The following is a 55,306-nucleotide window of genomic DNA, read 5'->3' on the forward strand; positions in this document are numbered from 1 at the left end:
AAACCATATGATAATTGGCTTTCTCTGCTTGACTTATTTCACTTAACATCATCTCCTCCAGTCCTATCCATGTTGATGTAAAATTTGGGTATTCATCTTTTCTGATGGCTGAGTAATATTCCATTGTGGAATATATGGACCACATCTTCTTTATCCATTCATCTGTTGAAGGGCATCTCGGCTCTTTCCACAGTTTGGCTATTGTGGACATTGCTGCTATGAACACTGGGGTGCATATGGCCCTTCTTTTCACTACATCTGTGCCTTTGGGGTACCCAGGAGTGCAATTGCTGGGTCATAGGGTAGCTCTATTTTTAAATTTTTGAGGAACCTCCACACTGTTTTCCATCAAAATCCTAGAGGAGAACATAGGCAGTAACCTCTTTGACATCACCCACAGCAACTTCTTTCAAGATACATCTCCAAAAGCTAGTGAAACAAAAGCAAAAATGAACTTTTGGGACTTCATCAAGATAAAAAGCTTCTGCACAGCAAAGGAAACAGTCAACAAAACAAAGAGGCAACCCACAGAATGGGAGAAGATATTTACAAATGACACTACAGATAAAGGGCTGGGGTATCCAAGATCTATAAAGAACTTCTCAAATTCAACACCCAAAAAACAAATAATCAAGTCAAAAAGTGGGCAGAAGATATGAAAAGACACTTCTCTGAGGAAGACATACAAATGGCTAACAGACACATGAAAAAATGTTCATCATCATTAGCCATCAGGGAAATTCAAATCAAAGCCACATTGAGATACCACCTTACACCAGTTAGAATAGCAAAAATGGACAGGGAAAGAAACAACAAATGTTGGAGAGGTTGTGGAGAAAGGGGAACCCTCTTACACTGTTGGTGGGAATGCAAGTTGAGCTCTCTAACTTTAAAGCACTCTGAAATCCAATTTTCTAGCTACCCCAAGCATTGAAGAAACGGCTGGCCTGTCAGCAGGTGTGATGGTGAGCATACCTGCACAAGCATGTGAAAGACAGCTCTGGCCTACCCAGTTCCAGACACGAACCCCTCCAACAAACCTTCCTCAGGCTCCAGCTGGGCAGAGGGAAGATGCTTTTCTACGTAGTAACTGACATGCTTCTAGTCTGTAACTATAAAGCAGAGTCATATTTTCTCTGATAATTCAAGGTTCACTGACCCTAAGCCATCACTTGCCCATATTGGCAGGGAGATCAGTAATATCCCGAGGGACCCCTCCACATTCTTTTTGTTTGTAATTGTGGTAAAATACACATAAGGTAAAATTTACCATCTTAGCCATTTGTGAGTGTGCCGTGTCAACTACATTCACATTATTGTGCAACCAATCTCCAGAACTCTTTTTACCTTGCAACTCTGCAACTCTGTATCCATTAAACAACTCCCTGAATCCCCTGGTAACCACCATTCTGCTTTCTGTCTCTATGAACTTGACTGCTCTAGGGACCTGATCTAAGTGGGATCCACAGTATTTGTCTTTTTGTGACTGATTTATTTCCCTTAGCATAATGTCCTCGGGGTTCGTCCATGTGGTAGCCTCCGTCATTTCCTTCCTTTTAAAGGCTGAATAATATCCACTGCATGGATATACTACATTCTGTTTATCCATTCATCGGTGGACACTTGGAATGTGACTGATGGACATTTGGGTTGCTTTCATCTTTCAGCTATTATGAACAAGGCTGCTATGAATATGGTTGTACTAATATATTTTCCAGTCTCCGCTTTCAAGTCCTTTGGGCACATACCCAGAAGTATAGTTGCTGGATCATATGATAATTCTTTGTGTAATTTTTTGAGGATTCATCATACTGTGTTCCGTAGCGGCTGCACCATTTTATATTCCCACAAACAGTGCACAAGGGTTCCAATCGCTCCACATCCTTGCCAACACTTGACATTTTCTATTTTTTGGCAGTAGCCCTCCTAATGGGTGTGAGGTGATATCTCATTGTGATTTGGATTTGCATTTCCCTTGTGATGAGTGATGTTGAGCATCTTTTCATATGCTTGTTGGCTGTTTGTATATCTTCTTTGGAGAAAGTTCTTTGCTCATTTTTAAATTAGGTACACGTGATGAGCACTGGGTGTTATAAGCAAGTAATGGATCGTTGAACACTACCTCAAAAACTAATGATGTACTATATGTTGGCTATCTGAACATAGTAATAAAAATAAATAAATAAATAAATAAATAAATAAGGCTGTCCTTTTGTTGTTGAGTTGTAGGAGTTCTTTATGTAGATATTAGCCCTTTATCAGATATATGATTTGCAAATATTCTCCCTCATTCCATAGGTTGCCGGACCCGACCACATCCTTAAGGACCACCATCCCCAAGATGTTTCTATCAACCTTTAAATCATACCTATTTCCAAAGTTGCTCTTTCTGAACAGCTCCATCCTAGACCCAGCTCCCGACCTCATTTTCAGCTCTTCTCCCAGGACAACTGACAATGAGAGTGTCTATTCTCTTCAAAAGATCTTACTCCCACCTCCCATGACTTCGACTGACAATCACAAAATAATCCGGAATGAAGATACTTCCCATAGGCGGAGTGATTCAGGTTCAGATTTATTCAAGGGCAATTTATTATACATATATTCTTGAAATTGTACATGTGCGTTGGGTGGTAAGGGAGTGAACTTTTTGTCAACAATCTGAAAAGTGTTGGAATTTTACGCTAAATTTTGCACAAACTGCAGCATTAAGAAACTGCAGCATTAAGAGTTTTCCAGAACAAGAAAGAAGAAACAATTTATAACTCTGGACATAAACAGACTGATTCAGTAGCATTGATTTTTCAAAAAGTCCATAACTTGCAAAAGTTAACTAAATGTGAACGCCGACCGCAGAGTAAATTAGTGTTGAAAGGTATTATTGGATTCCCTACATTCACTGTGAAATATCTTGGGGATTATGATAAAGAGATGTTAATAAAATTAATAAAAAAGGGGGGAAATGTTGTCAACCAGAAAGTCACACTATATTTCATAGTAACATTCCTCTAATTATGATAAACTGCTAAAGAACAATTAGGTATAATAATCATATTATTTACGTGTAACTCCTATGTCAAGACCCACTGCAGCATTTATGAATCTTAGGTAGTTTTCAACGTTAAGTTTTTTTTCACCCAATCTGATTATCCTCTTGAGTGTTTCGCTAAGTGCAGTACACAGGTAAAGCTGTGGTGTGCAAGATGATTTTAGGTAGCACACAAAAAAATTATTTTATTTTAATCTAGTAACATCAGAGAATCTTGTACTGCATTTATATTTTGGCTCTGTTTTTTGTTTATGTCAAGTGATTTTGATTTTCCCTTTACCGCAGTGATATAAAATTTCTGTTTAAAATAAATCTATTTAACCAAAAAGAGTAAGTTGTTATAAAGAAAAGCTCTAAGTCAATAATAGCACAGCTATTATGCTGCAGCATGGATGTGGTAAATAGATATGACAAACATAAAGGCAGAAGGCAGAGAACTAAAGTTTGCAAAATATTGCTCTTAAATGAAAGGGAATTTTGATGGGATCTAAGGCAGCTTCTTGGGTATTGTTTCCCTCTAACTGTATTCTTTTAAAATGATCTCCTACCATTACACTATCTTAGCATGGCAGGCTTTAATGCATATTTGTTGGGTAATGGAGTGAACAATGTATCCGTAGAAGAAACTTACCGGAAGACCCACAATATCATTCCTGATTAATTCCATTCACAGGGACAATAAAAAAAACATTTACAATACATTATTTATTGTATGCCAAGCACTTAGACAAATGTTTACATATATCATCTCATTAAATCTCCAAAACAACTTTATTCAATAAGTATTTATTCTCCTCTTCTTACACAAGAGTAAGACAGAAGGCTTTTGCCCAAGTGTATCAAGTATGGTCTGAACCTCAAGGACATTTGTGGCTTATTTAACAAGATGCCTGTAGGTGGATGGTTCCAGGTTCATTCAGCGGCTCACAGAGGTCAAGCATCTATATGATTCTCCTGACTTACCTCATGGTTGCAAGATGGCTGCCACAGGCCCACTCATCACATCCCCACATGAGTGCTCCAGGAAGGAGGCTATGGGGGTTGACACCAGCCAGCTCTCCTCTCCAGAACACCTCACTCTAGGAGCAGTCTCTTTTCCAGAAGCCCCTACCACATTTCCCTGTGCATCTCATTGGCCAGAAGTGTGTCACATAGTAGCTTCTCGCTGCAAGGGAAGCTGGGAAGAGGCCAGTATCTAGCTCTGGGTTGTGGGCATCATGAATCACAGTTCATGTCTGGTAAAGACTAAGCTCTTCAAAGGGTGAAGTACCCTAGACGTCAACAAGAATAGAGAGGAGAGTTACATTCAAAACAACGTGAAGGGAAGGAAAAGTGGTCCCCAGCCTTTGAAGTGGTCAGAGCTCCAAAGGCTGGGAACAAAGAGTTTTGTGAATCTCTAAAGGCAGCGTTTCTCAATCCAAGCACACCTGACATTTGGGGAAGGATAATCCTTTGTTTTGTGGAGGGCTTTCCTGCAGCTGGACGATGTTTAGCAGCATGCATTGCCCCCAGCTAAGGATGTGTGTCCTAGGATGGTGCATTGGGATGCCCACCCTCGGTGAAGATACCTGTGCCCCAAATATGGGACAGAAACAAGGGTGTTCTCGCTGCTTTGATGATTATGGGGGAGATAGAGAACCCCATGAATGACTGAAATTGAATTTACCAGCCTGAAGAGCGTGTCCAATTTTTGTGGGCTAAGATTTAAACCTACTGCAAAGAGACCCCTGAGAGGTCAAGATTAGACATATGCCAAATTCCCTGGGCTGGGGGGGCACCCTAACATCCCACGCGAATGACTCAATGTCCTTCTGGCCACCCATCACAGGTCCCCTGTTTTAAGGCTGGTCACATCGATGCCTGGTTGTTCCACCTGCTTGTGAGTTTGGTCCAAGAAGCTTTTTCGTTCAGGTGACATGGACCAGGCTCCCAAATTATGAATCCAGGTGTAAGCAGCAAACTGGACACAGGCCTGTGTGAAGACAAGTCTTGGCTGGGAACGTTACCCTACAGGATTGTATTTATACTGAGATAATTAATTAATGTTCTGTGTGTGTTGGGTGGGAGATGGGAAGGGCGTTCTTCCTTTTTGTCAACTATTTGAAAGGTGCCAGAATCTTGTGCTGAATTTTGCAGAAAGCTGTGGCATTAGGAGTTTTCCAGAACAAGAAAGAGAAGACAGTTTATAACTCGGGACATAAACAGCCTGGCTCAGTAACATTGATTTTTCAGGAAGTCTATAACCTGCAAAAGCTAAGGAAATATGAATGCTGAACGCAGAGTAAACTACTGTTGACAGGCATAATAATAATAATTATTATATTAATTAAATTAATAAATTTGTAAAATTAAATTATATATAATTATAATAAATTAATAAAATATAAATATTATTATTATTACTATAACTAATAATTAATGTAATTATTATCTGGAGACTTTCCTAATCTCACCTGGGCATGTTGGGGTTCTCGGCCAGCCTGAGTCACATGCAACCCTATTATGCAGACCTGGTCATGAAGATTTTCAGGGTTCGTGTTGGGGGCCACTCAGCAGATCTCAGGGTTTCCCTTGAGTCTTCAGAAGAAGGTAGGAGGTTAGCAAGGCATCCAGAGGGAGCCCAGGAGCCGGCAGGGAGGCAGAGCCCAGTCAAGACCACCAGGGCCAGCTACAGGGGCGTACAACCTGTGGGCCCCCCATTCAGAATGACCCTGCATTTGGTTGAATGCCCTATTACTACTGTCTTAAAATTATTAATATTTTTGCTTAACAAGGGCCCTGCATTTTCATTTTGCACTGGACCCTGCAGATGACATAGCCAGTCCAGAAGACCTCCCACCACAAGGGGCAAAGTCCTTTGAGGGGCCAGGTCTGGTTCACTGGCCTCCAGGTGAGGCCCAGCATGTGGTCTGCAGACTTAGCTACGGAGAGCAAGGCAGGGGAGCACCTTGGCTTGCGAGGCAATTTGCCTGGGTTCATCTCCTTCCTCCGCCACTCAGTAGATCTGAGACCTCAGACCATTACTAACCTCTGTCCCTCAATTTCCTCATTTGAGCGAGAACGATGCTCATGGTATTACCTCACAAGGGCTTATGGGAGGAATACATGGGATGGTACGTAAAATCACATAGCCCCAGGCCTCTCTTATACTAGGAATGCCGGAATCCATGACACTTACTGGCATAACCACAGCTGCCAGATATAGACTTCACAAATATTTCACGAACGATGCTGAAGACGCAATGATCCTCATTTTGCATGAAGCATCTGAGAGACCCAGCAGATTAAAGGACTCACGCATGTCCTCAGAGCTAAGTGAGTGGCAGAGCCAGGGTTCAAACCCAGAGCCACCAGGCTCAAAGCCAGTCATCTTTCCACCATGGCTCATTCCCTCTGGGCTCTTCTCATCCTTGCCAACATGTCCCACCCCTGGATCAGGCTGGTGGGTGTAGAACAGGCACAGGAATCGTCCGGAGGTTTGCAGCCTGGGGCAGGTCCCTGCTAAGGCTACTGTGTCTCGGGAGTGTCTGTCCCAACCTGCAGGGGGGCTCAGCTTCCCAGCCTTAGCCATCCATGGCAGCACCTGGCGTGTCAGTTTACCAGTTGCTCATACTCACAAGCCCGCGCTTGCCGTTACCTTTATTGAAATGCTATCAGATTTGACTTTGCCTGACAAAAATTAATGTTTGCCAAGCCCCAGTGAGGTGCCTGGCGTGGTGCTGGGCGTCTGATGGAGTGGTCGCGGCTGGGAAACAAAGAAACAGCAGATTGGTAGCCCTGCCTCAAAGAGCCCATCTTCTTCCTGGAAATTCTGATCTAGTCACTCATTCACTCATTCATCCAACTGCTCAGCTTATTCACTACAAATGTTATTGAACAATTCACAAAAAAGATATGCAAAGGTCTATTAACCACACAAAAAGATGCTCAACCTCACTTATAATAAGAAAAATGCAAATTAAATCCACACTGGTAACCAACCTCTCCCTACAGATTGGCTGAAGTCCAAAGATTTGAAAATGTGTGGTTTTGACCAGGTTTGGAGGAAAGCAGCTCTCTCGAACATTACAGGTGGTGATGCGAAATGTGACACCCCTATGAAGGACATTGACGGTACCTACAAAATGACATATCACTTACGATTTGATTTCAGAATCTATCCCAAAGACACACTGGCAAAAGTAGAGAAGACATACACACTGCCAGCCCTATTTGGAGGAGCAAAAAACTAGAAGCAACCCAATGTTCACCAAAAGAAGAACACTAAATCAAATTTGGTACCGCAACACAATGGAATTCTATAGAGCAGTAAAAGAGAATGAGGAATATCTACATGCTGCTGTGGAGTGATCCCTATAATCTATGGTCAAGTGAAAGAAGCAAGAGAAAGACCATGTATAAAACGCTATTAATCTAAGAAAAGGACACAAATATATATGCATTTGGTTATATATTTATGGTTGATAATATATACATTTGATCTTATTTTTTTAAGATTTTATTTATTTGTTTGAGAGAGATAAGGAGCTTGCGTACAAGTGGGGGTGGGAGGGACAGGGGCAGAGGGAGAAGCAGACTCCCCACTGAGCAGGGAGCCCGATGCGGGGCTCCCTCCCAGGACCCTGAGATCATGACCTCAGCCGAAGGCAGACGTTTAACCGACTGAGCCACCCAGGCGCCCCTATTTGATCATATTTTTAAAAGATAAAAGGATAAACCAGAAATAGACTTTAAAGATTATAATGGAAGGGTACAGGGTGCCTGGGTGGCTCAGTCATGAAGGGTCTGTCTTCGGCTCAGGTCATGATCCCAGGGTCCTGGGATCGAGCCCCGCATCCGGCTCCCTGCTCGGCAGGAAGCCTGCTTCTCCCTCTCCCACTCCCCCTGCTTGTGTTCCCTCTCTCACTGTGTCTCTCCCTGTCAAATAAATAAAATCTTAAAAAAAAAAAAAAAGATTATAATGGAAGGGTAGATTAGAGTGGAGGTGGCAAGAATAAGTGACAAACACAGTTTGGGGAGCTGCATGAGTTTCGCACAGCTGCTGTTAACAAATTACTATGAGTGTCGGGGCTTAAAACAACACAAATTTATTCTCTTACAGTTCTGGAGATCAAAAGTCCAAAATGGGTGTCACTGGACTAAAATCAAGGGCCTAGCAGGGCTGTGTCCCTTCTGGAGGCGCCAGGGGAGACAGGCTTCTAGACTGCCAGCCTCTGGAGGCTGCCTGCATCTCTTGGCTGAAGCCCCATCTCCATCTTCAGAGCCAGCAATGTAGCAAGCACCCTCTCCTCTCTGAGCTCTGTGCACATTATCTCATTTCCTCTCTGACTCTGACACTCCTGCTTCCCTCTTATAAGGACCCCTACGATTCCATTGGGCCCACCTGTTTCATCAAGGTGATATTGGAAATTGTGTTATCACACATGTGGTTACATGAATATTATCTCTTTGTCCCCAAGCCCTTTCTAGAATATAGGTTTCGTGTAGGCAGGGACAGACCGGTCTTATTCATTTTTTTAAAGATTTTATTTATTTATTCATGAGAGTCAGAGAGAGAGAGAGAGAGAGAGGCAGAGGCAGAGGGAGAAGCAGGCTCCCATACAAGACTCAATCCCAGGACCCTGGGATCATGACCTGAGCCGAAGGCACCTTATCTTATTCAATTTTATATTCCCAATATCTGACTGACTGAGCCACCCAGGCGCCCTGTCTTATTCAATTTTGTATTCCCAACGTCTGGCACATAGTACACAATCGATCAATCAATCAATCGATAGTTAGATATGCATATAGTAACTAATAATGATAACAAGTTACCCTCCAGAGTAATACCCAGGGGAAATATTTCCCACAACCCACAAAACCTTCAGCATACCCAAAATCAAGTCGTTCTCCACCTGGCACAATTTTGCTCTCCGAGGGATTTTCATCATTATTTTTTATTGGAGTGGTTTTTGTTTGTCACGACTTTAGGGGTGGGTGCCGCCGGCATCTAGTGGATAGAGACCAGGGGTGCTGCTAACCCTCCTACAGCATACAGGAGCCCCTCACAACTAAGAATGATCCCGCCCCAAATGTCAATATTGCCGGGTTGAGAAAACTTGCCTAAAAACACAACATTTTCCCATTGGAAGAAACATCTCATATCAAATACAAGTTCCTCATTTGACTAGCGGGCAAACTGAGGCCCAGAAAAGGAAGCAACTTGTCCAAAGATATGGGATAAGGAGGTGGCAGAGCAGGCTGCTGAGCCTCAGGACCCTGCGGTAGGGAATTAGAATGTATTCAAAGCTGCCATACAGAGAAAATGAGGGCCTCTTGCCCCACCCCCAATAACAAACACGGCTCTGACTGGTTCTCAAAGCTGGAGCCTGGCAGCAGGCAGCAGGGGCTGGCTGAGAACTGCCTCTAACCCTCGCACTTGGCACAATGTGCGGTACCCAGCACTGAATGCCAAATCACAGCAATTAGCCGCGGCGTGCCCACTAGCCGACTTCACACTGGGCTAGTGGCCCAGACTGCTAAAGAGACGTGCCCGGGCGCCTGGGTGGCTCAGTTGGTTAAGCGACTGCCTTCGGCTCAGGTCATGATCCTGGAGTTCCCGGGATCGAGTCCTGCATCGGGCTCCCTGCTCGGCAGGGAGTCTGCTTCTCTCTCTGACCCTCTTCCCTCTCGTGTTCTCTGTCTCTCATTCTCTCTCTCTCAAATAAATAAAATCTTTAAAAAAAAAAAAGAGAGAGAGAGAGAGAGAGAGAGAGACATGCCCTCTGCAGCTAGAGGCCTTGGCAACCACAGGCAATGTTCTTGCTATCCCTGGAGCCGGGACCACAAGCCTCTGGCCGCGGGGTGTCTCCTACCTGCTATTGAATGGCCCGTGGGCCCCGGAACAAAGAAGGGAAGATTGCAGTTCCCCCCTTGCTCTTCCTGCAGCTTTGTAGGGAGCACGCAGCCCTGCCCACCACCCTGCTGTCCTCCCTCTCCCCCAGAGAGGTGCTCCCTTTGGCTTGAGTGAAGGAGGAACGAGGGATGAGCACCGGTCACTGCTTGAAGCATCTAACAAGCTGGAATCAAGATCTTGTCCGTAGGTCCCCCCAGAAAAAGCTGGGTATCTTACATACTGATGGGTAACAGAACACCTGGGATCTTAAGAATTTTGTGGATTTTTTCATCAGAAACCAATTTCAGTGGACCAGTTGGCTGAAAACATCTGTCACTCCCAGGTCCTCATGGTGACCAGTAACACATTTTGCATCTAGACTTGGAGTTTCTGAGTCAACAATGGAAGCATGCACTGGCAGCTGAGATTAAAACAACCAATTCTGTCCAAGATTCTGCCATTTGCAAAGCACTCCCACATCCTGAATTGTACTGAATCCTCACAACCATCCAGAAAGTGATGCAGAGCAGAGATTTTTGTCTGCATTTAACAGATGAGTATCTGGGCTCAGAGGGCACCGTGACTTGTCCAAAGTCACAGACCTGCTTATTGGGAGAGCTGAAGTTCAAATTCAGGCCCTGTAATTCTCTGTTCTCTCTCCACCGCACACATACTGGTGGAAGTGTTGGGGGTTAATCAAAGTCCTATCCTTCGGGCTCCTCATTTCCCACTACGATGTCCCCAGAACTCTTTAGCAAAGCCCTGGGGCTCCAAAGAAGAGTTTGTTTGATCACTTTCTCCCAGCTTCTCTGCGCCCTTGGAGGCTGACAGGTATCGTCCCCATCCTCTGATTGGGCCTGGCCAAGCGGGAGCCTCAGCAAGATCAGAGGGAGAAGGGGAGTGGGGTTGCATCAGTCTGCCTGGGTCCCTCAACAGGAGGGTCCCTGGCCCACTCGAGACAGCTCTCTCTGTCCGCACAGCACCCTCCCTCTGGATTCCAGCAACTGCTCCCTCCTCTAATCGCTTCTGACCTAAGGGTAATAAGTGCTAATCAAAATACACAGTGGCTCAAATGATGACAAAAAGCTAAGGAGAAAAGGAAAGCAGGATAGGGAATGGAGAGGTCTAGAGTGGGGGTGGCGTGGTTGGAATTTTAAACTGGGAGACCAGGAAAGACTTCACCAAGAATGTGACATTTGAGCAAAGACCTAAATACAGTGAATGATCAAGCCATGCAGATATCCTGGGGAAGAACTTGCAAGATGCCTGGTGTATTGGAGCAAGGGCAGCTGGAGCAGATGCACAAGGGGTGATCCGGGGCACGAGGGGATTGACGGACCCAGCTGAGGGACTGGGTTTGGGGGAATGCAGGCAGGGCAGGAGCCAATGAGAATGGGGTGAGGGTGAGGGTGGCTCAGCACAGTGACCAGAAAAAGAACACAAGGGACATGCGGCATGGACACAGCATCCGCAACTCAGCTCTAAGCCCTTCAAGAAGTAATTGCTGAGTGGGTTGAGAGTACCTGGCCTTGGACAACACTCTCCCAGAGCTGCCCATATCACGCACCCATGTTACTTTTCCACCCTTCATTTATCATTATCTGTCATTCCATATGGATTCGTTTACTTGTTTAATATTTAAGGCACATGAAACAGAGACCTTACCTCTCATAGCCAAAGCCCATAGCCCCAAGATCCAGTCAAAGACTTGGCACATAGCAGGTGCTCAATAAATGTTTGTTTAAAGATGAACGGGTGCATCGATGGCCATGCAAACTATTCCTACTGCTGATCGCTAATTTTTTTTCCTCCAGATTTTTCATTTCCAGCCCATATGAATGGAAATGCAAGAACCAAGGATTTATCACTGAGAAGAAAGTATATCTTTTAAGCACTCAAGGTCCATGAATCAACAAAGCATTCGGCACACAGTAGATGCTTAATAAATAAACACAGACTTGACCAGGGATGTCACCTGGAAGCCCTAATTCAGCCCCAATCCCATCCCACAATTCCTGAATAGCAGTGTCCTATCTTAAATATGAGTATTTATATTTTTGTTGCCTTCTCTGCCCACCCCTCCCATAGACTCTGCCCCAATAAGTCAAAGGGACCCACATTATGTGGAAGAGAATAGAAACTGTTTCTGCAGAAATTAAAGGAGAAATTGATAAGTTTCCTTTGTTTTTTTTTTTCCTTACTTCAAAAGGAAGCTCTTAAAAATAAATGGGAGGCCCCAAGGGAAACAAGGCATAATGTGACGAAAAGAGAACAAAGAAATTGCCAGAGACAGCCATCCCGGGGCGGCCGGAGGAGATTCGACTAGCCTGAGAGTCTGAGGGGACCAGACCTACAAGGAGCGAGAATAGGATTCCAGTCAGCATCAAGAGAGCCTAGGAAGGCAAGTCTACCCCCACACACTGCCCACGTCCAGTGAAGTAACCTTCTGAGCTATGCAGAGCCAGGCAAGGGCTGCCCATTGGCAGTTGCTCAGAGGCCCCGAGTGATCCTGTTGCGTGCTAACTGAACTGCTGTGGGTCAAACTTCTTGTCAACAGTCCACGATGCTTCTACACTCCACCCCCATCCAGCCCTCTTGATGGCCAGAGGGCCGCCGGTACTCTAGGGGAACAAAAGTCCCAGCACCTGGACACATCGGAGCCTGGAGAGTGAGTGGCCAAACCCAGGGCAAGGGTTACATGAGACCTTTACCTCCATGAGCCTCTGTTTCCTCTTCTGGAAAGTGGAGAGGGTGATACTTGACTACCACAAGCCAACAGCTGGCAGATCGAGAGAAGTGGGTCTTTCCTCCCCTTGAAGTGTCCTTGGTAGCCTTAGTGCAGGAGGAGCTCCTTGGTAGCCTTGGTGCAGGAGGAGGTGGGAAGAAGAGGAAGAACCAGCCTGGCACAAAGCAGAGATGGCTCCCCCAGGAGCCTGTTTCCAAAGAGCTGGGAGAGTAAGCCAGGCCGTCTGTTCCAGAAGTGCTCTTCTTGAAGAAGAGGCAACGGGATCAAGGTGACCAGCATTCATTTACCAAGCCCTCCATTCGTTCTACAAATATTTATTGAGCATTTCTTATGTGCCAAGCGCACTGTGTGAGACCCTGGGAATGAAGCCCTGAAGAAGGGAGCATTGAGTTTAGTGAGGCAGACAAGGACTTAAGCATACTTAAATAAAAACAACAGAGATTGCTATTGTCAAGAACTATGGAAGGTCTGAGATTGACCCTCCTTGCAGCTAGTGAGTTAGCCTGCCACAGCTTTATGGATGCTGGCAGAAGACGTGAGAACCCTGGGTCAGAGACGAGGGACAGTTTATTATTCACAGCACAGCAGTAACCAGAGTATCAGCATTTTCCTGCTCCCATTCCCCAACTTCCAGTTCCCATACGGCAGTGCAAAGACGTGCAATGAGTCACCTTACAGGATAAGATAGGATAGGAACACTGCGCTTAGGAAACCCAAAGCGTGTGTGTGTGTGTGTGTGTGTGTGTGTGTGTGTGTGTTAAATACACATAACATAAAATTTACTATCTTAGCTATTTTTAAAAAGACTTATTTATGATAATTGACTTTCTCTGCTTGGCTTATTTCACGTAGCATAATCTCCTCCAGTCCCATCCATGTTGATGTAAAAGTTGGGTATTCATCCTTTCTGATGGCTGAGTAATATTCTATTGTATATACGGTGATTTCATTTATTCGTGGAACATAAGGCATAGCATGGAGGACATTAGGAGAAGGAAGGGAAAAATGAAGGGGGGGGAAATCAGAGGGAGAGATGAACCATGACAGACTATGGACTCTGAGAAATAAACTGAGGCTTTTAGAGGGGAGGGGGGTGGGGGGATGGGTTAGCCCGGTGATGGGTATTAAGGAGGGCACGTACTGCATGGAGCACTGGGTGTTATACGAAAACAATGAATCGTGGATCACTACATCAAAAACTAATGATGTAATGTATGGTGACTAACATAACATAATAAAATAAAATAAAATATTTATTAATTTATTTTAGAGAGAGGCAGAGCGGGAGGGAGAGAGAGTCTCAAGTAGACTCTGTGCTGAGCATGGAGCCCAAAGCCAGGCTCAAACTCAGGACCCTGAGATCATGACCTGAGCTAAAACCAAGGGTCAAATGCTTAACCAAATGTACCACCCAGGCATCCCTATCTTAACCATTTCTATTAAATATATTCTTGTTGTTATACAACAGATCGCCAGAGCTGTTCCTTCTTACAAAACTGAAACTTCATACCCATTAAACAACAACTCCTCATTTGCCCTTCCCCCAGCCTCTGGCAACTATCACGCTACTTTCTGTCTCTCTGAATTCAACTACTCTAGAGACCTCATCTAAGTGGCATCATATGGTATCTGTCTTTCTTGTGACTGGCTTGTTTCACTTAGTGTCATGTCCTCAAGGTTCATGCATGTTATAGCCTGTGTCAGAATTTCCTTCTTTTGTCAGTCTGAATAATATTTGGAAACCCAGATCTTTCATAATGGACAGTAGACATGCCTACCTTCTGCCCTGGAGAAAGATACTATCTCTGTCTTCCAAGGCTGTTCACTACACAAACAACCTCTAAACTAATAGTCGGAAAGGAAGGCAGTTAGTGCCTCTGCTTGCAAGATATGCAGAAATGCAAGACACCCATGGAGAATTGTCTCCAAACAACTATCATTCCAAAATAGATTCAGCCTTCCACCTACTCATCGATGCTGGGTATGGACCAGCTACTCAACACAGTGCTTCGAATTACTATGGTCTGGGCCCCCACACAGTTCACAACCAGTCTTCGGTCACACCTACAGACAGAAACCTCCAGCACAGGGAGGTGGTCTACCATTGCTATTGAGGACAAGGGATTTTTGGATTTTTCTCACCTACATTCTGCAAGTTCTTGCCTAGGAATTTATTAAAAATGAGTGCTCACGTCCACAAGAAGAGTCCCACATGGATGTTCGCAGCAGCTTTATTCACGAAGCCCATAACTGGAAACAACCCAAGTGTCCGTCAACAGATGAAAAGAAAAACAAAATGTGGTGGGTCTGTACAAGGGAACACTGCTCAGCATGGAGTAATAGGGGGTGAACTTCTGACACTTGCAACAACATGGACGCTGAGCACCAAACTCGATGCTAAGCAAAGGAAGGCAGTCGCAAGAGGGTGCATTCTGTACGGTGCCATTCCCTGACATTCCAGAAGACACAAAGCTAATCTATGGTGAAAGAAATTGGAAGAGTGTTTGCCCCTGGGACGGCAGGGCTGGGGAAGGGCTTGCCTGGAAGCGGGGAACTTGAGGGAACTTTCTGGGGTAATGGAGATGTTCTATTCCTTGACAGGTGTGTGTTATTACACAGGTACATGCATTTGTCAAAACTGGTCAAACCATACACTTAAGATCTGTGCATTTCACTGTATATAAGTCATACAATAATTTTTTAAGTAGTTTTGGAAGAGTGTAGGCTTTGGGATCAAGCAGACCAACACCTAGACTTTTCAACCATGTGACCTGATGGATTTTCCTTTGTGTTTAAGCCAATTTGAGAACACTCCTGGTGAACCCCGGCTTCTCCTGGTCTGGGCATGGCCAGCACCCTGCACAGGGCATGCCATGGCCCCAGCACTTAGCAAATGGTGTCTGATGCACCAATCCGTGGCCCTGAAGCATGTTTAAGAGTGGACTTTGTTTACGCAAATAAGATCTTATCTAAAGCAAATGAAGGTGTTTCTGCAGATGTTTCAATTTTCATTGCTTACTGAAGACTATTTCTTTGTTTAAGGAGTCCCCGAAATCCACCTAGCTAGGTTTATTCCTGTATCCCACACATGGTTATGAAGCCCTCTCGTGTGCCAGGTGCTTGAGAAAGAACAGTGAGTAAGCTAGCCTGCACGGGGCACCTGGGTGGTCAGTTAAGTGTCTGCCTTCGGCTCAGGTCATGATCCCAGAGTCCCGGGATCAAGCCCCACATCAGGCTCCCTGCTCAGCGGAGAGTCTGCTTTCCCCCTCCCCCTGCTCATGTGCTCGTGCATGCTCTTTCTCTCTCTCTCTCTCAAATAAATAAATAAAATCTTAAAAAAAAAAATAAGCCGGCCCACAGTCCTACCCCCATGGAGCTTGTGTTCTGATGAGAGAGATCATAAAAACGCAAGCTCGACCCTAATAGGGGATCATTTCAGGTGCTGATCAGAGCTCTGAGCCGAGCTCTGAGCCGACGAGAGAAGTGGAGGATGTGAGAGAACGTGGTAGAGGGCTGGGTTGGGGGGGGGGGGCCTTGGGGGCAGCCTCTCTGAGGAGGGAACATCTGAGATGCGAGCAGACTGGGAGAAGGAGCAGCCTCTCAGAGAGCTGGGGGAAGAGCATGCCAGGTGGTTGGTGCGTCGGGAGGGGGCCCCTGAGGCTTGGCCTCCTGGGACCCTCAAGAGGCTGGGATAAGGCAGAAGGTCTGCGGCTGGAGCTGCCGGTGGTGCTCTGCCACTCATTTGCTATGCAAAGCCCACAAGTCTCTCACCCACTCTGAGCCTCGTTTGATTATCTGAGCCCTGAGAGAAGGTCTAACAACGCCATCTCTGGGAGCCCTTCCAAATCTGATGATCCGGGAGCGTTTGACAGGACACTTGCAAAGCGCGGGCCACACTCTCTTAAGGTTTTGAGTCCCCAAGGGCAGAAGATGGAGGGACAGAGTCCCCCAGGGCAGTGCCCTCTGCGGCAGAGGGGATAGAGCTGAGACTCTAAAGCTCTGACAGCTTCGCTGCTCCAAAAGGAAAACGCTCTTCTCTCTCCCATCCCTATCTGCAGGAACAAAAACAAGGTGGCAAAAACCCAGAGCGCTCCGTTTAGCAGTCAGCAGCCTTTCGACTGGCTGCAGCCTTGGAGATAAATGGTCCCGTCAGCTGCTGAGGAGGGTGAGCTCAGGATTTCAGATGAAAATGAAATAAGAGGGAATGCAGCCCAGAAGCAATGCAAAGTGACAAGGGTACTAAAATCTTCCACTGCAGCAAGATGGATGCTCAACAGGGTGCTGACCTCAGACACAGGGACACGGGCAATGAGCTCATACCCAGGGGCTGGCTGGTGGGCCCTGGGCTTCCAGGATTCAGGCACACTGTCTAAGGGCACCTGGCCCCGGCTGGGGGGACCAACTGCTTTCTTGCCCACCCCCACCCCACCCCATGCTCCCCTTGTTTCTGAAGCCTCTTCCCCCTGCGTGTCTCCGGATCTAACAGACCCTCAGGCCGGCTCACTTCAACCCTGTACCAAGGAAAGAACGCCCCAACCTGACAGGAGGGAGACAGGCAACATCCTCAGAAAACGAGGCAACAACCCCAGCAAGAGAAAACAACAGTAACGAACCCACCATCTACCGGTGCCCCGAATCCTGCCAAAATCGAGGTTCCTGGGTCATTCTGGCTATGCTGCAATCACAGCTTCGTGTTTCCTGGTTGCATGATCCTAAGCAAGTTACCAGCCTGAGTCTCCACTCCCTTGCTCGCTCTCAAATGGGGGAAATAATAGTACTGCCCGCAGAGGGTGAGAAATACATGTAGAAATCTGAGAACGGTAGGCTCTCCGTCAGTTAATTTTAAATTTTTTTAATGTATTGTTTTATATTTACACTAAATATATCTCTACATGTTCAGATAAAGCAAAATAGTACCAGCCAAGTTCAAACCCTCATGTGGGTTCACTGATCCTAAAATTCTATGGACTAGATTCATAGTGAGCACCCTCCTGACTTTCCCCTCCCCCCCTCTACCCAGCAAATCTTCAGCAATTATGGCCAGATTCCCTCTAAGCCTTGCTAAGCATGTGCCAGGACAGAGTGGTCTGATGAGCCATCTCTCCTTTTAAAGAAAAAAGCTGAAAGCAGGGGTTAAAATCTCAAATGCCAATGCGGGCCGTGACAGTAAGCTGGATGAGTAAAGGGAGCCCCCTGCTATACATTGAGGAGTAGTGGGGACTGTGGCAAACCAGAGAACCCAAGGTCCATCTAAAGGAAAAGTTGCTACCAGATCTAGCCAATTTTTGCCAGGGAGGAATATAAGGTTCAGAGTTGGCACGTCTTCTACGTTTTCAAGGGATGCCAGAAATCCAGATTTTTATGTGAGTTCTCCTGATTTATAAATATTGGCACGTAATTCATTATGGGGGGGGGGAACAGAGCCCTCCCAGCTGTTACTGACTACCAGACAAGTAACCTCTCCCTGCAAAAATCAGAACACCCTGGGTGCGCTAAAGCAACAAGGAACTCTAGACAAAATCTTCATTAAGCTCCAGGCACAGCGCCTATTAGTTGACAAAGGCTTTAGACAAGAGTGAGGGAGAGTCCCCTGAGGGCTGGGGCAGTGGAGGAAAGCCAGAGAAGGAGGAGGGCTTTGAGACAGGGTTTGAGGGCCGTCAGGACTAGAAAAAAACTAAGGAACGAACCACAGTCCAGAGGAGGGATGGAGGGAGAAAGGGAGTTAGAAGGAACTGGAAGCTCTAGGTCAGAGCTTGCCCATTCAAATGTGGATCCAAAACATAACCCTTCCGCACTCCCTAGAGGACATTCTATCAGGAAGACAATCATCCGCTGCTCTGGGCTGATGGCATTTGGAGATAGCACCGAGGACGCAGGGTCATCCCAGGAGAAAGGACAGTGCACAGTTCTCTCAGTGTGGCCTTAACTGGGCTGGAAGTCCTCTACCTCATGCAGATTGCTCGCAGCACACGGATCTGCTTATGTGCGGTCTCCCTCACTAGAATGTAAGCTCTTCTAGGGCTGGAAATGTATCTTTTGGATCCCGAGTGCTTGCTCAGTGCTTGGCTTATAGAAGGTTCTTAATGAATGTGTGTCACGTGATCCAATGACTGAAACCAAAGAACAAAAAGTAAGACATCAAAGCATAGGGGGTAGGATCACACTTCCAAAACAGAAAATTTCCCCCAGGACAGAGAAAATGAGGGAGAAAATTAACGCTCATTGCTCACAGCAGCCATGAAGATTTGGTCTGTGCACAGAGGAACGCCTCACTTGGGATACCCACAAAAAGACAGTGGCATCCCATAATGACCAGAGTCAGCGAGACCTAAAAACGCCACAAAGCCTCCAGGAGATGCACACAATGCACAATCCATCAGAGCTCTACCGAGTGTCCTGGATGGTTCTGGAACTAGAGCCAGGTACAACCCCTTCCCTGGATAGATGGTACAGCTGAGAGGCTCAGGGCGCCACGGAGGGGACTTGTGTCCATTCACACACCTCGTCTAGTAGCACAACCTGAACCAGAACCCAGCTCTCCTGACTGCCAATCCCGAGCACCCCAGATGAGGAGCCAAGCTGGGGAGCACTCACTTGGGGTGCGGAATTTAAGAAGGCACTAAAAAAGCTCGGCAATCAAGATAAAAAACATCTTGATACAATACTTTTTTAAAAAATCAAAATTTAGTGCAAAACAAATCCATGATGAACAAAATACCAACTTTAAAAAGAAAGACTTGAATACAGCTGCACGCTTGCGCTCCTCAACCTCACCCTCCGCGCCCTGATCCGGGCCCGTAGTCCCAAGGGGACAACTGAAACTGGGAGGAACTGGTTACATGGAAAGCTGGGGACAGATCTTTCCAGGCACAAGCACAGAGCTTGCTTGGGGTGTCCGAGGCACACAAAGGCAGAGTGACGGGAGGTGGCAGAGGTGGCCCGGAAGGCCCCCCCTCCCCCCCCCCCCCCCCCCCCCGAGCTGCACTCTTCCCACTGCGTGCACACCCCTCAGACACCTGGCACATCCTCTGCCAGGAGAGCCACCCGTCACCCCCTCTCCAGACTCCTCTCCTAACTGTTGCCAGCTGTCTTGCAAATCGAAGCCTTCCCATCTCAAGGCAGGGGACGGATTAAAAAAAAAAGTTTGGACAGCTCTGGATAACCCTTCCTGCCATGGAAAAACAACCTGGAGTTTTATGACTTCCTGACAGTTGGTTATGAATGGGAAGGAAACCGTTTGCTTAAACCACTGACAGTAACTCCCTTTTAAGGTATTTCTCGGGGCCAGCGAGACCACACCCTCCTCCTGCCCCCCATATTAATAGCAGCTTTCTGCCCTTGACGGGCTTGGGCTTTTAGGTCAGATGGACCTGGATTCCGACCCATCTCTGCCATTGACTGTGGGCCCCTAGACAACCCACCAGCTCATGCTTCCAGGGGCCCGGTGGTCACGCTAATGATCCGAGGTGGGCCGAGGGGCGGAGGGGTGGAGGCAAAGGGGTGTCCCCAGCCCAGCAGCAGCACACCACTCACTTGAGAGATGTCAGCCAGATCTCTCAGTGTTTCAAAAGAAAAAATGTCATGTGAAATCTCCCAATTTTTAAAGGCTGGCAACTAATTCATGATTTTTTAAAAAAATTAATCCAGCAGAGCCAAAGAAAACAGGACTCCGAGCCAGAGCCAGCATCCATTTTGCGCCCTTGACGCCTACAAACCCCCCGGGAACCTGCCTGGCACCTAGTAGGTGCTCAGCAAGCATCGATGGTTCATTTCTTTCCGGAAAACCTTCACTGGCGTCAACATGCATTTCCACACAACAGCTTGGGAAGGAATGCTTCAGGAGGGAAATGAAGATATGAAGAGAAGAGCCGAAAATCTGGAAGGCTCTAAAGGGAGGGAGAAACGCAAAGAGGGAATTCCTTAAAAGGATTTAAAAGAATTTTATTGGACATAGTTTAGCACAAGTCAGGGATAAGATCAGGCAGTAATTTAACTCCTGGGCACAGCAAGTGAGTCTGTGCGTGTGGGTGGAGTGGGGGGTGTGGGAGGAAAGGACCGTCCCTACCGATGATCTCCACCCAGTGTTTCGGGGTCTTCTGTCCACAGGTCACCCCAACATTTGACTCAGGCACATAGTGTTCTGATAGGCACAACCACCGGGGACAGTACCCCTCTCCCAGAGGTGCTCATAAGGTCCAGCTGACCCTACACCCCAGTGGGTCTCATAGATCATGGAGGCTTTGAAGTCAGACCCAGCTGGGATGAGCTTCAAGACTTCAACATCATTGGTTCTCAAAGTCCCAGACCAGGAGCATCAGAATGACCAGAGAACTTACTAGAAGAGTCCCACTCCAAACCAGAGAACTTACTAGAAGCGTCCCACTCCAAACTGAGTCAGAAATCCGGGGTGGGGGGGGTCCACTTCCATTCTATATCTTCATCCTGTGCTCCTCAGCAAGTCCTATGTCCCCCTGGGATGATCAAATCTACCCCTAAAGGATTGTCCTGAGTGTTCCTCCGTCAATTATATTTCAGAAACCTGGTCTGTCTGTGCCTGGCAGTGTGGAAGATGCTGGAAGGATAGCACAAAAATGGAGCTTGATGTCTAGCGGAGAGACGAAAAATAAGCAGGGGCGGGGGGGCGGATACAAATGCCCATTTTCAGACGGGATAGGAAGGCAGGGACCTGATCCACCACATAGGGCCTTGTTTCTCAAAGTGTGCTCCGGGGACCACCCGACCACCAAAGTGCACACAGCTAGGAAGCCTTCTCCCACACACCCTCCCCAGCACCTCTCTCTGATGTCCCTGCCATCCCTCAAACATGCCTCCCTCTCCTTCCTGCTGCAGGGTCATTGCCTTTGCTGTTCCATCCACCTGGGAAGCTGTCTTACCAGATCTTCCTTGTTCACGGCTGTGTAAATGTTCCCTCCTCAGAGGTCTACCGAAAATGGTCTCTCCCCTCACTCTGTACCCCCCAACCCTGCTCTGGCTTCTTCCTTGCCCCCCTCACAGACTGCAGTCCTGCTTGTCAACGGTTTTCCTGGTTCCGCCTCTCCCCGAGCAGAAGGTGAGTTCTTCGGGACAAGTCCTGGACTGTTGTGGTCACTTCCGCGGCACCAGGAAGCCACCCTTTGCCGAATGGACCCTCGAACCCTGTTTCTCTTCATCACGTCCCAGAAAGCATGGGCATTCACCTGCCGAGCCTGCTCCCCACCCTTCGAGAGAAGGTCTCAGGCCCCGCCCACAGTGGAGTTTCTTCACTGCCTTTCTGGGTTCCCTGCTGGCGGGAAAGGCGGTAGAGACTGGAAGGAGAAGAGGAAAGGAGAGTGCGAGGCAAGCGACCCTAAGAGGCCGGCTCTGCGGTGGCTCGGGCGGGGGAAAGCCGTCCAACCCAAAGCCCAGCAAAAGCGCAACTCCTACCAATTTCAAAGCGAGGCGTCGCTCCCCACCGGCTGCCTGTGCACCACAGGGTGCTGGACCCCGGGACCCCAGGCCCCCCCGGACCCCAGGCCCCGGTGTGAGTGCCCCGCGTCGGCCGGGCGTGCAGGCGGCCGGGCCACGCGGCCCCCGGAGGGAAAGGCGCCTGGCGCGGCAGGTGCCGTCGCTAAGAAGTTGGCGCTCTCAGGCGCGTGCAGTCCCCGGCCGGCAGTGGCCCGAGGGGCCCGAGGGCCCGGTGCACCCGGACCTCGCGGGAACAGCACACGACAGGCGGCATGTGGCCCCCAGAAGGTTGAAGGGCGTGCCGCCCCCGGGGCCGCGGAGCGTGGGGACTTCACGTGGCACGTGTAGACCCGTGGGCCCGTGGCGCGAGGGGTGGAGGGCCAGCGGGGCACCGGAGCGGCGGGGGAACGCACGTGACGAGGCGCGCGACCCCGGGGAGGGGGGGGTGGTGAGGGCGCGCGGACGGCCTCGGGGCAGCGAGCGCGGGGGAGCGCCGGGGCGGGCGGAGGGGCGGCCCGGGCGAGGGGCGTGCAGTCCCGGCCGGGCTCGGTCAGGGCCGAGCGGAGCGCTGCCCACCCGAGGCGCGCGAGACCGGCCGGAACCGGGCGGCGGGGCGAGGCCGGCGCCGCGCTCTCCGCCGCGCGCCCACTCTCCCCGCCCCGCGCGCAGTCCCCTCCCTCCGTCCCGCCTCCTGCCCCGCTCCCTCCTCCCTCGGCTGCTGCGGCGCGGCGCTCCCGGCGCACTCGGAGCCCGGCGGGGACCGGGAGGCGGAGGCGGGGCGGCCTTGGGTCCGAGTGCGGGAGCTGAGCCGGGCCCGGGGGCCGAAGTTTGCGCGCGGCTCCGGGAGGCGGCCCGGGCGGCTCCCAAGCCCTGCTCGCGCCCTCGCCCGGGACCCGCCGGCCGCCCCCGGGGGACGGCAGCCGCGGCCGGGCCAACTCCGCCGCGGGGACGCCGTGACGGGAACTTGAGGTGGGAACTTTGCGCGCGGCGGCCTCGCCGGGCGCCGCCGAGCGGCCCCCCGCGCTCACACGCTCGGGCTCCGGGCTCGGGATCTGGGGGCTGCACGTGGCCGTGACCGCGGGCTCCCCTGCAGGGGGCACCGAAAGCCGCGGGGCGGGGAGGCGCGGGCGACCGGGGACCCGGGAGCGGCTGCGGGCGGCGGCGTGGGGCGCGCTCGCCACCGGCACGGAGCGGGTCCGGCTTCAGTTCTTCCCGAGCCGTCCCCGGGATGCGAAGCGCTGGACGTGCTCCGCCGAGGTGACGGGGCGGGGGGCGCAGCCTGGCTGCGGCGGAGGTTTCTGGATCCCGGGGGTGGGGATGGAGCGGGGGGAGGAGGGAGTGTTAGGGGGAGGTGGAAGAGGGGGCGCCCGTCTCTGGCTTATTCACTCCATCCTTGGGCACAGAATGGAGCATCTCCACCAGCGGGCTTTATTAAGTCATTCATTTACTCAACTAGCTTTTATTGAGCGCCCACTGTGCGCTCGGCGCTGGGGATCCCAAGACAGCTGTGTTCACTGGAGGTTCTAGCATCTCGTAGGAAAAGTGGGTGGTCGCCTCCTCAGCCTCAGGGGCTCCATACCCGGGAGGGGCTCAGGCTGGATGGACTGGAGTCTTTGGGTAAGGAAGGAAAAGAGAAGTTCTTTTCATTCATGAATTGGACAAAGATGGGTTGAGCACCTACTATGCGCAGCTCACCGTGCCAAGTGCCCAACATGCATTATTTCATTCGTTTAACGAACAGTTACTGAAGCTCTGAGCTGAAGGAGAGGGATGGGATGGATGGGGTGGAAGCATCTTGCCGCTTAGAGAGAAGTAGGGTTTAAGCCCCAACCCTTGCCTTGAGGAGGCCCCAGCCTGCCCCGGGGGTGGCTGACTGCAGCAACCCCCACGTTAGAGGCAGAAGCCGAATAGCCTTTCCTTGGTTCATGTAATGCAGTCATTCTCAAAGAGAGCAGGAAAGCTGGAATAGGTTCTTGGATAGGAAGAAAATGTCTTCAAAAATCTCCTTAGGGGAGACTGACCATGGAGAGGGGGTGTTGAGAATTACTTATCTAAACTTACTGATGAATGCAGGCTCCCACCAATAATGGTTTATTAAAGTTGTTCAGCAGGCATTTTCTGAAGCACTTAAAGGGTGCCAGGCACCAAAGTCACCCAGAGGATGAGACAGACGCGGCGACCCCTCCTTCGCTCATACCTTGAAATAAGGGCAGGGGGAGGTGCCATGAGGGAGCAGGAACTGCTCTGATTCATTGGGGGGGGGGGTGTGGAGGGCCTCCTGTCTCCATAAGTCTGAGCAGAGATTTATTCACTAGGGTGTGTCTGATACCCCCACACATGACTACAGTCAGAGTCACTATGGGGAGCAAGTCTCCAGGGGAAGTTTGGCCTGCTGGAGACGCAGCACCTATGCTGGGGCCAGGGGACACTGTGGGTCATGTGGCCAGGGCCCCGCTCTCTTTCTTGAGTGGATTTCTTGGGTTCTCCGGACCTGAGCTTGGCCCTGGTGTCCTCTGTCTCAGACCTCTGCAGAGGCCCCTGCTGAGTGGGGAGTGAGGGAAGGTGTGTCTGAAAGATAGGCTAGGATGGCCCTTATGGGTCATTCCCTAACGCAGCCCATTCCAGTGGAAAGATGTCTGTCGCGGGACACACTCCAAACCCGTGGGGAGCTGTGAGTGGGCTGGACACAAGGCAGCCTTGATCCCTTGATCCCTGTCCCCAAGTTTGAGAACGCAAGCTGGGGACACCCTGCAGCCTGGTCAGGACAGATGTGGGAGCCAGGCTTCAGTCCCGCTGCCACTTTGAATCCTCTGCATCGGACACACAGCTGGGCCCCCGGCAAGAGGCTCAACTGATGCCCCCAGGGAACGTGAGAGCAGAGAAATGTGTCCTGGATGCAGGGCTAAGACACTCAAGCCAGAACGAAGGAATGAATAATCCCCTGCACCCCTAAAAGTGTCTTGACTGGGCTGTCCTTTCTCCACTTCCCCTTTCTGAATACATGACGAAGCGTCAGCACTTCCGGTCGCCAAAGACAGAGGGGTCTGGGAATCCACTCTTGGTTGATTTATTAAACCCAGAAATGGAGTCCCTGGGTGGAAAATGGTGGCTGGAAAAGCCGCTCTACATAGAATGAATAAAAAGGGAGCGGCAGGGAAGGCTAGCCTGTAAGCACTCAATCACTATGGGCCATTTTGATGATATAGCAGACAGTACATGGTTAACAAAATCAGAACACAAAGTAACGTACCACAGACAGGATCTGCATTTTGCCTCGGATTTGTCCCTGCTCTGTGGTGACTTCGCCTCACACCTGCGCCTCCCCAGGCAGGCATGTACATCCAGGCTCCCCCTCGTTCCCCACTGGGCTGCCAGGGCTTCCCGCAGACACTGCAGCCTTAACACTTACTAAGGAAAAAGATCGGAGGGACTGCGTACACAGGTGTCCCCTTCCAGCTGCCAAGGTCCCCGCTGCTCCCCCAGCCAGTTCCTCCGCTAATGCCTGCGGGCCCAGGTTTCCCGCTGCAAGGAGGCAAATAGAAAAGGACCCTCGGCTCCCACACCAAAACACCTCTTGGTAGAAGGCAAATGTGCATTTGCTGTTATTTTGCCAGAAGCAAAATAAGGAGGCTCCAGAGGCCACTTGGTCTTTTTTATGGGGGGAGGGGGGAGACCCTGGCACATTTTCTTTTGGGGGGGCAGGTGGCAATGGAGGGAGAAGCCCGGCTCCCAGCAAATACGTCACTATCACCAGTGTCTTGGGCCCCAGCTCTCAAGAAGCAGGGCTGAGATCCATCTGGCATGGTTGCATGGTGATGAGGATGGACAGCAGGTAGCTGGGAAAGACAGATTCTCCATGCGGGTGCTGCATCTCGAGGCGGTCCAGCACACTGGGACCTGGGCCAGCCTACTGGCTGGATCCATTTTGATTAATGTTTTAATTGGGAATTAATGCAGCATGACCCGCCTCTGAGTCAGCCCAGCCAGGAGCCCTACCCCTGACAGATGAAGCCACACTGGCAGGGGAAGGGCAGCGTGGGGAGATCTCAGAGTGAGGGAACGGCACAGGCTGAGAATCGTGGTGGGAGAGGAAGAAACCAAAGCCTGAGTTGCTCAGGAGAGAAATGCTTTTCTTTTAGAAAGTTGCCTTTGAGCTTGTGTTCGTTCCCACCTGCCACAATATTAGCTCCAATGTAGTGGCTTAAAGCAACACAAATTTAGCATCTTACAGAATGGGGGATCAGAAGTCAAAAATGGGTCTCCCTGGCCTAAAATCAAGGGGTCGGCGGGGTTGTGTTCCTCCTGGGGGAGAACCCATTTCCATGCCCTTTCCAGCTTCTAGATCCTGCCCGCACCCTTGGCTCCTGGCCCCACATCACTCCGACCTCTGCTTCCGCCATCGCATCTGCTTCTCCGACCCTGACCCTCCTGCCTCCCTCTTTAAGGATGCTTGTGATTATATGCGGGGCCCCCCCGGATCATCTCCGCACCTCAAGATCATTGATTTCATTAATCACACCAGCAAAATCTCTTCTGCCACGTAAGGTCACACATTCTCAGGGCCTGAGGATCAGGACATTGACCTCTTTGGGGACCCATTATTCTGCCTACCACAGGGGCGTGCATCAGCAGTTTATGTTACAGATGGGGAAATTGAGGCCCAGCCAAGTGAGTGACTTGACGTCAGTGCGGGGTGAGAGGAGAGCCAGCACAGAAGCCCCCCTTCTGGAAAGTGTTTTCCACCTCACAGTCCTCCTCTGAGAAAGGAAGCGCGAGGGGAGGTGCCAAGCTTGCTACACAAAAGTCCTTCTAGCAAACACAGGGCCCTAACATGTGAACTCACAGCTCCAAGCGCTTACAAGCAAGTGTGATGATGACCCCAGCTGATGGCCGAGAACACTCAGGCCCAGAGAGGTGAAGTCATTTTTGTAAGGGTGCACAGCCAGGAGGTGGGGGAGCAGGCAGGCAGCTAGGCCCAGAGGCCACCCCCTCACATCTGACCTGTGTTTACAGCACAGGAGGGCTCTTCTCCCCGGAGGCCAAAATGGCAACTCAGAATTTGACAACACCACGGCTTTTGTTGATTTCTAACTCTGCTTGTGTGCAAATATACACTAGGAATAAACGTGTTTCCCCCAGCCATGGGCAACTGCCTGCTTCTCCCCATCACGAAAGACTTTCCAAAAGCTTGTCCGTAGACACAGAGAGAGGAGAGATCCAGTCCCTAGCTTGCTGCAGGTGGTGGAGACCTCCCCCCTCCCCTGGGAACCAGTAATCCAGGGAGACAGTAAAATGCAGAGGTCAAAGAGTCCTACAGGTGTAGATTGATTCTGGCTTTATCACTTATATCACCAGAGTCCTGAGTTTTTATTTACCAAAGCCTCGATTTCTTCATCTATAGAATGGGGGTGTTAGTGGTGATGCTTGACATGGCTCTGTCGATTAAGGCTTTTAGCACAGCACCGCAGCACTCAGTACGCAGTTAAGGGTGGCTGTGATGGTTGTCACTATAGCACCGTGAGTGTTCAGCACTGTCTCTGCATCCCCCTCTCAGAAGAGGGACAGAGAGCTCCGTCCCAAGGGAGGGGCAGAGGACTGGAAGAACAGAGTCAAGAGAGACCCGTGGTATGTTAAGGATCAGTGCAGTTAGGATGAGTGCACACCAGTTTATGGAACCCGTTCATGACCTTGACGGGATGTGGCCATGGCGGTGAGCGATCGGGCGACACTGCTAATCCCTGCAGCAACCCTCCATTCACTGGGTCCTCCCAACAGCTCTGTGAGATGGGCACGCTTCTCCCACTTTACAGGGAGGAAAGAGGCTCAGAGAGGGCCCGGCGAGTCGGTGGGTGCCGATGGCTGTCTCAGGCCAAAGGGTCGTTGGCAGGAGCAGCTGTGGTGGCCAGGCCAGCCTGATCCAGACCTTTACCCCATCCCGCTCTCCCTTCCTACCTCCACTCCCAGGCCTAGCACGTCCATTCGGAGCAGATACTGACCACACAGCGGCCTCTGCCACCCAGAACTCCTTATGGTTTGATGACCGTTTATCTTTGGAAATGATACCCAACCCTCCGTCATAGCTTGTGCACATCATCTTTCTCCCAAGGGGAAGGAAAAGAAGTTGCATGGGGAGTTTCAGCAGATCTCTGGGCTCCCAAAGGGGAATTGGATCAAGGCGACCCCAGTGCAGAAGATTTTTCTCTCAGAACAGAAGGGTTTCTCCTTCTCCAGTGAAGTTTCCCAAGACTGGGACCCACGGAGCTTTCCAGAACCCCCAAAGAGGTGGAGAAGTTGGTCAGAGGGCTCCCCACCAAAATCCAGAGCAGCTCTTGCAGCCCCCAGCCCCTGAGGGGGTGTGGGCTCCAGGTATTCAAGGCACCCTCTCTGTCTCTCTTGAACTTGAGCATACATGAGCATCCATCCATAAGGGAGCCTGTCAAAAATGCCAATTCCTGGGCCCCCCTCAGGGATTCAGACTGCAAAGGTCTAGGGATGGTCCTACGAATCTGTATCTCCACTCAGCACTCGGGGCAGTTCAGAGCCTGGTGGCTTGGTTGGTTTCGTGCTCTTCATTTCTCTTTACCTGGATTAAATCCCAGAGTTGTATTAACCACACTCTTCACTTCATGCCACCATTCATCACTGGCCTGTGCCGGGCTGTCTTATTCATTGTTCCCTCGTTCCACACACCACCCTCCCTTGCTTATCCCCTGCCCCTGTCCTGCCAGGCACCCTCCCCGTGGTTGATATAGATCCTTCCAAGTGCTTGAGTCTTTGTCAAATTTGTAATGTGTGTGTGTGTGTGTGTTCATTTATATAAATAGCATAGTGCTATAAACTTCTGTTTCTTTTCCACTCGGCATCATGCTTTTAAGATCTAAATGTGTTGCTAAACCTACATCTAGTTCAGTGCTTCTAATTCCTGTGCAATGTATAGGAGTCCACCATCTGTGTCTACCACGACTCACTTGCCCATCTCACCCCACTCCCTCACCCCCTGGACCCGGGATGGACGCCAGGGGCCACGGGGAACATGGGACAGGCATTCTTGTACTTTGGTCCTCTCTTGGATCTCAGTCCCCAGAAGCAGACCCTGAGTCAAGGATCTGAGCACAAATACTATATTATTGTGTGCCACAACCCCTGCGAACCCAGGTCTGTTCTCACACCCAGGACTGGGATTCCTGGCTCATACAACAGCAACATCCTTCACTTCCCGCAGCACCCCTGATGGCTGTCCCTGAGGCTGTACCGGACAGTACTTCCTCCAGCAGGGAGCTCTGGGGGTCAGACAAATGCTGCGTTCAAATCCCACTGGATCAGGTCAGGAAAGGAGTCACCCTTGGCAGGTTGAGAGAAAGAGTCCAGACCTCCCTCATAGCTAATGATGCAGCAGGTATTTGTTGAGGGTCCCTGTGTGTCAGGCATTACGCCACGCACATCACCCAGGTCATCTGCCTTGGTCTTCACCATAACACAGGGAGGTAGAAGCTATTCATATCCCCATTTTACAGATGAGGGTAGTGAGTCTCCGAAGTAAGACATGACTTGCCCAAAGTCAGAGTGAGCGGCCTTGAACCCAGGTGTTCCTGATTTCAGAGCGCATGGGCTCTTCTGCTTCCCCAGCTTGGAGTAGTCAGCAAGCTGTCCCCCAAGCTGGAGTAAGACCTGCTTTTTCTCAACATCCCCTGTATTACTCTTCTGAGTGGCTGAAAACAGCACAAACTCATTACCTCACATTTTGGGAGACAGAAGTCTCAAATGGGCCTTATAGGGCTAAGATAAAGGAGTCAGCAAGCTGCATTCCTCTCTGGAGAGCCCAGGAGAGAGTCCGGTCTTGCTTTTTCCAGCTTCTAGAGGCTGCCAGCTGTCGTCAGCCTGGGGCCCCTTCCATCTTCAAAGCCTGCGGCAGCCGGCCAAACCCTCCTCACACTGCATGGCATCCAACACACTTTCCTGCCTCTCTCCCATCTTTTAAGGACCCTCGTGATGGCTTGGGTCCCAGAGAATCCAGGATCATCTTCCCGTCTCAAACGCAGCTGATTGGCAACCTTAATTCCTCCTCACCTGTAATCGAACCCATTCACAGGTTCCAGGGATTAGGATTAGGGCACCTCGGTGGAGGCGCGGCACTCCGCCTACATGTCCCCCCCAGTGGTGTCTACCTGCACTAACCAGGCCTGGTGTGGAGTGCAGCTTCAACAGGGACGTGGGTGCTGAGTGCTGGGCACAGGGAGCGCCTCGGCCTCCGGGCTCTGCCATTTCTCTGCTAGCCTGGCGCTCCTGCCCTCTGTAGCTCAGCCAGGTCAAAACTACCAGCTGAAACTCCCACCACACACACACACACACACACACACACACACACACACACACAGTCATCAGGACAGCTTTGATATGGTCCAACTCCGTCTTTCCATCCATCCATCCATCCATCCATCCATGCGAACCACCCTCATGCCTGCTTTCTCTCCCTGATTTGCCCATCTGCCCTCCTGTCCATCATCTCACAACCAGCAAGTGCTGCCTCTTACACCAGTCTCATCAAAACTCCACCTAGTGTCTCCTCAGTGAATGGCACCACTGGAATCCATGCTCTCCGCCCCCCTCACCACACTCCCGACCCACAACAAGTCTTAGCCCCAATTCCTCCAAAGTCCATCCGGAATGCAGCCAATTCTCCAGTCCTTTCCACTGACCCAAGTCTTAGTTGACTCTTTCAAGAAGGACTACAGAGAATTCCTGCCTGGTTTCCCCAGCCCACCCATAGTCTACTCCTGAGGACACCCCCCCCACCCTGGAGAGTAAACCCCAGCCCCTTGTCATGGCCCACTAGGCTCGGTTCCATCTGGTGTCTGCTGACTTCCCCACGCTCAACTTCTCCCACCTTCCCCTCACTCACTGCACCCGCCCCTTGGCCTTCTCTGGCTTGACCAGCAAGCCCACCCCCAGGTCAAGGAGCAAGCTCTTCCCATTCCCTCAGCCTTAGACACCCTCCTCCAGGTCCTCACAGGGCTGGCTCCTTCCCATCCAACCTCAGCCCCGAGGCTGTTTCCTCCGAGAAGCCCTCCCGGACCCCTCCGTCTCCTGTTGCTATCATGTTCTTGCTGTTTCCTGAAATGATCTGTTTAGAGACCACCTCCTCCACTCGGATGTCTGCTCCCTGAGGACAAGGGCTGGGTCTGCCTTGGTCTCTGCTGTGCCTGTAGATCTGGCCCAGGCCCAACACGTGGTAAGTGTGGAATGACATCTCAGGACTCCTTGTCATCCTCACTATCACAGCCCCTTTCTCAAACGGCTTTCTCTTCCCAAGCACCCACAGACCCTCAGAGACAAAATCACTAAAATCAGTCATGCTGTAGGACTGGCAGACCCAACACCACAGAGAAATGTTAAAAGACCAAACTTCTCATGAGGGTATCGGGCTGAGTAAAAAGTGGCATTGTTTTCCAGAAGCAGGACTTTGGGGCCTGTTTGATTTATAAACTTTGCTCAAGACTCTAGAGTCTAACATGCAGAGCCGTCCCCCCTACACCCATCAGACTGGGTGTCCCCCCAAGACCCAAGGCCAAGGAGAAGTGTGCCCATTCCTCATTTGGCAAATCCCAGCATCTGGCCTTCTGTGTGCAAGCAGGCTGCCTGACGCGGGTTTTTTCCTTCTCCATGCTAAACAGTATGCTGGGACAGGGTAACCTTCCACATAGGAGATGCTGAGGCTTTAACTCACAGCTGACAGGGGTCATGAGAGAACGAAATGAGGGATCACTAATTGGGGGAGCTCTATGCCAGAGGGAGAGCTGAGAGCTTGAAAGAAGACATTCTGTCTGTAAGAGGTGATTACAGCCAAGGGGGTTTCACAAGGGCTCTTTGGGGCTTGCAGGACCAGAGGAAGGTTCCTTTTCTTCTGTCACCATTCTTGCCAAACAGAATGTCACTTTTCCTCTTGTCTTTGGTGGCAAAGATAAAGCAGCAGAGCTGAAAAGCGGTACCACTCATGTGAAGTGCCTGAAAGGGATTATTCTCGCTCCTCGAAGGGATTCTAGCAGGCTGCGCCCGAGGAGATGGGTTCCAATTTTAGGTGAAGTTAAGAAACATTCTCAACACTCTAAAATCAGATCATTTTCATTTCAAGTGCAGGTATACCTAGTTTTCCAGAACCCAATCTGTGAAACTGTATCTTTCCTCAAAGATAAATGAGTGGAGTGATGATTTGCTTTATGAACAAGAATTTCTGTTAGGAAGGATCCTCTTTCAGGTGGAACCCCCCTGGCTCCTGTCGAACACTTTCTCGTCCCTACAGGTGTGTGTGCACGTGTGTGGGCACGTGCATTTTCCCAGCACATGTCCACGGCACAGATCGACACTCAGGTATTGGAAATGGAATTGGTAGACTTTGCTGGTACTACTTGCTTCCATGGGGGACTAGGCTGGAGGGAAGGATGGTGATTTTAAAAAAGCCGAGTATTAGTCTTACTTTTTCTATGGATCAGCTTCATTCTGGAGAGCTCAGTTGCTATAATCTGGGGGGGGGGTCTCAAACTCAAACGCCTACAGGGGCCAGGAAGGAAACATCTATGAGTGAAGGAAAGTGGGTATTAGGAAGACAACAGGGAAGGGTGGGGACTGTGGTAGATTGCCACATGCATGCCCTGCCAACAGGGGGCAGTCATTTCTCAGCTGGAATTTAAGCCAAATGTTGCCAAATAGTCTGATTTTTCAAGAGAAACCAAGAATATAAATTTCTACAGAAACTTCCTCAATTTTCAAAATCTTCTCCAAGCCAGGAGAACATTTGTGAACCAAATTCAGCCCGTGAGCTATGAATGAATAAGCAATGTCATTCTAGTAGCACACACCCTTAGCTTTGAGAGTTGGGAAGGAAGGGGCCTGTATAAGTGGATATTTTGACCTCAGGTTTTCAGAAGTGTCCTCCTCATGTTGGCCCCATTCAGCAGCTACTTCTTTGAGCTCTTACACTGCTGGGCACAGAGATTCAGAGCTGAGTAGAGCCCAGTTCTTGTCCTACAGAGCAAGCAGTCTCATAAAGGAACCAGGCTTGCACACAGTTATAGTAAGGATGATGATGCAGGTACAGGGGTGGGAGGACTCGATTTAGCTGGAAGAGCCAAGGAAGGCTTCCTAGAGGAGTGGTCATGCCTGTGCAGTTCACCCCTATACCCTCAAAATGTTTGATGATATATGAGCAACTCTGGCACTGTTGTGATAATTATGCATTTCTTTGGACATTGCCTCTTATTTATGGCCAGTGATCTAGGTTTTCCACTTACGGAAGCAATACAAGTTGTCCCTTTAAGGTAAACACAAATAGTAATAATAGACAACAATGATTGAGTACCTGCTATGTGCCAGGCACTGTGTTATTAAATGCTCTTACGCACATAATTCATGGATTCTTCTCAGTAATCCTACTTCGTAGGATTACGAAGTAGGGGAAATGGTTGTACCCATTCTACAGATGAGGAAATTGAAGCAGATCAAGGTTAAGTAACCTTCCCTGGGCCATGAGGCTCCAGAGTCTGTGCTTGTATCCACAAGTGCTTGGAAGTCCAAGTTCAGGGTGCCGAGGTGGCTGGCTTCTGGGGAGGACTCTTCCTGGCTTGTAGGTGGCTGTCTTCTGACTGTGTCCCCACGTGGTGGAGAGAGAGGGAGCTCTGGTGGCTCTTCCTCTTCCCATAAGGGCACTGATCCCGCCCCTCACGACCTCAGCTAAACCTAATCACCCCCCCACCCCCACCACCAAGGCCCTGCCTCCTAATACTGGCCCACAGTGGTCAGGCTTTCCCCCTGTGAATCCGGGAAGGGGTGGGGGGGGGGGCACACGGTTCAGTCCCCAACAGCGAATACCTGCAGAAGCGGCACGGGCTGCCCAGACTCGGGCCTCACTGAGGGTCTTTCCTCCCTTCTCCAACCCAGGCGCGAGGGGGATGTGAAAGCCCAAAATGACCCTCCTACCGGGAGACAACTCCGATTACGACTACAGCGCCTTGAGCTGCGCTTCGGACGCCTCCTTCCACCCGGCCTTCTTCCCGCAGGGCCAGTCCCTCAAGGGCGTGTTCTACCGCCGGGCGCAGCGGCTGCGGCCCCGGCCCCGGCCCCAGGACGCGCCCCGCCAGGCCGGCCAGCCCGAGGACCGGCGGCGGCAGATCATCATCAACGTGGGCGGCATCAAGTACTCGCTGCCCTGGACCACGCTCGAGGAGTTCCCGCTGACGCGCCTGGGCCAGCTCAAGGCCTGCACCAACTTCGACGACATCCTCAACGTGTGTGACGACTACGACGTGACCTGCAACGAGTTCTTCTTCGACCGCCACCCGGGGGCCTTTGGCACCATCCTGACCTTCCTGCGGGCGGGCAAGCTGCGCCTGTTGCGCGAGATGTGCGCCCTGTCCTTCCAGGAGGAGCTGCTCTACTGGGGCATCGCCGAGGACCGCCTGGACGGCTGCTGCAAGCGCCGCTACCTGCAGAAGATCGAGGAGTTCGCCGACGTGGTGGAGCGGGACGACGATGAGCCGCCGTCCAGCGAGGACCCCGGCAGCGAGGGCCCGGCCGAGGGCGAGGGCCGCCTGGGCCGCTGCATGCGGAGACTGCGCGACATGGTGGAGAGGCCGCACTCGGGGCTGCCGGGCAAGGTGTTCGCCTGCCTCTCGGTGCTCTTCGTCACCGTCACGGCCGTCAACCTGTCCATCAGCACCCTGCCCAGCCTGCGGGAGGAGGAGGAGCAGGTAAGAGCCACAGCTGTGTGCAGGGGAGGCTCGCTGCGGGGATGGGGAGGGTCCTCTGAGTTCAGGGGACAAAGCAGTCTACAGGGCCCCTCTCTCCAGAAGTCCACCTCCTTCACGCCGGCGCGGTCACCTCCACCAGGAGGCCTTCCCTGACTGCGCTGGCTGAGCAGCATCTCCAGTCCCTTCTGACATCCTGCTTAACACGTGTGTTGTCCACCTCCATGTTCCACCACCAGCTCCGTGCCTGGCCTGCTCTGTGCGGTGCCCCCAGGGTCTAGAACAGTGTGGAGCATGGACAACTCCGGTCCACTCCGCCCCTCCGTGGAAGGAACAGATGAGCGGGTCCGTGAATGATGTGATTTATGATGAGCCTGCCCCTGGGCTAAACACATAATAATATATCATCCACATTTACTTCACATGAGCCCTATCTCAAGCTTCCTAATTCCCTTGTTTAAAGATAGCCCAGAACCATTTTCTGGGTCCGGCATATAATTTTTATTGATAGCTGTGTATGTACATGCGTGGGCTCAAACAGTGAGGGTCTCTGTGTTAAGCAAGGGAAGTGTGTGTCAAGTGTTTACTCCGTGGCCTGACCAAGGTGTGACCTGGATTCTCAGCCAGCCGTTACTAGCAGCCAGGGGCTGGGCCGTAGTTCTGCCTACACCTCATGTTCTCAGCGAAACTTCCAGCAGCCCTGTACGGGAGGCATTCTCTTACCAGCTGACAGAGGAGAACAGTGCAGCAGGGCAGCTTGCCCAGACCCAGGTCTGACTGAGCCACAGTTCTGTGCTCTTGAACAAAGAAGTACGAGTCCCACATGGCAGCCTGCGACTTCACATACCTCCTCGGAAGTGTGTGATTGGCCCACACTGTGCTCCCTAAAAATTGTACTTGCTTGCCAACATTTAAAAGTAAAGCGTCTTGTATTTAAAAATTCAAACTCTCAGCTTCTCAAAATGCATAGGGTCTGGCCCCCTGGCCTGCAGTCCACACAGCAGCTCTGGGTGGGAGCTGAGTCTATGGAAAGTGTGTGCTCCCCAGTTCAGTTTCCTAATATATGAGACCTTTGGGCCTTTTAAGTTGGGACCCTTTCCCCACATGGGGGTGGGGAGGCAGGGCACGGCGGGGGGCGGGGGGGTTGTTCTAGAAGCAAGTTTAAGACAGACCAAAACATTCCAACAAGTACAAATTGTATAGGCGATGGAGAAATAGGTATGGCTGTATGAACTCAACATAAATATCATGCTGGCCAGCATTTAATGAGCACTGGCCATGTACCCGGCATGTGCTGAGCGCTTCACATGAACTCTCTGATGGAACATTGGAACTACTCACCAGGGGAGGGTTTTTCCGCATATATAATGGAGGAGGCAACAATGGCTATTGCATTTATAACACGGGGTTGTGGGGGCGGGTTTCTGGCACTTTTTTATACATTTAATTTTTAAAGTGAGTTTTAAAAATGTAACACTCAACCAGTAAAAATAATTTTTGATAAGCAGAAGCGGGAGTGATGAAGAGGGTGGGGCTAGAACCTAATGGCCTGAATTTGAATCCCATTACGTCCACCCTGGCTGCGCACCTGTGGGCAAGTTACTTACCCTCCCTGTGCCTCAGTAGGGCTGCTGTGCAGAGGCTCAGCTCACAGTGTTGTGAGGATTCTGTGAGTGAGTCCACAGGAAGTGTTTGGAATAATGCCTGGCGCTGGAGCGTGCAGGCAGTACTAACTATAAGGATTACATGCACCTGCCAAAGAGCGAGCGAGCAAATGCTTATCATTTGAGACCTGTCTGGAAGTACCTGTACATGGTATAAATTTTTTCTTGGCTCCAACATATGCAGTCTTGACTTTATCAGGAAAATGCTAATAAAGCTACAGTTTTATTCACCTTCTGACACTTGCTTTTTTTTTTTTTTAATAATACTTGGACTTTTTCTTGATTCAGTGATAATGCTGTTCTTTGACTTCATTTTGGAGACCAGTGAGGTTCACTGTTTCACTTGCTGCTTGAGCACATATTCGAGTGCCTACTATGTTCAGGCATCACCTGGCATGCAGGGTGACCAGAACAAGTTTTCCAGCTACAAGGACTTCAGGTCCTGTGGAGAAGGGACAGTGATACTCTGTGACCATAAGCCCAAGGGGGCTCTTATGAGAGGCCCATCAACTATGCTGGGTATACTTGGAGGGGGCCCACTCCAGGAAGGCTTCCTAGAGAAGGAGGCTTCCCATACCAGAGGGCTGAGACCTCATGGCCCACTGAGTACTAGTTCATTTCTGCAGCCTCTAACTTATTCCTAGAGAGAGAGCTGCTAGGGCAGGACTCACAGAATCCAGCTGTGCCTAGGAATGACAGATGCCCCAGGCTAAATATATGTGTGCCTTCCCACTCTGTCACAGGCCCCTTTGAGACTGAGGTCCAAAGCCACTGGGGACAGTCTCCTGTCCAGTTCCATGGCAGACCAGAGAGACAAGCTGGCAGCCCGCATGCCAAATGCAGCACACAGATAAGTTTGAGTGGCCCACAGAGTGTTTATTTGTATTGAATTATCACAACATTTAAAACCCAGGAGGTTTCACGCGAAACTCCAGCCTGAATTCCCTTGGCGCAGTGATCAGGAGGTACTTAGCAGGAGAGCCGTGCTTTCTGGCTGACCTCCACCCCACCTGGCCCGGCTTCCTCAGGCTCCCTTTGCCCACCTGGCCTTGAGTTGGCACCCCCATCTAAATGCCAGTCCCATGCGCTTCCATCCACCCTGGTGACAAACGTGAATTGGTCACTTGTCGCGTGCTAGGCTGTTCCAGGCACTGGGGTCCTAAGAGTGAACAACACACGAGCTGGTATGGTTGCCGGGGGGATATAATCTGCTGGGGCAAAGGGGCAGGGGAGGTGGAGGGTGGAAACAGATACTGAACATGATACATAAGTAACTTATAAAGCATTTTAAGAGATGATGAACCCTCTAAATAAATAGAGCAGGAAAAGGAGAATCTGGATGGAAGACAAAGGGGGGGACTTTTAATCGAGGGGGTCATGAATGGCCTCCCTGGGAAAGTGATATTGAAGCAAAGAACTGGAGGAAGGGAGGGTAGAGCCATGTGGGTATCCGGGGGAAGAGCAGAAAGTCAAGGTCTGGCTTGGGGGGTGGGGGGACCCTGGGTGGGGGGTAGGCTGGAGCACACGAACAAGGCAGACAGGGGGCTAGGAAGTGGGAGAGGTGGTAGCCAGGCCATGTGTGCCCCCGGAGGACTTGAGCTATCTCTCTGAGCCATGGAGGGTGCTGAGCAGAGAACGCACAGGATCCGATCCACGTTCTCAGCATCCCTCTGGCTATGTGCGCAGAATAAACTGTAGGGACCAGGGAGTCCAGGAAGGAGGTGCCTGCAACTGTCCAGGCAAGAGAGGATGGTGGCTGGACCAAGGTGAGGGCAGCAGACATAGGAGAAGTGGTTTGATTCTGGAATCATTTTAAAGGAAGAACCAATGGGATTTCCTGAGGACTCTGAGAGGTGTCAGAATGAGGCTGAGTCTCCCATCCCGAGCAACTGGAAAGGTGGGGTTGCTAAGAAGGGAAAGCACTGGTGGGCGGGTGTGCAGGAGAAACCAAGAGACTGAAGAGGCTAAATCTTAATTGTTTCCACCCCAAAAAAGAAATTATAATTACGTGACATGATAAAGGTGTTAGCTTAAGGCTACGGTGGTAATCTTATTGCAATATATAGATGTATCAAATCAACATGTACACCTGAAACTGACACAGTATTTTATGTCAGTTATATCTCAATAAAAAGAATTTTTTTAAAAAAAACAGCAGCCCGGTTTGGGACATGATAAATTTGAAACATCCATCGGACACCCTAGGAGTGACATCAAGGAGGTAGGCCCTCTGGGGTCTGGAATCCAGGGGCAGCAGGCCTCCGCTGGGGAGACAGAAGAGTGGTGGTTGCGGGTGCCTCAAGCCCTGGGCGTGGCCAGCCCCCCACCCCCGGGGACGTGAGCCTAACTAGGGCGGGGCCCCGGGCAAACACACGGCCTGGCCAGTGGCGCGGCTGACCTCCCCCCCACCCCGACCTCCCCCCTCTCTCCCAGGGCCAGTGCTCGCAGATGTGCCACAACGTCTTCATCGTGGAGTCGGTGTGCGTGGGCTGGTTCTCCCTCGAGTTCCTCCTGCGGCTGATCCAGGCGCCCAGCAAGTTCGCCTTCCTGCGGAGCCCGCTGACGCTCATCGACTTGGTGGCCATCCTGCCTTACTACATCACCCTGCTGGTGGACGGCGCCGCCGCGGGCCGCCGCAAGTCGGGCGCGGGCAACAGCTACCTGGACAAGGTGGGGCTGGTGCTGCGGGTCCTGCGGGCGCTGCGCATCCTGTACGTCATGCGGCTGGCCCGCCACTCCCTGGGGCTGCAGACGCTGGGGCTCACGGCCCGCCGCTGCACCCGCGAGTTCGGGCTCTTACTGCTCTTCCTCTGCGTGGCCATCGCCCTGTTTGCCCCCCTCCTCTACGTCATCGAGAACGAGATGGCCGACAGCCCCGAGTTCACCAGCATCCCCGCCTGCTACTGGTGGGCTGTCATCACCATGACAACTGTGGGCTATGGCGACATGGTACCCAGGAGCACGCCGGGCCAGGTGGTGGCGCTCAGCAGCATCCTCAGCGGCATCCTCCTCATGGCCTTCCCGGTGACCTCCATCTTCCACACCTTCTCCCGCTCCTACCTGGAGCTCAAGCAGGAGCAGGAGAGGGTCATGTTCCGGAGGGCCCAGTTCCTCATCAAGACCAAGTCGCAGCTGAGCACCATGTCCCACGATAGCGACCTCTTGTTTGGAAGTGCGTCCTCGGACACCAGAGACAACAACTGAGCCCAGAGGACAGACCCCGTCGCCACCGCCAGGACACCCCCAGCTCTGCCTGCCCTCTGCGGCTTGAAGCTATCGCCGTCACTACAAGATGCCCTCAAAGGCGCCTGCTGCTCTGAGTGCGGTCCTGGCACAGGACCCACTGGAACCACACCCCGAGAAGGACGTCTGCAACATCCGCAGAGGGGTCCCTACCCCTCCGCCTCCACGAGAGAAGCAGAAGCTGGTCAAGACCCCAGCACACAACAGCCCCCTCCCCGCCCCCATGTCTGTTTCCCCCAGTAAGGAGATGGCTTTGTTCTTTCCACCATGTAAATAACATGCCCAGCAAAGACTTGCTTTTTGGGTCTGCCGGGAGGGAAAAAAAAACAAATGACAGCAGGAACATGTCTGTGTTTAGTGTGGATCGTGTGCAATTAAAGAAAACCGATGAAAAAGAGAGAAAATGCCTTCCATGGGGCTCTGAAGAGGGGAAGGTGCTTGCCAGCAAAGCCAGCCAGTGTGCGTACTGGGAGGACAACGGCCTGTTTCCTTGGGTCGTTCAGACCTGGTTGCGCCCAGTGGGGTTAGAGAACAGGGAGAGAACAGATACCTTTGGGGACATTGTCAGTAAATGCTGTGTTCCCTTTCTGGTTTTCTTTTATTCCTCTCCCCTCCTGACCTCTCTCCCTCCCTTCTCTTCCACCCTGTTCTCTTCTCTTGTGCCCTAGGCTTCTCAGAGTTTTCCCCCAAGACACCCCAATGGTTAAGTGGACACCAAGGGGCCTGTCCGCATTGCCGACTACAAAGGTGAAATCGCTTCGTTTTATCTTTTTAAAAATACGGTGGATTTTCTTCTCTACTCCACGTTCATTTTAACAGTCTTTAAAAAAAAAAAAAAATGCTTTAAATCACTTCCCTGAACCTAAAGCTAAACGTAGAATGGGATTGATGCCTTGAGAAGGTGGGTCATGGTTCCCCCGGAGCAGTCTGAGAGGCACTGCCTGGGGCCCCCCAAGGCCTCCCTGTGCCCTCCAGAGGCCTCCAAGAGCACCCACCCGGCTGGGATCTGCTCCTGATGCACATTAGAGAGGGGCCCCTCCCCCCACCGCCAGCCAACAGATTTACTCAGCCCGAGGGCATCAGAGCCCCAGTGCTGGGACAGGGAGGGGGCTTTACCCCCACGATATAGCCACAGCCTGGCTTCACCCTCACGGGTACAGCGACATTGCTTTCTGCATCCCATACCCACTGCCGCCTTGGCTGTGACCCCGCCCTTGGGCCGGCAGCAGGAAGCACGCTCTGACACAAATCTGACCCGCCTCGCCTGAGTCCACCCGGGGCCGTCCATTATATTGAGAATAAAACCCCAATGCCCTGAGTGACCCGGGCCCTGTCCTCTCCAGCTTCATCCCCGGCTTCTGTCTGCTTTGCTCACTCCACCCGGCCACAGGGCCCTCTGGCTCTGCCGACACACCCAGCCCCCTCCCACCTCGGGCCTTCACATCTGCGGATCCCTCTATCTGGAATGCCCTTCCCAAAGAACCCTCCATGGCTGCCCCTTCCCTCACTCCCCTGACCACCTCTCCGAAGAATGCACACCAGCACCTCCCCCTTACGCCCTCCTATCCTGCTTGATCTTCTTCATCCACCTGTCGACCTTCCAAGTTGCCCCGTGTATTCCCTGCCACTCGGTTACGGTCTGTCTCCTGCACAAGGAGCTTGGTGCTGCTCCCACGCTGTGAGTCCCTACTGGGCAACGCAGCTCACCGCTGGCTCCCAGCACCTAGCCCAGGGCCTGGCACCTAGTAGGTGCTCCCGAAACGGCTGGGGAGTGAATGAATGGGAAGGGAAACGGGAAAGATGGCCAGGAAGTAGAAAGGCCTCCAAGCACGTCCTCTCCCTGTCTTGGGTGGGGAGGCATGGCGACCTCAGCATGATGTACATGCAGTGATGCAGAGTGGAAATACCATTTGAGTCACGAGGGCCTTGTTTAAAGGTTCCCGGACACCTGCTGCCCGTGACTCATGCCTGAAAAGTAAGTTTTCCACCTAATTAGCTCTATCTTCCCCAGCCTGGTGGGTGTCATAGCAATCGGGCACTGCCATCATGGTAACAATACCTTAGATTTAGGGAATGACCTTTCTCCCCCGCCTCCAAAGTGGCTGTGAGACATGCAACAATTGAAAAGGCTAAACAGACAGATACGTGACACAGAGCCGTATACAATGGAGCCCTTTAAAACTCAGTGGAGTGGAAAGCAAATACCATTTGGGGTGAAGGATGGAGCCCCAAATGGGACAGCACTGGTGGGGGAGCTGTGTCCCCCCCACACACATGGAGGACAGAGTCTAGGGTTGTACAGAGGAGGAACTGGGGTCACGGAAGGGTTGAGATTTCTGCATCTTCTCTCTCTCGCACAGGTTCTGATCGGGTGTCCAAGATAGAGACCCAGACTTAGGCACCTCTCCAGACCTCCCCTGAGGGACTGAGGAGCTCTAGACACTGACCTGCACACCCAGAGGGCGGCGTAGGGTCTTTGGCCCTAATTAAGAATTAGGAGGCCTTGGAACTCCTAACTAGCTGCTTCTAGGGCAAAAGTGACCAACTTTATGATTATGGATTTCTGCTTTTTTTCTGGCAGTGTGGAATCTAAGGCAGAAAGCCCAGCTATAAATCACACTGAAAAACAACCCTTCTCACTGAAGTGTGGGGGCAAATTCCTTGCCCCTGCCCTAATGGGGCTTCCCTTTTGACCCTGGTACAGGCAACTGACCCCATACAGCTGGGCAGGCAGTGTGCGAAATTCACTGCTCCAGGAGAAACAGCAAAGCAAGCCTTTCCAGATTTATTTTTTTAGGTCACGTGGTTATCCTGCATCTCCGATTTAGCTCACAGCTCCTGTAAGCCTCGCAGCGGGGGTTTGGGAAGGCAGATTTAACAATACGGATTCTCAGGCTCCACCCCTGAGCAGGTTCAGGACTTCTCGCCTTGAACACAGAATGTAAAGGGAAGTCAAAAAAGACTCAGTAATCAAGATAAATCATATTTGAATGCAGTATTTAAAAAAATCAAAATTAGGGGCACCTGGCTGGCTCAGTCGGGGGAGCGTGTGACTCTTGATCTCGGAGTTGTGGGTTTGAGCCCCATGTTGGGTGCAGAGATTACTTAAAAAAAAATAAAATCTTTAAAAAAGAAAAAAATCAAAATTAATGCCCCAAATCCACAATGAACAAAATATCAGAATTTTAAGTACAGACAGGCTCTGCCTTTGCACTTAGGTGACTCGGCCCCACTTGCCCCTCCCTGGTTCTGATCCTGCCGCACCCACTTGGCGTATCCTGCAAGACAACTCCAGTTGGCCAAGGGCCAATCGCCTGAGAAGTGCAGGTGGAAGCCTTTGGCAACAGGCACCCACAGCTGCTGGGGCATGAGCACCCATCCCACTGAGGGGGCTGAGGGCAGGCACCAAGACCACCTCCCACCGAAGAACCAGAGCCCACACAGTGGGTCATGTGAACTGAAGACAATAACTTCTGATGTTGGTAAGCACAGAGTGACCTGGCAAGGGGTGACTGGGACCAGGGAGAGGTGGAGAGCAGCCATTTAAGAGGGTCAGGGAAGGGGACCGCCTGGCTGGCTCAGTCGGAGGAACATGCGACTCTTGATCTCGGGGTTGTGAGTTCGAGTCCCACGTTGGGTGCAGAGATTACTTAAATAAATAGGCTGCGGGGGGGTGGGGAAGAGGGTCAGGGAAGGTCTCTCTGAGGAGGTGGCCTTTAAAAGGGGACCTGGAGGGGGGTGGACAGCAATCCAACCAGAGGGGACAGCCCGTGCAAAGGCCAAGAGATGAGGAAGATGGAGACATTTTCTAGTTGTCAAGGGAGCACGTGGGCATGGAAACTTGTCCCTGCTGGGCGCAATCCTTCCTCCCAGGGAGAAAACTCAGATCTGCAAAGTGGACACTCTGAACAAACATTTCCAGAGAACTTCCTCTGAAACAGGCCTTATCACAGCAGCTGGGGACAAAACAACCAAAACAGAACTGGACTCAGCCCCTTCCCCAGAGGTGCTGATAATCTGATGGAGAAAAAGACAACATGAGTAAGATATTTCCAGACGTATGGAATGACAGGCATGTAGGCACGGGGGCTGTCGGAGCGTGGAGAAAGACATCAGTCAAAGAAAGCATGGTTTTCACTCAGATTTCCATTTGCTAAAATGGCTTCACGTATGTTTTCCTTCAGAAACAAATAAAGTGTTCCTTCTAACACAAGTTCTGTCTCTCCCACTCTGTCTCAAACCTCTGCCCATCCAAGCTTGTCAGCTGATAGCAGGAATCTGTCTCCTTGGGTCCTCCAGTGGTGCAGCCCCTAGCCTCTTCCACCTGGATTGTTGCCAGAGCCTCGCCCCTGGTCTCCCTGCTCTCCCAGCTCCCCTCCCCACCCCCTCTCTGCCCAGCTGCAGAACCCAAGTCAGATAATCTTCGTCCTCTGCTCAGGGCACCTCACCTCCCACAATGTGGTGACATCTCATCCCACACACTCTCAGCCCTACCTCCCTGACGATCTTTCCTTGTCTCTCCTGTAAGCTATACCAACCTCTTCTCGAGTCACTGAACAAACCAAATACAGTCCCACCTCCGGGCCTTTGCACTTGCTATGCCCTCCACCTGGAAGACTCTTTCCTAGGATATATCTGCTCGATCCCTCTCTTCATTCAGTTCTCTGCTCAGATATCACTTAAACAGAGAGACCTTATCTGACCTCTTCCCCCAGCCCTGGGAAAGACCACATTCCCAGAACGCCCCCAGTGTATTAACCTTGTCTTTTATTTTCTGTATGCTGATGCTTTGATAGCTGAGGACTTGCAGACATGAGACGGACTGTCCCCCCCCCGAGATTCACCAGTTCCTAGAGATGATAATGCACCCACAAATGCGCTTTTCACATACAAACCAATCCAGAGCCTGCGCCCAACTTCCCCTTTTTTCAGGCTCTCACACTCCTGCCCACTCTCCACCTGCTCTAATCACCGCAGGGCCAGACTCCAGACAGCCAGGGACAGTCTCTCCACGCCAGAGCCCGCTGGAATCATTCAACTAGCCAATCCTAAGCCTGCTTGCCTGGCTTCATCTCTTCCTTCCCTCGGAGATCACAATAAAGACTCTTGCCACAGATCTTCCCAGCACCACCTCTGTCTCTGACCAGCTCCGGTGCTTTCCCATGTGCCCCCCCCATTTTGTGGTGTGCCCCCTCTTCTTGGGAACTGTGAGTATAACAAACTAGCTTCTCAACGGCAATTTCTCCTGATCTTTTGGCCTCACCGTACCTGTGTAATAAAATCCATGTTCTAAAGCACTGAGCCCCCTTACCCTGCTTCACCCTTCTCTAAAACCCTATCACCTAACACATTATATATTTATTTGTTCATGGTCTTTTTCTCTCCACTAGATGTTTAGCTACATAAGAGCAGGAGCCTTCACAGGAGTATCCCTGGTCTAGGACAGCAGCTGATACATAGTAGGTGCTCAATAAATATTTGCTGAATCAACGAATCTGTAAATCCCTCACTTCTATGCAGAGTCCTACAAAATATATACACATATCGGGCATATCTGTTCATATACATGGTGACATGAATCTCATTAAAATCTTTTCCTCTGGGGACGCCTGGGTGGCTCAGTCGGTTAAGCGGCTACCTTCAGCCCAGGTCATGATCCCAGAGTCCTGGGATCGAGTCCCACGTCGGGCTCCTTGCTCAGCAGGGAGCCTGCTTCTCCCTCTCCCACTCCCCCTGCTTGTGCTCTGTCAAATAAATAAAATCTTTAAAAAATAAAATAAAATAAAATCTATTCCTATGTATTGACACCACAATTATGGCAGGCAGAACACATGACCCCCCCCACCCAGGTCACCCAGTGGTTTCTGTTTAGAAACAATGTCTACTGTATGAATTTAGTCCTCCACCAACATCCTTGAATTTTGAATTAAATGTATGAAAAGATACTGTGGGACTTTGTTTGCAACCATAGAACAGAGACTGAAAGATTTTTTTTCATTTCCTTTTCTGGAATGAATATGCCGCTTATTCAAAGGACCTATAAAACCCAAATAAATGAATTTCTTGAAGTAAATTTAAAGCCATCAACTGGCCTTGCTTTAAGAAATAAGGGGGAGGGAGGAATGTAATAGGACTAGATCCTAGGTCTCAGTTACTGGTTATTAGGTTTATTTTTTCAATATTTTATTTATTTATTTGAGAGCGAGAGAGAGCACAAGTGAGGCGGGACGGGGGGGGGGGGGGCGCAGAGAGAGAGGGAGAAGCAGACTCGCCGCTGAGCACAGAGCCCAACACAGGACCCATCCCAGGACCCTGGGATCATGACCTGAGCCAAAGGCAGATGCTTAACTGACTGAGCCACTCAGGCGCCCCAGGCTTATTATTATATATACATGGGACCCAAGAAAAAGTAATTAGAATCATTCTCTAAATGACAAGCGCATTAAATAGGTGGAGAGAATTGCTGCTAAATGGACAGAAACTGTTTCCCATAAAGTTGATTAAATAGGAACTGCCTCCTCACCTTAGAAGCTCAGAGGTCTTTTGCAATTGGCATAAAAATTACTCAGCTGTGACAGTCAGTCAAGGTATCTGGGGACAGTTGTGGGGAAGAGAGGGGAGCCTGCAGAAAAGAAGCAGTACCTTTATTCTCTTACCCTCTGCTATTCAAGCTTATCCCATCAGGGGCTGCTGGGCTATGTTTTGCTTTCAAAGGAGAATAAATCTGGAGGCCCAGCTGAAAGCACACTCCCAAAGGCTGAGACAGATGATCTACAAGCAAGGACTTGGAGTGGGCCCTCCAACCTCCTCCGCATACATAAAGCAAGAGCCCGCCTTTGCCCAGAAATTGCAAGACAGGGTCTGGGACGGTTAGGAGGGTACTCCTCTCTGTTAAGGGGGGGTCTAACATATTTGCCTGCAGGACCTCGGAAAGATCTAGAGGGGAAGTGACAACCACTTGTGTCTGTGATCAGTGCTCAGACTTCACACCCCCAGTGTTGGGGGGCAGACCCTGCTGGCTACCTACGTGAAAGCCATTCCCCTGACTTCCGCATCAGGAGGTTGAGCTTTTGTTCGGACCCAGGGTTTATGCCAACCATGGTCATCCCATCACCCTTGGCCAATGAATGTTGGGGGTGGGCACATGACCAGCCTGACCAATGAGATCCCAGAGGAAGTCAGCCTGGGTGGTCACATGACCAGTTCTGGCCAATGAGACCCCAGAAGTCTGACAGGTTGCTGCAGATGTTTTCTATCTGATGAGAGTAAGTAAACTTCTCTTTCCTCCCTTCTGTCCTGGGTGCTCTTTTTTTTTTTTTTAATAATTTTTATTGTTATGTTAATCACCATACATTACATCATTAGTTTTGGATGTAGTGTTCCATGATTCATTGTGCATAACACCCAGTGCTCCACGCAGAACGTGCCCTCTTTAAAACCCATCACCAGGCTAACCCATCCCCCCACCCCCCACCACTCCAGCAACCCTCAGTTTGTTTCCTGAGATTAAGAATTCCTCATATCAGTGAGGTCATATGATACATGTCTTTCTCTGATTGACTTATTTCACTCAGCATAACACCCTCCAGTTCCATCCACGTTGTTGCAAATGGCAGGTTCTCATTCCATTGATGGCTGCATAATATTCCATTGTGTATATATACCACACCTTCTTTATCCATTCATCTGTCAATGGACATCTTGGCTCTTTCCACGGTTTGGCTACTGTTGTCCTGGATGCTCTTGAGCAGGGACATGGATCGAAGACTCTCTGGGTGCCTGGCCCCAGCTTCTGTGTGTTGTTGTGCCTCGAGGCAGCCCCCTCTCTAGGGAATGGCCTCTCTCTCAACATGCAGAGAGGCCTGTGAGGTCACACCCCCCACCGCACCGAGGCAGCTCACCCAGCCAGTGACCCACTGACTCGAGCACGCAAGTCCTCAGCCCTTTGCCTAGAGGCGGAATGTGTCCTGTGATGGGGTGCGAGCATCCCAGCTACCCGTGTTGTCAATCTGAAACCGAACTCCAGCTGAAACCACATCCTCATTTCTCCTCTCTCCCACCCAGTCCTGCTGCCCTCCTCCCTTGCTGGTTTCTTTTGCGAGCATGCCTGATAAGGTCACAGGGACCTCAATCCTCATCTCAGTCCCCCGCTTCTGCTTCCGGGGAGCCCGAGCTCAGACAATGGGTGGTGAGCTAGAGGGAGGAAATCCAACCTGTGAAGGAGGTGGGGCTGAGAAACGCAAAGAACCTGTGGGGGACCTCGCAGACATGATTAAGCTGCTGGACCCACCCAGGAACGCCTACCTCCAAGCAATAAAGGTCTTTATGATTTAAGTTACTGCTACTTGGGTAACCATCCTGGTTCGCCCAGGCCCGGGGTGGTTCCTGGGATGCTGTGTTCAGTTCTGAACCCAGGAAAGCTCCCAGGAAACCCAGATAATTTGGTCACCCTACTGCTCGTCAGGCATTCTCAGCTTGCATCCAGAAACATATCCAGCTGATGTGATTATTATCCCCATTTTACAGTCTGAAGACATGAGAAGCAAAATGATGTGTGTGTGATCACACAGCCAGTTACTGGCAGAGCTGGAATTAACGATCAAGAACTTATGGCCACTATTCCAGAGCTCTTTCTAAAATATCCATTTCACTGAGGACGAACTATAAGACCCCAGCACAACACTATCTGCCCACATAAGTGGACCCCTGCAATTCCTCTCCCCACCAGCATCTGGCAATGGCCACGGGGACAGAAACTCTGGTGGCCCATCCAACAGCCACACTCCCCTTCCTTCCTAATGTCAGGATAAAATTCTACCAGTTTAATCCAGACACGCTGCCACCAAGAACAGAGATTATGTTTCCTAGCCTCCCTTGCAGCTAGATGTGGCCAAATGGAAAAGTTCTGGCCAGTAAGATAGTCTTGTGGGGGATTTTGAGAAGGTTCCTTAAAAGGGAGGAGATGGTACTTCTGTTCTTCCTGTCCCTGGAACATACATGTGATTGCCGGATCTCTAACAGCCCTCTTGGACCATGAGGTGGCCATAGAGATACAAGCCAAATGCTGAGGGTGGTAGAACAGGAAGATGGGAATCTGGGTCCTTGAGGATACCTTAGAGCTGTCACCTTCCTGGACTCCATGCTCTAAATGGATGTTAGGATTCTTACAGGTCCGATCCACAAAGATCTCTCTTGCTCACTGAATATAAACCTGAGTGGTATAGAGATGGGAGCCTGAGAATGGAGCCAACACAGAGGAAAGAGATCCAAGGGATGGAGAGAATGAAATGAGGTTCTAGTCAATGTTACGTCTCTAGAACCAGCAGTACCTGAAGCCATCTCTTCCCTTGGACTTTTATTTAATATGATTCAATAGATTGGGTTTCTGTCATTTTCAGTGCATAGTAGATACCTGAGTCTGAATGAGAAGTCCGGGAAGGGTCCTGTGAACTTTAGCATCTATCAAGACAGCCTTAACAAGAGAGTGTCTTAAAGCTGAACTTAGAGGGGCGCCTGGGTGGCTCAGTCAGTTGAGCGTCTGACTCTTGATTTTGGCTCAGGTCATGGCCTCGGGGTCCTGGGATCGAGCCCCTCACCGGGCTCCATGCTCAGCAGAGAGTCTGCTTGAGGATTCTCTCTCTCCCTCTCCCTCTGCCCCTTCCCCCATGCTCCCTCTCTCTCTCTCTTTAAAATAAAAATAAATAAATCTTTAAAGCTGAATTTAGCACTCTAGCCACACTTAGGCCCACTTGCCTTCAGAAGAGTCAATCCACACAATTTTCTTAATTAAACCACCCCAAATAGGCACATACTAATATATGAGTGGGACAACTTGGAGTAACAAAAGGTGTTGCAAGTCCCAGAACAGAAAGAAAGATCTTGGGCTTTGGAGCTAAGAGGTTCAATTCCCTGACAAGCTACAACCTTGCTGCGTACCCCTGGGTAAGTTACTAAAGCTCCCATTCGTCCTCTGTGAAAAAGGAATAATAATACCCACCATCCTGGAGTGACAAGAGGACTGAATGAAACAAAGAATATAAAGCACCAAGAACAGAATCTAGCCCATGGTAAGTGTTCAATAAATAGTAGCTATTCCTATTGTTGTTCATTACTCCCAAGATCTCAACTAGCAACAATGAAAAGAGTCTGGTAAATTAATAGCATACACAATATAACAAGGGTATGCATTAGCCTGCTTTTTTATAACATTTCAAGGGACTTTCACACATTTCTCATTTGCCTGCACGGCGGCGGCTGCTAATTACAAATGCATGTTCGCACTTCGTTCCAACAGATTTGGCAGCACCACGATTTGGAGATCTTTTCATTAGCAGTTAGGTAATGAATGTGGGGGGACTGCATTGTTGTACAATTACTCACCGATCCAGATTTCGCCCCTGCCTCCCCAGCGGCCAGTGAGTCCTCCCTCTGTTGTGATGCGCGGCTCTGGCCGCTTGAGAAGGTGGACAACTGGCTTCCCTCTGCTGGGAGGTAGCATTAAGGGCTTATCCTGCTTCTGCCGCTGACTAGCTGGGTAGCCTTGAGCTAGTTACCTACTTCTCTGAGCATTGTTTTCTTTCTTTTAAGATTATATTTATTTATTTGAGAGAGAGAGTGAGGGTGTGTGCATGCACAAGCAGAGGGGGAGGGACAGAGGGAGAAGCAGACTCCCTGCTGAGCGTGGAGCGCGCCACAGGGCTTGATTCCAGGACCCCAAGACCATGACCTGAGTGGATGGAAGTCAGATGCTTAACCAACTGAGCCACCCAGGCGCCCCAGAGCATTGTTTTCTTCATCTGGAAGGGGATAATAATAACAGCTTCCTCCAAGGCTGTGTGGGGATGGGGAAAGGGTCCCATATCATAATGCAATCAAGTGCTTGGCAAGGAGGAGATAGTTAATCATAATTTTTTCCTAAAGCCATTTTGTAAAAATTAAATGGATATTATATCAGGCAGGATTATTATATTTCTAAATAGCAGAAAACCCAACTCAAACTGGCTCAAGTGGGGGGTGTGGGGGAATGTGTTGGTGGAGGAAGAAGTGTGGAGAAAGGACATTCATAGTTTCACATAACTGAAAAGTCCAAGGTCCTGCCAGGCTCAGGTGCAGCTCAATGTCAGGAGGAGTCAGTTTCTCTCCATCTTACAGTCCCCACCTGGTCGGCTTCACTCTCCTGTTCCACCTGGCAGCTCAAGACTCTCCCCACACGGTGACAACATGGCTGAAGCTGCCCTGCCTCTCATCTCCCCAAATTCAAATCCAGCGAGAAGGAGCAAGGCACGTCTTGGGTAGCTCCTGCCAGAAGTTCTGAGATTCGCTCAGACTGTGGAGTAGCTTAGACCCTGTGCCCACCCCTGAGCCCATCAGGGAGGCCCCCAGGAGTCGGTGCTCTGATTGGCGAGGCCTGGGGACATGCTCCACCTCCTGGGCTGAAAGTGGGCAAAGGATGAAAACAAACAGAGCCAGCTGTGTCCCTCTAGCGCCCTCTATGGATGGAGCTTAACATTGCACTCACTGCAAAGGAGAGACGCTTACGGAACCCTGTAAGTATCACAGAACAGGTAGTATTGAAGTGTGAAAGGAAAAAACTCTGGCAATTGGAACACATCCTCAGGCCTGCAGCTATAGAGGCATCTGCCTGGCAGGAGCTGTGGTCAGACAGCAACACACAGCTTCAGGCCAGAGCAGGGAGGAAACAGGTAATAAATCTCCCCAACACCCATCTTCTGCTGGTGCCTCCCTTAGCATCCAGAGGACAGAATGCCCGAGTGAGGTAGTCTCTCTTCCCCCCGGGGGCAGAGAATGGGTCTGGGGAACAAACAGGGGATGCCCAGCTCAGTAGACCCAGCTGCTATCCCCACATTACAGGTAGGATAAGAAACTTGCCAAGGTCACAGCCCACCCAGTTCCACCATGCTGAACTGGCCTGGAGCCATCCTATGTAAGCAGTAGTGAAAGGAAACAGGGGCGATGGGGGGGGTGGGGGGCCCAGACTCCTGCTCTTCAAAACAACATTCCTAGAACTCAAATGTCATTGTTGTCCCCTCCAATAATGTCAATAAACCTGCCTGTACTTGCTTAAGAGAGGGAGAGGGGGGAAAAGCTTTATTTCAATCTCTCTCCAACAGGCGGTGTTCTCATCTTCCCTGGGATTGTTTCCATTTGCACATGGACCCAGGCTACTGTGGGGTGGAAAGTAAGTGAGCTACAAGGCGGAGAAAGGAGAGAAGGCTGCCGGAGGCAAGCCCACTGCACACAGTTAGAAAGCAAACCAAGTCAGCCGTGCCTGTGATGGCTGTTGTCTGTGAGTGGTGTGCGTGGATTTCAAACCGACATATATTCAGCAGCTGATCTGCAAAGCAAATCTGGGGCCTGGACAATCCAGTGGAAACGCAATTGTGCTTTTGGAAGAAGCAAAGCCCCCCTCTCTCCCCTAGTTGTGGTCAAAAGTAGCTGGTTTGCAATGAGCCTAAGTATGCTCTCGGCCCTTGCTACTCAAACAGCGGTGCAAGGACCAATGGCACCCATGCCCCTGGAAGCCTGTTAGAAATGCAGATTCCCAGGCCCTGCCCCAGATATGGAATCCATCTGCATTTCAGCAAGGGTCCAGATGATTGATGTACATGGTGAGGTTCGAGAGACACTGGTCTGCACCCACACTGGCAGGACCTGGAGGGATGAAGTGCAGGGACACTCGGCTTCTGCTGGGGTGACCAACTGTCCCGGTTTGCCTGGGGCTATCCTGGTTTGACACTCCGTATCCTGTGCAAACCGGAACAGTTGGTCACCCCCACTGCTACTCCAACCACCTTTACCAGCTTCTGAGGCCCATATGCTTAAAAAAAAAAAAAAAAAAACCCCGGTTAAAAAAAAAAGTAAACATCTCAGCCCTCAAGCTAAAGTCTAAGAGGCCTTGGGCCATCTTGAGTCATCCATGGCCAGGTTCCAGCTCCCCTGCCCATCATCTTCCTTCTCCACTTCTCCTTCCCCTCTTAGAAGCTCCAGGCACGTAGGGGTCTGCCACCAGGCCATGGGTGTGCGGAGGAGAGGAGGCTCAGCCCCAGGCAAGCTGCCATCGATGGCGTAAGAGTTCATATCCAAACCTTTCAGGTCCTCTCGCTGCCACTTCGCAGAGTTCTCTTTATCTGGGATGCTCTTGGGCGCCTGGGTGGCTCCGTCAGTTAAGCATCTGCCTTTGGCTCAGGTCATGATCCCAGGGTCCTGGGATCGAGCCCCACATCAGGCTCCCTGCTCAGCGGGGAGCCTGCTTCTCCCTCTCCCTCCGCTTCTCCCCCGGCTTGTGCTCTCTCTTGCTCTCTCTCTCTCTCTCTCAAATAAATAAATAATATTTTTAAAAAAGTCTGGAGTGCTTTTCCAGCCTGCCTTCTTTCTCACTTCCTCCTCCCCTCCCCAACCCCCTGGGAGCAACCTGTCTCTCCCCTCCCTCACTGCTGCATGGGCCTTGGGCCTGCCAATCCAGCAGGTGGATGGTGTGTAATCAGGACTCATCACACTGAGCTGGGCGGAGATTCCTTCTGAAGCTATCCAGAGGTTCTCAGCCATGCTCACATGAGAATCTTCTGGGGGCTTCTTAAAAAATTATTGATACTGGAGGTTCTGGTCAGGGACCACTAAAATAAATCTGCAAGGCACCCCTGACCCCCATTCCTACCCCAAAGGTCTCAGGGAAATGGGCAGGAGTTGGAAACTCAAAGGTAAAACTACAGGGCCCAGACCAACAACTTGCACTGGAAATCGGGAGGAGTACCAGATGATGGAGGGTGGAAGGGTTGTAGAGTATGTGACCACTCAAAGGCTGTCATCATGGCAGCCCAGGCAAGGCACAGGCGATAAATGAATGGCATTGAAAGTGGTTGAGAGGGAGCCACTTCCCCTTTCTCAGACTTAGTTTCCTCATCTGTAAAATGGGTATGCTAATGATAGTAACTATCTCACAGAGTTGTTGTGGAGATAAAATAAGTTACTGCCCATAAAGTGCTTAGAATATTGCTTAGTAGTATTGCTGTAATTACTATTATCCGCCAACCACAGCCTCCTGCCTGAGCTGCCAGAAGCTGGCACCCACTGAGCAGCCAGATTTATATTAGGGTTTGTAGTAAACTTGATTTTGTTTTGTTTTTGTTTTTGTTTTGTCTTCTGAACTTCCTTCCAATTTTGAGAAACCCCCACCTTCATGGTGTGACGCCAGCCTCCTACCATTAGACTCACTTTCCCAGCCTCCCTTGCAGCAGGGCACAGGCACGTGACAGAGGATCCACCAATCAGATGCAGCGGCCCAGGGGTGGCCGGGAAAAGGCAGGGATTGTGCAGAATTCCTCCCCTGCCTGGGCTCCATCTTTGGCGGAAATAATGGGGGAACCGACGGTGTTCCATTGAACTTAAAAGGCCGCAGGAACTTTAAAGAGAATCTTTCTAAGTAGGATCAGCCATTAGCACCAACACTTCTGTTACCATTTCTAGGCATGGAGCATAATGGTTGGGAGCAGAGGCTGCGAGTCATTCAAATCCAGGCTCTAACTGTCTACAGAAATGCTCTTGGCCAAGTTAATTTTCTGATCTTCAGTTTCTTCCTCTGCAAAAAGGAAGTGCTTAACAACAGCACCAGCTTCAAAAAGCTGTTTTGAAAAAATAAATAAATAAATAAAATAAACAATAAATAAATGCAAGCTCTTTAGGGGGCATCTGGCTTTTAATCTCAGGGTCATGTGTTCAAGCACCATGTTGGGCATGGGGCCTACTTAAAAAACTAACACACTACCTAACTAAATAAAAAGCTGTTTTGAAAGTTAAATAAGGCAGGGCATGTAAAGCGCAGCACTTAAAACACGGGCACTTAACCATTTTGTGCCAAGGACACCTGCTCAGAACAATGGTTTTCAATTCAGAAAATAAAATGCATAGGATTGCAATAGAAACCCATCATACTGAAATACAGTTTTCAAAATATTTTCTCAAACAAATAGGTGGTTCAATAAATGAGCTTCTTTATTCACCCATTAACAAGATATAGCTGTGTTTCAAATTAAGCATAATTTGGAGGTAATGTGGAACATAAACAGTATTTCAAGACACCTGCAGCAAGGGTAAAGAATTATGAAAATATCTGGGATTTCATCCGTGATCAGCGCAGGAGGGAGAAAAATCTTTTTTTCTTCTACCCCTCTAGGTTCTCAGCTGGGTTGGGTAACAAGAGATAGATTAACAAGAAAGAAAGCACAAAAATTTATTTAAGGGGTGCCTGGGTGGCTCAGTCGGTTGAGTGTCTGACTCTTGGTTTCAGGTCAGGTCATGATCTCAGGCTTGTGAGATTGAGCCCTGTGTTGAGCTCCACGCTCAGTGGGGAGTCTGCTTGAGATCCTCCCTCTCCCTCTGCCCCTCACCCCCACTCGCATTCTCTCTTTCTCTCTCTTTCTCTCTCTCCAATAATAAATAAATAAATCCTTTTTTTAAAAAGATTTAATGAAAGTTTCATGTGACGCCAGAGCCCTCATAAGAAGTGAAGACCCAGGGGGCGGAGCAAGA

The 55,306-nt window shown here is 50.4% G+C and overlaps 1 protein-coding gene across 2 annotated transcripts; it reads left to right on the plus strand.

Annotated features, from left to right (window-relative positions):
* The first annotated feature begins 22,883 nt into the window (after positions 1-22,883).
* On the plus strand, positions 22,884-43,959 carry KCNG1 (potassium voltage-gated channel modifier subfamily G member 1). Of its 2 annotated transcripts, none has more exons than XM_073883950.1 (3): positions 22,884-23,085; positions 34,048-34,856; positions 38,951-43,959. In XM_073883950.1, the coding sequence occupies exons 2-3, from the start codon at positions 34,074-34,076 to the stop codon at positions 39,719-39,721; spliced, it is 1,554 nt and encodes a 517-aa protein (XP_073740051.1). In that variant the 5' UTR covers positions 22,884-23,085; positions 34,048-34,073; the 3' UTR covers positions 39,722-43,959. The 2 variants fall into 2 exon arrangements, with proteins under 2 accessions (XP_073740051.1, XP_073740052.1); XM_073883951.1 differs by lacking the exon at positions 22,884-23,085 and adding an exon at positions 23,297-23,373.
* The last annotated feature ends 11,347 nt before the right edge of the window (positions 43,960-55,306 follow it).

The sequence above is a fragment of the Callorhinus ursinus genome, unplaced genomic scaffold (genome assembly GCF_003265705.2).
Source record: "Callorhinus ursinus isolate GAN/ISIS: 27379988/994484 unplaced genomic scaffold, GSC_fseal_2.0 scaffold53, whole genome shotgun sequence".
In the NCBI taxonomy this organism is placed as follows: Eukaryota; Metazoa; Chordata; class Mammalia; order Carnivora; family Otariidae; genus Callorhinus; species Callorhinus ursinus.

Bases quoted from the DNA above. Each gene is read 5' to 3' on its own strand.
- KCNG1 (XM_073883950.1), top strand. From the start codon at position 34,074: ATGACCCTCCTACCGGGAGACAACTCCGATTACGACTACAGCGCCTTG. The intron at 34,857-38,950 runs GTAAGAGCCACA...CCTCTCTCCCAG, and splicing joins TGCGGGAGGAGGAGGAGCAG to GGCCAGTGCTCGCAGATGTG.